Source organism: Vulpes vulpes, chromosome 6, assembly GCF_048418805.1.
Source record: "Vulpes vulpes isolate BD-2025 chromosome 6, VulVul3, whole genome shotgun sequence".
Taxonomy (NCBI): Eukaryota; Metazoa; Chordata; class Mammalia; order Carnivora; family Canidae; genus Vulpes; species Vulpes vulpes.
Window position 1 is genome coordinate 940,222 of NC_132785.1, and position 69,996 is coordinate 1,010,217.

The 69,996-nt window shown below is 55.7% G+C and overlaps 1 protein-coding gene and 1 long non-coding RNA gene across 2 annotated transcripts; both read left to right on the plus strand.

Moving 5' to 3' along the window:
* The first annotated feature begins 17,334 nt into the window (after window positions 1-17,334).
* Window positions 17,335-22,086, plus strand: LOC140599275 (uncharacterized). The gene is made up of 4 exons (XR_012001941.1): window positions 17,335-17,472; window positions 17,790-20,048; window positions 20,837-21,137; window positions 22,017-22,086. It is a non-coding gene; the product is annotated as an uncharacterized lncRNA (long non-coding RNA).
* Window positions 22,087-31,755: 9,669 nt separating this feature from the next.
* On the plus strand, window positions 31,756-47,309 carry C6H13orf42 (chromosome 6 C13orf42 homolog). The gene is made up of 4 exons (XM_072760514.1): window positions 31,756-32,272; window positions 43,211-43,361; window positions 44,621-44,861; window positions 45,229-47,309. Exons 1-4 carry the CDS (start codon window positions 31,862-31,864, stop codon window positions 45,401-45,403), a joined length of 978 nt encoding a protein of 325 aa, XP_072616615.1. The 5' UTR covers window positions 31,756-31,861; the 3' UTR covers window positions 45,404-47,309.
* The last annotated feature ends 22,687 nt before the right edge of the window (window positions 47,310-69,996 follow it).

Sequence of the window (69,996 nt, forward strand, 5' to 3'; positions counted from 1 at the left end):
GCTCCCCGGGTAATACTGATGATCCTGATGTGCAGCAGGCGTTTGGAACCGAAGCTATTGAGAAACCTGGAGGTTAATCACTACAAGAACTGGAGGAATCAGGACAGTCATAAAGCTTCTTCAGGTAAAACATAATTCCCCGCCCCCCCCAGGAGCATGGGGAAAAAATACTGTAGATGTTTATATAAATATCTGCGGCAGCCATTGGAAATCTGGAGAGGGGCAACCACACAGCGTCTGCTTTGAAGATGTTAAGGGCCGGGAGTGGATAAAAGAGGCGAGATGAACCGTTCTCGCAGCCACCCTCTTCCAGCTTCACCGGACTTCTGGTTCTGGAGACCCCTCACCTCTTCAGGACTCAACAGGATTCGGTCTCTGCTACACCCAATCTTGTCCCTTTTAAGTAGAACATAATTAGATGCAAATATAAATCACGACCATTGTCAGAATCCAAATGGGTTCTGATGAGAATTAATATTTTCCATTCACGGAAGTACTAATTCAGAACACACAATAAGGCAGAGATTCAGAATTGGGCAGAAACCACTCATTTCTCAAGCAGAAATAGCTACGTTGTAGTCATCTTATAGAGATTAGAATTTTGCAGTCGAGATATCAGAGCTTTGTGCTATAAATGATTTCTTATCCTCCTTCCCAAATCTCACCCTTCATAATGACAATTGAATAGATGAATATGTCACAGAATTAATTGAATGCTATTATCTTCATTTTAGAGTCTTAATTTCAGATCTCGTCTCATTAACACAATTATCCGGGAAAGCATTATGTCAAACAAACACACAACTGCGATGTACTGTATGTATTAATCAGAATTCTTGGTTTGCCAGCGAGAAACTCAACTCACACAGACCCAAATCAAAGGAAAATGAACGTATTGATTCGTGTAACTGCAAGATTGAAGTGCACTTTCGGTACATTTGGGCCTTAAGAGTTGATTTTTCAATCTTTTTCTCTGTCTTCTTCTGCTTCCTTTGAGTGTTGGCCTTATTCTCCCCACAGAAGACAGCTTTTTCCAGTCAAGGAAAGTGTCTCAAAGCGGCTTGAATTTATAGACTTTAGCACTCGAGATCCCAGAAGAAGAGAAAGAAATTTTTCCCATGTCCATGGCAGAAAAATCCTCGGGAAGGCTGTGATTTTGCCTGGCACGTGAGTTCCGAGATCATCACTATGGCTGTAGGGCTGGAGCCTCCCTTGGGTCACGTGCCCACACCTGGCACTAACGTGTGGTCAGCACTGTCCCCACCGTGACAACCCTAAGGAGGATGCTTCCCCTGAAGGAAGGCGTGGTGGGGACGTTGGTGACGTGATTCCACTGGCTCCGATGGCAGATCAGCTGAGACTCCCACGGCTGCTGCCCACGACGGGAGGAGATGTCCCCGGAAGGGGCTCAGGGAAGGTAAAGGACGAGACATCCACACAGCAGAAGAGTCTCAGTTGTTGACCCCAGGGAGACCCCGTCTGCTGGTGGGAGACCTCGGAACAGCTATCAGGGCGACAGTGACTGTAATAGAAAAATCAGATAGTCTGGCCACAGTGGTGTAAGCGGGAGGCCCAACTTGGACACGGCACCGGGCCGCCGTGGTCCCCTTTTCCCACGGAATGGTGCTCCCGGCAGGGTTCGGGCGCATCCTGCGGACGCCGGGTGGTCGGGCCGTCGGGGGAGGTGTGCACACAGGCCTCGCCGCCTAATGGCTCCTGTGGTTTCACGGATCATCTGTGAACGGGATGTGCCTCACGTTTAATCGAGGGGCTGGAGGAGGGGACAACGGAGGCCTAGACGTGGAGACGTACCTGATACTGGAGCCGTGGGGGCAAGACGTCTTCAAGGGTCCCGGGAAGCGGACCTGACTCCGGATGGAGGCGGCTGGGCCGGGAGGGCAGATGGTCAGCCGGCTCGAGTCCTGCGGAGCCGGGGATGCGCCCGCAGGAGGCCTGCCGGGTGGGGCCTTTGTGACCGCTCCCCGCCGGGCCTGAACATCACACACAGGTTTTTAGCCAGGATCCCAGCTCCTCAAATTCGTTCCTATTAAATCGTATCAAGGGTAGAGTTTCGGTTGCATTCTAACGGGAGATGACGAAACCAGAAAGATGGTTTATTTTTTTCTCATGCCTCATCCTCATCATGGTAGGAAATGAAGGAAGAACTGACAATAACCTGTTGGCCCCTGGTCCCAGAATTACAAGGATCCAAAGACCTGCAGGGTTCAGCGGACCTACGGGTTTCATTTCACACCAACTTTGGACACGTATCCACCATCCATCCCCAAGGGGCCATCCCACCTGTAACTAAATCCCCGGGCCAAGGACCCTGTTGGTTCTTCAAGGAAATCATCACATTTTCTCAGACTTGGGTGGTCGGGAAATTCTTTGAGATGCAGTTTGTCTCCCTGCCTCTTCACCCACTGGTCTTAGGATCGTGTTGAACAACCATGTTCCCCCGTTCCACGGGCTACTCGGCCGATGTTTGAAGATAATGGTCACGTGTCTTTCACACTAGCCTTTCCAGAGGAAACAGCCTTCGTTGCTTCATTATCTCTTGTATCGTCTGGTTCTGAGAACCTCCGGTCTGTGTGTCCCTCTGGGCCGGGAATCCCTGTGGACATACAGAGCCTACAACCACCCAAACAGCGCGGAGAGCACCCACCACCTCTCTTGTTCTAGATTTTGTCTTTTTACTAACGTAGCCGAAGACCAAATTCGCTCTCGGAACTGTCCTAGCACACGTCAGCACGCCCTGAACTCCCGAGTCCTTCTCATGCAAAGTTTACAGCTCCTTTATTTGTGCTCGTGCAGTCGGTCTTGGACTCAAAGTTTTAGTGTAAAAATGCAACCTGGAATGTTTCTCAAGGTGACATTTATCATATGGTCCCCACGCCTGTCTTCATAGCAGGATACGCAAGCAGGAAAGAATAGTGGCTAATACATAGACCTAAAAAAAAAAAAAAACTATATATTTTTTAAACAAATCTGATGAAAAAGAAGCTGCAAAACCAATGTTTGCTTAATAGGTTACAAGGTTAGGACTTTCTCAGTCACTCCAGAAACCCGTCCGATGCAGCCTATTCAGGTCTCAACACCTGTCTCCCTTGATCAGATATGACTGTACAAACACGGTCATGTAAAACGATCTATTGATCGGATATTTGTGTCATTTGAATATTTTCATTGTACAGATACATCAGTAGTCATTATAGTTTAGTCTCACCCATTAAAAAAAATTGGGATGGGGATCCCTGGGTGGCTCAGCGGTTCAGCGCCTGCCTTCGGCCCAGGGCGTGATCCTGGAGACCCGGGATCGAGTCCCGCATCGGGCTCCCTGCATGGAGCCTGCTTCTCCCTCCCTCTCTCTCTCTCTCTCTCTCTCATGAATAAATAAATAAGATCTTTAAAAAATAAAAATAAAAAAATCGGGATTAAGTCTCTCTTGTTCTCCAGTGTTCCCCCATCTTTTTATTTCTCTTAAAAGTCAAGTTTCAAAAAAAATAAAAATAAAATAAAAAAAAAAGTCAAGTTTCATTTGACCGGCAGAATTACCTACAGTGCGGGGTTTTTAATTCTATAATCATCATGCAAATTCAGCATGTTCCTCTGCCCCTTGTATTTCCTGCAAACTGGTGTTTAGATCTAAGGTCTCGATCAGACTCATGTTTAATCCCTATGGCAAGACTACAGGTGACGCTGTGTCGTTTTTCCTTTCCAGCCTCATAGAGATATAATCAATGTATAACATGCGTAACTTCACGATGTACACGTTTCTCCCCGTCAATTAAAATTTCCTTTGAGTGTAATTGACACAGAATGTTATATTGGTTTCAGGTGCCCCACATGGTGATTCAGCTTCTCTGCGTGTCGTGCCCACCACAGGCGTAGTCTCCACCTACCCTAAGGTGTGCAACACGTTGACCGGATACACCTATTATTGCAGAAAAATCACCACCGTAGCTTCAGCTAACACTCACGTCACGTCACTCAATTCCTGTCTCTTTTGGGTAGTGAGACCACTTAAGATCGACTTCGCTATCAACTCTCAAGTATATTATGCAAATTGTTAATTATAATCACGATGCTCTGCGTTAAATCCCCAGAACTTTCTTCATTTTATAACCGGTACTCTGGGCGGTGCTGCGTCCTATCGTGAGGAGGCACGTCGTGTGGCCTTCGTGTGTGTGTGATGTCAGCGGCTAATGCTCAATGCGCAGACCCACTAGCTCCCTGAGACTCGGAGATAGTGGTATTGCTATCACTTCTTGCAAATTATTTATTATAGAACTCTGGAGACATTGAACTCATTTGCAATTTGATTGTTGAGCGATTTAATTCATATAGAAAGGCAGGGTGAATGTTTTTTCTTTCCTTTGGGTTACTGGCTTTGAAGGTGGTAAATTGGTTTGCTGGGGCACCTGGGTGGCTCAGGGGTGGAGCATCTGCCCTCGGCTCAGGGCAGGACCCGGGGGTCCTGGGATCGAGTCCTGCATCAGGCTCCCCGCAGGGAGCCTGCTTCTCCCTCTGCCTGTGTCTCTGCCTCTCTCTGTGTGTCTCTCATGAAAAAATAAGTAAAATCTTTGAAAAAAATTGGTTTCCTCTGATTTTTTGAAGGTAAACAATTCAATTTTTAAAATATCACTATGAACCTGTTGGATTAATGGACTTAATCACTGCGATGATCTCTTCAAAATTCAAATTGTTTCTCTTTGGCTGGCAAGAGCCTCTTCAGGTTGGTTTCTGAGTATTTTCGACACGGCCCTTGTGGTCTTTGGCAGCTTCCTTGCTATCTGGTATTCTAGGTTCATCTTGTTCCTACACTGCATAGAATCAGTCATTTTCCCCAATAAATTCTAGGCTCTTTTGTGGAGAGGGTATTTAAGGCCCTAACCTAGGTACTGTCGGATAAACAATGATGTGTGACGTAACTAGCTCGCAAGTCAAAACGAAGATGGGTCATCCCAAGAACTCCCTTATATGACAGTTTATGTCAATTCCCAAACTCTGCATAAAATTTGCTGGATAAAGAACGAATTAGAGATATTGATTATGAGATGAAGATCATTTCATGTCACCAAGAAGTAACCCATTTAAAAATGCAACTAAAGTGAAAGTAATTATACATCTTGGAAATGTTTGTCATAATTCATTCATTCATTCATTCATTCACTCATTCAGTGGGCATTTATTAGCCACCTACTGTGTACCAAGAGCTCAGAAGAGAGTAGTAAACGTGAACATAGATCTATGAAGACTCCGGCATGTATAGAGTAATTGCAGGTATCACGGTGTTCGGAGAGAGTTTATAGGGCAAGAAGAGAAGGATACGAGCTTCAGGGAGCATCAACACTTTAGAGAATGAGCAGTTGGGAGGAGCAGGCAAAGGCGACTGAAGCTCCTGGCCAGAGCGGGGGAGCCTGGTGGAGAGAGCTTTTCTGGTGAGTGTCAAATTCTGTTAAGAGTTCAGGCAAGATGAGTCTTACGAAGTGTCCACTAGATTTAGCAACAAGGAGATCACTGGTGGCTTTGGTTGAACCATTCTTGAGTGAACTCTTGTGGGGAAACTCTGACATCTACATTTTAACACATTTCACAATCTCACAGACAGTAAGAAGCCACTGGTCTAGCCTTTTCACATGATTCCTCCTTTGGAGCCTGCCCAGTTATTTGATCTACTATTTCCTGGGCCACCGCTCGCTATCCCCAGCACTAGTGAGGGCCCCTGTCTAAGGCCAGCTCCAGTTTCCTGGGTGTCCCACCTGGCAGGGAGTAGAAACTAGATATAGGAAGGAGTTAAAGATATCTTAGGATCCAGCTGGGTTGACTGAGTAGATGACGGTGCCTTTTACCAAGATTCAATAATAAATTTATTTATTTATTTATTTATTTATTTATTTATTTATTTATTTATTTTTACAGATTTTATTTATTTATTCATGAGAGACACAGAGAGAGAGGCAGAGACAAAGGCAGAGGGAGAAGCAGGCTCCCTGCGGGGACCCCGATCCGGGACTCGATCCCGGGACCCCAGGATCACAACCTGAGCCGGAGGCAGACGCTCCACCGCTGAGCCACCCAAGCGTCCTTCAATAACAGATTTAAATGAAAAAAAGAGGGACCTGACAAGAACAAAGAGAAGGGCTTGTGGTGCTCAGGGTTTAGAAACAGGTGAATGGAGAGTTCGTCTTTTCTATGTGTTTCCAGGGCAGAGGATGTCGTGATGAGCAAACGAATCTGTTCTGCGAAGGTAGGATCATCCCTGTGGTGAGAAGGAGGATGCGTCGATGACCCGATTTGCAGCCCTCACATAAGTTCACATGCTACCTACTTTTACTCTTATTCTGTATTTGTCAAGTAACATCCGGATGGTTTAACTTACTTTTTTATAATCAAAGCAATGATTATTCGTATTAAAGAACTTAAAAAACAGCAGAAAGTATAAGGAAAAGACAACAAAACCACATGTAACCATACAACCCAAATAAAAGGAACATATATTACTTTCAGTCTTTTGATAATACATGTATAATATTTGAATATGCGTGTATAATTATCCTTGAGAGAATATATTTTAGTGGCTACAAAATATTCTATTTTGAGTATTTAGATAATTTCTATGTTCTGTTATTGTAAATGACACTGATAGGAACCTTTCTGTCAAATATTTGTCTGCTTTTGTGGTCATTAAGATAGATTCTTAAAAGCTTAACTACCTGGTCAAAGGACAGTAGCACTTTTTAACCCTTTATTACCCTACAGAAATATTGTTAACAATTTAATTCTCAATCGCAGTCCTTGAAAATGCTGGTTCTCTGGTATCCTTGCTAGGAAAAGACATTACCCGGTTTTAAGATATTGGCAATTTGGGAAAAAAGACATTACACTATTATTTTAATTTGCATTTTTGGGGCTAACTAGATAGCTTGAAAATTACTTATGTGTTTATCATTTTCATTGTGTTTACTACAAGTTCCATGTTTATGCCATATGTCCATTTTTCTATACGGGTTTTTGTATCATCCATACTGACTTATTTCATGGCATTTGTATAGTAAAAATATTAATCCTTTGCCTGCTAGATGAACTGCCAGTGTTTTTCTCGCCTGTTGTTTATTGTCTAATTTGTCATTCTTCTAAATCGGATTTTGACATTTTTATACGGATGAGTCTATCGTGGTTTTCTTTGTATTGCAGGGTTTTAAGCTTAGAAAAACAATTTCCTCTTTACAAATAAGATACATAATCACCTATCATTTCTTCTCATTATGTTTTCATTTTAACATTTATCCTGATTCGTCTACGACTTATTTTAGCGTGTCTTGTTAAGGGATGACCACTACTTCTCTCCAGTCACCTATTTTTGCGGGTCACTGACTAAATCCACCCTTCCCACCCCGTGTGGCCGCGGAATAGAATGGAATGACGCGGATTGCGGTTCAGGAGAGCGAAACCGGATGGTCACAGGACCCCCTGGGGAGAGCGGGGGACAGCGCCCGCATACAGGTGGGCTGGCGTGAGTTATGTAGAGTCACCGAACCTTCTTGGTATCAGCGACTACAAAGGTGGAGATGGGGGGAAAGCAAAAGGGGCTTCTGGCAAATCTGAGAGCTAAACCCCCCAAAACTGCTAACACGCTTTCAAAGGAAAGTGCAGTCGACTTGCCTGAGAACAGAAAAACTTGCACAGCATTTCATAGGCTTCAACCTCCGGGTGAGTGCTGTATGGAGTGGACCCCGGGAACCCTCAAAACTGACTAACCCCAGCTACCTTGCAGGACACATCGAGGGACCCGGGAGGCGCTGCTAAGAGTAAAATCCAAAGTGAGCAGGATGGGCACGAAAAGTGCAGAAGAAAGATCTTATTCTAGATTTGGTTCCCGCTGAAAACAAAGCCCGGAACAAAGGCCTGTGCGCAGATGGCTTGTTTGGGATGGGAGCCAGGAAGTAGGACAGTGGCCCTGAGGATGCGGACGAGAGAAATCCCATCTAAGGATGCCTTGTCTAGTTGCCCGCATCATGGGAAACCGGAATTTATTTCTCCCAGAATTTACTGAGGAATTTCTTGTGATTTGCTATGTGGCCTGGGATATATGATCAATTTTCAAAAATGCTCCATGTGTTCTCTACGGCTACCTGGAGTGATCATTTGTTTCTCAAAATTCTTTTGCTAATTTGTTGTAGGCATCTTTAGCAACTGCTATGACAGGCTTATTTTTCATCAGATTTATTTTTTTCCGTGAAGCTTAACGGAGAATAGTGGAAACGCGTTCCAGGGTGTGTTGGTTTTGGCTGGTGGGAGCAGGGCGGGGATGGCTAGGGATGGGATGTCAGAATTACAGAGATGGCCAGATACCACATTCACTCTCTGACAGTGAAAGCAAGCAAGCAAGCGGTAATGATTCAAATGGGACAATTTTAAAAAAGATGGGAGATATACATGATATAGATAAATTCAGTGTATTGTGTGTTAAATTAAAAATTGGTAACAAATGTTTCCAGCATTGGCTTTTTAACGTATTTAATGGATTTAAGAGTTTGGAGAGTAAAACAGATAGTGCCTACGAAATCTCAACTGCCTAATAAAGTATTGATTATTAACTAGGTTTCCAGGGGTAGGTGTTAGTACTAAGAAAAATATGCCTTGGCCTCACTATTGCATACGACAGCCAGATACAGGTATATGATGGTGAATGTGTACATATGCTCATTATGTATACGTAAATTATATAACTCGTATTATAAGTATATATGTGCATTATGTAATACGGGTTATTGTGTGTATGTATATATGGTCATCACGTTATTCTGGCTTACAGGTTCATCATGCCCAGACGTGGATATAATGAACTATTTATCACAGTCACAATCTCACAGTCACCCCAGGGCATTGATCCTCAAGCTCTGCATATGTGTTGGAAGGTTCCCCTCCTTTATCATTAGCATATAGAAGGCCAGGCCAGGGAGCCATCCTCTTGTTTGATTTGGTTTTATCTCTTTCTTATAGGAGTGCTCTGCGGTGGGCACCCCAACACTGAAAGTTCTCAGGACATTACAGATATCATTTAAAATTATATTGACAAAGAACAAACGGAGGGTTCCCAGAGGGGAGGTGAGAGGGGATGGGTGAAATAGGCCAAGAGCAGCGTTGGACCACTACACCTACACCCGAGACTAGCACCGTATGTATGTCAGCTGTAGTGGAGTTTAAAATAAAGTAAAACAAAATTGAAAAAATAGAATAAAATAAAATTGTATTGGTGAGTGGACAAATATAGCACAGTCATAAAACCCTGTTTCAAGACAAGGTGCATGCTTTCTGTACAGTAATTTAATTTTTAGTCCTTTCAGTGCCGTTTCTCCTTATTTCTACTCCTTTCAGCTGGACATAGGGTTGGCTTCTGTCACGAGTGGTCATGGAAATGCAAGTGAGCATAGTCCTTTTCCAATCGCTCATTTACAAAAGATGCATTTTATTTTATTTTAATTGATTATTATTTTTTTTTTAGAGAGAGAGAGAGGTGGGGGGGGGCAAAGGGAGAGAGAGAGAGAGAGAGAGAGAGAGAGAGAGAGAGAGACTCTTCAACAGACTCCACACACAGCCGTGGCACCCGACTCGGGGCTCCATCTCTCACAACACTGAGATCGTGATCTGAGCAGAAATCAAGAGTCAGACACTTAACCAGCTGAGCCATCCAGGTGCCCCAGCAGATGCCTTTTATAATATCCCATATTTCAAGTGAAGCAAAGGCAGTTGATTGGGTGTGTTGTTATGGGTAACTCTTCCTCACCTCAATGTGCTTAGGTCTTGAGCATTCAAACTCAATCAACTGTTCCTTTAGTAAGAATGGCAGGGGAGCTGATGGAGGAGTCAACTGCCTTTGGGGAAGATGATGAACAGTTCGGTCACAAGGTCTCAGATACATGGGTTCGGCACCATCTTCGGTCGGAAGATGATTTCAGTTTTGTAGCAACCATCTGAACACTACTTGGGTTTAAAAGGAAGATCATAGATGGACATTTAGAGAGGCTTTGAGAGACGCTGGCGTTGTGTGGCACAGACCTCACTGCCTGAATAACGATATAGTCTTGCCTGGTTCCCTTTAAAGCAGATGGCATTGAATTTTACTGGGCTTCCGGCCCCATAAGCATCCATGACCTCAGACTCAGAGCTGCCCTGGGCCACCCTCTCACCTGCGACGAGGAAATCTCCATCGCGGCTCATACATTTTTGGTTACTCTGAAGGTTGGGTGGGGGTAACCAAAACATTTTTCAGAGAGGCCACAACAGACCTTGACGGATTTTTAAAAATCAGGAAGTGAGAACCCTCCTTGCCCTCATACCCGGGACTCAGCCGCAGGGTGGGCCAGAAGAGAACACGGGCCCCAGCCGTGGAGTTGTCTCCCGAACTGAATCGGTGCATCATTCTGCTGAGAAAACAGGCGTTGGGAGCCCGCGTTTGGGAGGATGTCCAATAATAACAACAACAGCGACATCAAGGATTCCGCCAGCTCCCGTTTATAAAGCACATTCCAGGTGCTAAGCGCTTTACGGAAATCACCTCTAATCCTCTCAACAGGAAGTACTTAGTTTTCACTAATACTTTCTAGACACAGAAACAAGCTCAGGTTAAACACGTTTTCCAAAGCCGTAGTAGTGACGTGAATGCTAAGCCACGTCTCTCCGGCACAGCAGCTCAGGTTCTTAACCACGTCTGTACTGCGTCAGGATAAAGAACACCAGCCCCTGCTCACTGCACTAACACCGAGTACTACACACATGGGCCTTGCTGCTGGTTGGCAGGGCAGCATTAGCCCCATCCCCAATTTATAGATGGTGATACAAAGGCTCAGGAGGGATTAATAATTTGCCAAAAGTCACACAGCTGGTAATCTGGAGGAGTTGAATTCAACTCAATTCAGTTCACATCTGGAGGATTTGAATTCAGGTCTGCAGGCTCTACGACTCCTACTTGCCCCCCCCAAGCCACACTGACTTCTGGGGCCAAGAACTTCCCTCGGGAGGATGAGAAGAAGTGCGCTCAGTGAGGGCAGAGTTGCCCTGATCTTCCAGATGGAGCTGGGATTAACTGTCAACTTCATTTATCTAGGAAAATGTATACAAAAAAAAAAAAAAAAAAAAAAAAAGAAAGAAAGGAAGAAAAAAATGTAGCATATGTCCTTGGAAATAGAATGCCTTGGGCTTAACGTATCCCTTGTGATTGCGGAGTGTACCAGCCCAGACAGATGGCTGGCCTTGTAGAGCCGGAGGGAGCAGGGGATTGTGAAGGCCCAGCATCCTCCAAGGCGTGGGAAGTCAATTCTAGGGGCAAAATCTCACCGTTGGTGAAGGGAACATTTGGAGGAGTGATGGGGAAGGCAACTTGCCTTCAGGAACAACAGGTAGCCGTGGGATTTGAGGACATTGGTACGTGCCCTATGTTCCTGAGAGGAGTGTACTGAGTTTTAGCGAAACCGTAGGGTGGTCCTTGGGTTGGATCGATGGTCGGTTTGCTGCTTGACTCCGTGTGGACGCTCAGCGCACCACGGGCTGCATCAGAAGCCTGACCTCTGCCCCCAGGGGTGCACATCCCCGTCTGGGAGTGGCCTGTGGGATTCTGATTACACCACAGAGAAGTGGCCGGGATAAAGGGGGGGTAGTAGACCCCTCAGGGTGGACGTAGCTTTGTGGAAGGAGGACACTTCGCTCAACGTCTTTCTCGGCAAGCCCTGGAAGAGCTCAGATGCTACGATGACCCTTTCATTATTTGCTGTTCAGGAAGAGCGAGCGGCAAGCGGGGACTGTCACTGAGCTTATCACCCGCAAGTTAATTAATAAGGCAAGTGAGTGCCGTTCTGTGGGAGGTCTAGAATTTTGAGGATGTCACAGGGTGGATAGAACCTGGTCAGGGTCCGGGATAAGAGCAGAGGAGAGATATGGGCTAATGAGCGATGGGTATAATTTAAATATAGGATTGGCTGCTTTTCTGCCATCAAGTTGATAAATTCTTGATATCATTTGGATATTAACCCCTTATCAGATATATGGTTGCAAATATTTCCTCCCACTCAGTAGGGCGTCTTTTCACTTTGTTGATTGTTTTCTTTGCTGTGTAGAAGCTTTTGGGTTTGATGTAGTCCCATTCATTTAACTTTGTGTTTGCTACCTGTCCTTTTTGGTGTCATATTCAAGAAATCATTGCCAAGACCGATGTTATCAAGCTTTCCCCCGCGTTTTTCAGAGTTTTACAGTTTCGGGTCTCATGTTGAAGTCTTTAATCCCTTCTGAGTTGACTGTTGTGTACGGTGTAAGATGCAGGTCCAATTTCATTGTGTTACGTGGGGATGTATAGCTCTCCCAACACCATTTCTTGAGGAGACTATTCCTCTCCATTGTGTATTTTTGGCACCGTTGTTGGAAATTAGTTGACCATACATGTGTGGGTTTATTTCTGGGCTCTCTATCCTGTTGTATAGTAATACAGTCAACCAAAGAGGTGAAATACTTATATGCTAAAAACTACAAAACGCTGACGAAAGAAATTAAATGAGACAGAAACAGGTGGAAAACCCACCTTGTGTTCATGGACTGGAAGACTTAGAACCATTAAACTGTCCATACTATCCAAAGCTATCCACGATTCAAAGCAATTCCTATCAAGGCTCCAAAGACATCTTGCAGGAATGGGAAAGCCAATTCTACAATGTATATGGAACCACATGAGACCACAAATGGCCAAATAATCATAAAGAAGAGCGAAGCTGAAGGCATCACACTCCTGATCCCAAAATATATTACGGAGTTGCCGTTGTCCGAAGAGCGCGGCGCTGTCGTTAAATACAGATGTGTGGGTCCCAGGTAAAGGCCTCTTAGTTTAATGGAGCAACCGAGAAGCTCACACCACTTCCAACAGAGCCCCGGGCATCAGGGCTCTGTTACATGACTGTAGCGTGTTGCCAGGAAGGCTGAGAAGTGTGACCTTGATTTTGGGAAACCATTTGTTCAGCTAAAATTGAGAGAGGAGAGAGAACGGTCACTAGGGGAAACTAGCTCTGTAGCATAAACGCCCATCGGGTAATGGGGAACTCTTCATCTGACTCAGGTAAATGGTAATCTGGACAAATCTTATCTTTGCCCCTTACTAATTGGACCTCCCACAGGTATGTTTTCTTGTCCATGAAAGAGAGTCAACAAACGGCGACTGGTATTTATGAGGTGAGGTGAGAGCATCTGGGACACAGCGGTGGTCAGCAGGGAAGGGGGAAGGGCCCCCTTCTCCCCTTCCTGGGAAGTGCCCGCCGCTGAAGACTGTCAGGACGGCTGTATCGTCCACTAGCTGAAGCCTGAGAACCCAGATTCGTTCCTGGGAATTTCGTCTTCTGGCTGGACGTACCTGCTGCGAGGCGGCAGCGGGAAAGCTTAGGATAAATGATTTTGACAGCTGCTCTCTGAGCATGCAGAGCTCCGGGGCTTAAGGATAAGGGCCGCGGGGCGGCAGGATGGGCGGCCCCTCCAGCCTGGTAATCAAGTTAGAAAAGTGTGTTTCTTCTGACCTACTGGGTGGAGTCGGGAACCTGGAGCGCTGGTCAGTCGAGGCCCCTCAGGCCTCTGCCTCTACAGCACAGATATCCGCCCCGAGGAGTAGAAATAAATAGGGGGGGACCCCTGGGTGGCTCAGCGGTTGAGCATCTGCCTTTGGCTCAGGGCATGATCCTGGGTCTGGGGATCGAGTCCTACATCAGGGTCCCTGCGAGGAGCCTGCTTCTCCCTCTGCCTGTGTCTCTGCCTCCCCCTCTCTCTCTCTTTCATGAATAAATAAATAAATAAATAATTTTTTAAAAAAGAAAGAAATAGGGGGAGCACTGAGCCTTTCCAAACCGTGAACATGGGCTGGAAGGCCGTTTGCCACCTCCCCGCTCTGCTGGCCTCACAAAGAGACTCGCGGTCCCCACGAGCAAGCCTGCGCCTCTACCCTGCGCGGCAAACAGATGCCCCCCCACTTTGCCCTGGTCCTCAGTGGCTAACTCCCCAGGCTCGGTTTCAAGGGGGGTTGGGGAAATCCTAGAGGCGTAGGTTTTATGACTGTCGCCTCCAGACACGTATAGGGACAGGGCTTTTCAGCTTTGGGAGGTGCTTTGTATACTTTCTTGTAGAAATCTACTCTTTCCTCTGACTTGCCCCAAGACAATGCCCAGGTCACCCTCCCCTCCCCTTCCCTCCCCCCCCAGAGAAGTGTATGTGAAAGCGTGTGTGTGTGTGTGTGTGTGTGTGTGTGTGTGTGTGTGTTTTCAATGCTTCCCTCGTTCAAATGCAGCAAGCTCCTGGGTTGGCCTTATCATACAGATAATTTCAAGTCATGCTCAATTTTTTTTTTTTGCACAACGTTTTTAAATGTAAATTCCTTTGTTTGCTGAGTCAGAGTCCAAAAAAATGCTGGAAAGAACAGCGTTTTACGTACATTCCAGCTCTACTGAACTTTCTAGCTTTCTGAACGTGGACGAACGATGTAGCTTCTCCATATCATAGTCTTGCGTTTGAACCCTCCACCAGAACGTCAGCTCCATGAGAACAGACACACCTTCTTCTCTGGATTACTGACACATCTACAGCTCAATGGAAGTAATAATTCCTTCTCATGGGATTATTACGAGGATTAAAAAATAAATATATGCAAAGCACCTGGTCCTGAGGATGGCTCTCAGCTAGCACTTGGTTAAGGGTGACGGTCATTATTATTTGGGAGTATAAGAAACATGGCTTAAATGCAGTTTCATATCTAGTTTTTCAGAAACTATGATGATTTATTGCCAGCAGGAAGATACTAGCAGAATCCGCCCTCACTTTCCGTCTGCGACCACTGGACCCGAACGCATTCCATCGGCGCTCACAGAAGTTGCTCTCCGCAAGGCAATGGCTTCCGTGATGCCAAACCAATGGCACGCTCCCAGTCCCCGCTCCGCCTGACTCAGCAACGCCACTAGGCGCTCGGCCATTCTTCCTAAAACGCTCTCTCCACTTGGTGTCACTTTCTTGAATTGTCTCCTACTTCCCTGGTTGCTCCTTCTTGGTGCCCTTTGCTTGTTCCTGTCCTTCTTCCCAACCCATTAAGTCGACTGTCACCGATGCCAGCCCTCGGGATCCAGTTCTCTCTGTCTGCACTCTTGCCCTGTGTCGGTCGAGGCCCTCACCGGAAAGCTCTAGGTCATTTCAGGAGATCTTAATGAGGGGACCTTTTAGGAAGATGTGAACACAGTTTAGGAACATCCACCATCAGCCATCACTATTCTGGAGTTAGAAACGGTGGGGAACCCGAGCGGCTCGGGGCAGGGGTGGTTAGAGGTCTCAGAAAGGGCAGCGGAATGGGTGTGCAGGCTGATGGGAGCTAGGGCCTTGGAGACACCTGCAAGGACAGGTGGGGGGCAGGGGCTGGCAGGAGGAAGGATTGTTCTAGATGAAACGAGACTAAGACCATAACAAACAATTGGATGCACGAGCATTAATGGGATCCTGGGTTTTTAAATGTCATCCCTAGAGAACTTTTGTTAAGATAATTAGGGCAACTTGACTATAGATTGATCAAGACTTGATATTGCTGAAGCAAGATTCAATTTTAGGCGTGTGGCTTCTTCAAAAATGAACATTTTGTCTGGACACAGGCCAAACTTGGCTCTTGTGTAGTCTGAGTCCTTTATATATTTATATGTTTATATATATTTATGTATTTATATATTTATATAGTTATATATATTTATATTTATATATTTATATAGCTATATAGCTATATACTTATATTCATATATATTTATATTCATATATATTTATATAGTTATATATAGTTATATATTTATATATGTATATATTTATATATTTTATATTTATAGTTATACATATTTATATAGTTATATAGTTATATAGTTATATATATTTATATTTATATATTTATATTTATGCATATTCATATATTTATATAGTTATATATATTTATATAGTTATATATATTTATATCTTTACATATATTTATATATTTTATATTTATAGTTATTATATTTATATAGTTATATAGTTATATAGTTATATATCTATATTTATATACATTTATATTTATATATATTTATATCTATATATTTTTATATTTATATTATACATATTTTTATTTATATATATTTATATTTATGTATTTATAATATAATGCAGCAAACCACCAGGACCAGGACTCTAACGCTGGTGATTCTCCAACCCCTGGCTGACCATCCAGGCTTCCTGTTCCTGGTCATTTCAATCCCATTTTTTAAGGGCCTCTGGGTGGTAAGCTCAAGGAGGCAGGGCTCTTTGCCTGTTGTATAATATACAATATAAATCATTGATCTATATATATCTATAAATCATTGATAGAGGAGAAGCACCTGGAACAGTGGCTCGTAGTAAGTGCTAAGTAAATGCTGTTGGCTAAATGAGTCAGATACAAGAAGCCTGATAGAAGAAGAACTGACAGCAGCATATTATTTTTGATACCGAATAGCAGGATGGAGCACTTACTAATTCTACTTATTCATAAATTATCCCTTGGGTCTTCTCTCTGGACCATCATATGGACTGTGAGAAAGGAATGTTTTGGTTTTTGTTCCCAATCCTTGCAGGTTTTATTTATTTCTGTTACTATGCTGGCAGCATCTCCAATACAATGTTGACTGGAACTGCTGGCCACAGGCCTCCTTGCCCTGTTCCTTACTTCAGAGAGAATGCCTCCGGTTAAGGACAGCTTTCATGGGATTTTAGTAGGTATTTTTAAAAAAATCAAGTTAAGGGGGATCCCTGGGTGGCTCAGCCGTTTAATGCCTGCCTTTAGCCCTAGGGTGTGATCCTGGGGTCCCGGGGTCAAGTCCCGCATCAGGCTCCTGGCATGGAGCCTGCTTCTCCCTCTGCCTGTGTCTCTGCCTCTCCCCCTCTCCCTCTCTCTCTCTGTGTCTATCTGAATAAATAAATAAATCTTTAAAAAAAAAAATCAAGTTAAGGAATCTCCTACTTTTTATTTGCAAAGAATTATTATTGCTATTGTTATTATTATTAGTGGATGTTCTCGCTCATCCTACACCTGCCATTTTGAGGGATGTTCTTCTAAGACATTGTTTGCAAAAGAATAAAAATAAAAAATATAAATAAACAAATAAATAAATAAATAATAAATAAAAGACACTGTTTGCTTCCCAGGGCCTCATAGTCCGATTCACGATCTCTCGTTAGTTTTCAACGAGGGAGGCTCATCTGCTGTGTTACAGTTTGTGTGCCCCGGAGCATGTCAATGCGGAGGAGCAAATCAAAGCTCCAAACGTTGGCGCTGTGTCAGCCGGTCTTAATGTCGCACTGTACCTCACGAGAGTTGCCAGGAGGGAGACACTCCGTGCTGAATAAAATGCATAAAAACGCCAACTATACCTTGCGGGCCCCAAGTCAGCTGGTTTGCGGAGCTTTCTGGTGAGTGAGACCCCGCGTCCTTGGGACCCTCTGTTCTGTTGCTCGAGCCGACGGGTTGCCCTGCTCATTACCGCAGCCTCGAGATCTCGGCCCCACAACCACAGCGACAGCAGCAGAAACGCAGGGAGAGAGAGAAAGATTGATTTCTTTAGAAAGTCAATAAAAATTCAACTAGATTCTGAAAGGGCGGGGGGTTGTCAGCAAGCCAGCCTCTCCCTGTGGCTAGAGGAAGCTTAAAGCTGAGGACCTCAAAGAGGGGTTTGGACGCAGCTTCTTCATTTCTTGTCATTGCACGTCCCCCGCCCCTGCTCTTCCAGGACTTGTCCTGACGTCGCTTTCCTCATCACTGTCAGTGAGCACAGCCTGGTGCTGTCTGAAATCCGCGAGCAGCAACCTCCGGGGAAGAAACTATAAATCACACGTGCGTGAACCATCGCCCCAAGAGTCGGCCTGCCGTGGACTTGCGGGAGAGGCTGCGTTTTCATTTAAGGCTGAAAATGAGCTTTTAGGTGTAGGATGGGCAGTGGGGAGGGCGGATGTTCGCGACACTGTGGTTTCGGGGACTCAGAACTGGTGAAATTGTGTGTGGGGGGGGGGGGGGAGGGGGGTGGCCGGTGGCCGCCTTGTAGCATCTGAGCTGTCCCCGAGAACAGCTGGAAATGAAAAGGGGAATGATTGATCAAGAGTTGATATTACTGAAGCAAGGTTCAGGTTTAGGGGTACGGCTCCTGTAATGAAGGGAATGAAAGGGGAGCCGGCTCGTCGGCACGCGGACACGCGGGGCAGCCCCACTCCCCTCCGCAGGGCGCCGGGGAGGAAAGCCACCGTCACAGGGGGAAATGACTTGCCCGAATATTCTGTTTAACGAGAAGGTTTATTCATCCTCTGGGGGAACCCCCTCATTTCGTCTCCATGGCACGGAGCGAGCCGGCTGCCGCCTCAATTTGGGAGCACGGCCATCATTCGGGTAAACGACCGTGGGGAGGAAGGCCCCAAAATCAGTGACTGTTGTTTCATCGAATTGATGGGTCGTTTCTAGTCGTTGAGACCCACCTGCAGGGTGTGCACAGCGGCAGGCGGGACCTCGGGTGCAGGTGTCCCCCCCGGGAGGGACGGAGGCCCAGACTGTTGGACAGAGGCCGGTGATGCAGCCCAGACGGAGGGACAGAGGTCAGTGACAGGCCACCCCCCAGGAAGGACACAGGCCGGTGACGTGGCCCACGGGGAGGGATGGAGGCCCAGATGGAGGGACAGAGGCCAGTGACCCAGCCTGCGGGGAGGGACAGAGGCTGGTGATGCCCCCCAACTCCGGAGGGACAGAGGCTGGTGATAGTGGCCTAGATGGAGGGACAGAGGCCAGTGATGCAGCCCAGACAGTGGGACAGAGGCGGTGACAGCCGCCCCCCCAACAGGAGGGACAGAGGCTGGTGACGTGGCCCAGACACAGGGACAGAGGCCAGTGACAGGCCCCCCCACCCCCGGAAGGACAGAGGCTGGTGATGTGGCCCACAGGGAGGGATGGAGGCCCAGACGGAGGGACAGAGGCCGGTGACACAGCCCATGGGGAGGGACAGAGGCTGGTGATGCCCCCCAACTCTGGAGGGACAGAGGCCAGTGATGCAGCCCAGACAGAGGGACAGAGGCCAGTGACATGGCCCACGGGGAGGGACAGAGGCCGGTGACGGCTGCCTCCCCAACAGGAGGGACAGAGGCCAGTGACGTGGCCCAGACACAAGGACAGAGGCCGGTGACGCGGCCCGCGGGGTAGCCTTGGCCCTTTGCTGGGAGGGCCACCCCCGGGTGAGCGCAGGCATTGTCCCCCCCAAGCGAACGTGGGGGCCTCTCCCGCCCCGGGGCGCCCCACAAACCTGCAGGCCGGCGCCGTCCCCCACGCCTGCAGGGCTTAGGGAAGTCGCGCCTAGTTGGGCCACAGGGAGAGGCGGCGGATGTGACTCTGCTGCTGAGGCCCGAAGGCGAAGCCAGGTCGGGACGCGCCCACCCCCCCGGGGGCACCTCCCCGAGCGCGGGCCCAGGAGCTGCCCGACGTGGCCACGTCCTGGCGCCGCTTGCCCGGGGCCCCGGGCGCCTGCTGTGCCTCTTCCCGACCCCGGCTCCCCACCGGCGCAATGGTGACGGTACCCGCCTGTTGAGAGATTGCAGGTGAGGCCCGTCGTCGCAGGACCAGGCCCGCGTAAGCGTGGAACACGTGGGTTTCTATCTTCCTTAGCCTCGTCCTTAGTAACCTCCGTGTTGGCGGTGGCGCGAGGCTGTCCCGCAGCGCCCGATGGCTAAAGCCGTGGCCCCGTGCTCGCCGCCCGCGCGTCCTCAGGGTTTTGGGGGGACGCGTAGGCCGGTGCCAGTACCTAGCGGACCTGTGGATTCTGGCGACGATGAGCGCCCGTCACCCCGGGCCGTCTGCGAAGCCTGCTGCACTCCGTCCACGTCCAAAGACTGCCCGTGGGCTGCTCACTCCCGGCCGGAGGAGGCCAAGGGCCACGGACATGCAGGCGGGCGGGCGGCATCCCCAGGGCTCCTCCCTGTGAAGTTCCAGGCAAAACCAACCCGAGGAAACGGAGGTGAGACCGTGGCTCCCGTGGGCGGGGGTGGCAGTGGCGGCGCAGAGGCGGGGGGAGCCCTCACCCCTCGACGGCATCGGGTCGCCCCTGGGTTGGTGACTCCCCCTGCAGCGGAGCCACCTGCAGGCCACCACGCCGTGGAGACGGTCTACACCGCAGCGCAGCGCCCGCTCAGGCGCACCGGGGCTCTCTAACCCCCCGGCACCCACTTTGAGCCGAGGATACGTCCCTCTGTTCCTTCTCCAGTCTTTGTGATCACCTCACGAGGGAAGGCGCCTCTTGTGCCATTTTACACCTGGATTTATAATTTATTTTTTTATTTTATTTAAAGATTTTATTTATTTATTCCTGAGAGGCACACAGAGAGAGGCAGAGACACAGGCAGGGGGAGAAGCAGGCTCCATGCAGGGAGCCCGATGGGGAACTCGATCCCTGGACCCCGGGGTCACACCCTGGGCTGAAGGCGGCACTAACCTGCTGAGCCACCCGGGTGCCCCAACTTCCTTTTTTTTTTTAATTTTTTTTTTAATTTTTATTTATTTATGATAGTCACAGAGAGAGAGAGAGAGGCAGAGACACAGGCAGAGGGAGAAGCAGGCTCCATGCACCGGGAGCCCGACGTGGGATTCGATCCGGGGTCTCCAGGATCGCGCCCTGGGTCAAAGGCAGGCGCCAAACCGCTGCGCCACCCAGGGATCCCCCCCTTTTTTTTTTTTTTTTTTTACCTGAGCCTCATCCTAAGAAATACTTAAGAATCGAAGGTTTGACGTATTCCATGTCTACTTCAGGTCGTGCATATAGTGAATAAGCACCTGTGTAAGGGACAAACCCCCGAGACCCCCCGCGCCTCTCTGGAAACTCCCAGCTCGGCCGCAAGCCCCCCGAAGGCAGGGCCGACGACCCCTAATAGACCTAATAGGCCATCCAATGCGCCCCTGGTTACCTTCCCCTCCGCCTGCACGACCGTCCCCGAGCCGCCCGCCAGCCCTGGCCCCGGCGGGGTCGCACGCAGGTGCGTTCAGGGAGCGCACACGCCGGCCCGGGAATGGACTCGACGCAGCGGAACTCGCACTTACCAAGGTGAAAACGGTAAGTTTTATGTGATGTGTATTTTACCTCCATTGTAACAAAGAGGGGGAGACAGGAGAAGAGCTTTCTGCTGCCCTTTTGGTCTCCCCTGGGCCTGTGTGCCTCTCCGTTTGCTGCGCCCACGACGCTGGGAGGTGAGCAGACTGGCGGGCCCGGGATCCAGCCTGCGGCTCAGGGTACAGGGGTCGGACGCAGCCCTCCCTGAGCGGGAGCCCGGGCAGCGTGGGGGCAGCAGGTGGGGGCGGTGCGGGGGAGGCTGAGGGGAGGCTGAGGGGAGGCCGGGAGGGGACTGAGGGAGGCCGGATGAGTCCAATGCCGAGTCCACGGCACCTATGAGTCATCCCACGGGCTTCGCTTACAAGACGCCCATCGGAGACGAGGCCTTTAGGTATTTCAGGACCTAAAACACAAACATTGAACTGCAGCCCCTCCTGAGAATGGCCCGCACTGCATCCTGGTCCCCAGACCCCGGGTGATGCTGATGCTCAGGTCCCCAGACCCCGGGTGATGCTGATGCTCAGGTCCCCAGACTCTGGGTGATGCTGATGCTCCTTGTCCCCAGACTCCGGGTGATGCTGATGTTCCTGGTCCCCAGACTCTGGGTGATGCTGATGCTCAGGTCCCCAGACTCTGGGTGATGCTTGTGCTCCTGGTCCCTAGACTCCAGGTGATGCTGATGCTCCTGGTCCATAGACTCCGATTGATGGTGATACTCCTGGGCCCTGGACTCTGGGTGATGTTCATGCTCTGGGTCCCTAAATCTACTTTTAGGCTCAAAGGTCCAGGCAGTTCTGTAGAATAAAATGTTCCCTGGGGTAACAGTCATCTGCCCAAGACAGGTGGCTGAAGGGCTCTGAACCGTCTTCATCACCTTTCTAGGCTCAGTTGTCATCTCCCGTCCTCCTGGAAGCCTTCCTTGAGTCGCCCGAGCAGAGGTGAGTACGTCCTGGTCAGTGGTGCCCAGGGCTTGGGCAGGGTTTTGGTGCATCGTGTGTTGCTGTAACTACACGTATGCGCTTTCCTGTGTCCCCTGGACTCTGTGCCCCCGACAAGGGACACCTGGCATCCCCGAGCTGGCCCAAGCCCGGTGCCTAGAGCTGTCAGTTTTCTCTCGCTGCTGCAACAAATGCCCACGAACTTAGCGGCTTAAAACAACATGAATTTATTCCTCTGAGTTGTGTAGGTTGGAAGCCTCGCCGGGGCCTGAGATCTGAACCCCTTTCCGGCTTCCAGAGGCGGCCCGCCGTCCCGGCTCGGGGCCCTTTCTTTGTCTCCAGGGCTGTGCGGGGCCCCCGATCGCATCCCTCTGACCTCCCCGCCCATCCCTACGTCCACTGTTAGGGACCCCTGTTATTACAGCCCGTCGATGGTCCATGATAACCCCCGACTCCTACTGAGGAGCAACCTTAAACCCGCTCATCTCCCGGTCCTGGGATCAGGACACGGATGCTTCCTGGGGGGCGGGGGCGGGGGCGTCACCATCCTGTGACCTCAGTGCCCTGGGAACAGCTCCCGACCGAGGGCTTCCTAAAAGCTGCGGATTTGCTCGCTCTGGACTCCCTGGGGTCCCTTTGTTGGCACATTTGGCGTTTGCCCTTCGGCCGTGTGGAATGCCGTGTGGCTGCCGACGTCCCCGAAGGCGCTGGGAGCCCCCGACTCCAGGCCCACTCGCGTTCACTCGGACAGCACAGCGCTGAGCTCTGGCTTCCCATCGGGGCCGCGGGGTGGGGCGAGGGCCCGGCCGCGGGGCCTTGCATGGCCTTCGGGGGTCGCAGGGCGCGTGTCTGGGCCTCCAGGGGGTGCCCCGAGCAGCTCCCCGGAGCCCCGAGCGCCCACAGACAGCCCACGGGACACTGCTCGCAGCGCCTGCTGAGATGTGCCACCTTCCCCGCGCCTAAGGGGAGCACCTGGGACAGAAGGCTTTGGAATTAAAATTGGAAAAATTTATTTGTGGTAAGACACAGGATTCACCATGTTAATCACCTTGAACACACAGTCCAGGCGTGTAAATCCGCTCACGGTGCTGCTCAAGCCGCCTCCAGAACCTCAGGGAGGCACTTTCCTTCAGGGCCACCAGGTCCTCCCGGGGGCTTCCCTCCACCTCACCCCCAGACCCCAGGCCCTCCCGGGGGCCTCCCTCCCTCCACATCACCCCCAGACCCCAGGTCCTCCCTCCCACGTCACCCCCAGACGCCAGCCTTTCTCTGGGAGCAAGGGGCCGTGGTGGGCACCCGTGGAAAGTCTCTGTCAAGGGAAGGAAGAGAAGCTCCGTACGTTCAGGAGGATGTTCCCTGTCCCTTCTCCAGAGGGAAAGGAAGCCGGGAGTCAGGGGCAGTCAGCCCGCAGAGGCGCCTGGGCCGTTGGAAGGTTCTGGAAGCCCTGGGAGCCCTGGCATTGGCCACCTGGTGGCCTCAGCTGCAAGCAGGTGGGTCTGTCCGAGCCCCGGGAGGTGGGGGGGCCTGGGGACCGAGGCCTGGCACCTGAGGCCCGAGGGGACGTGTGCCCTCTGGGGGCGGGGTACACCATCCTGTGGGAGGGCAGGTCCTGCCGCGGGAGGGGCCGCCTGTGGATGACCCAGGAGCCGGGCTGCGGGGGACGGAGAACGGGCTCCTGTGGCCCTTTGTGACACAGACCACACCCCGAGCCACGAGGCAGCACCCCATGGGGCCGCTGCCCATCTGGGGGCCTCTGGCCTGTCGCAGTGCCGTGCCCTCTGGTTGCCAGCTCCCCATGGGGACCTCGCCCTCCCTGCAGGGCCTCCGCTGCACCTGCTGCCCCCCCCGGCTCTCTGCCCCGCACCCTGTGGGCCCCCTGCCAGCTCATCACAACCACCATCGTCCAGTACTTTCCACGGCGATGTTGCCCCCCGGGGGGCTGTGTCTTTGCCTCCTGCTGCTGAGCAGCTGCCTCCGTCCCCGAGAGGCCAGAGGCGGGAGGCCAGGGCCCTGTGTCCACGAGAGGCCGAGGCCGTGAGGTCCCCAGGAGGCCGGAGGCGGGAGGCCGGGGTCCTGCGTCTCCAAGAGGCCCGAGCTGGGGAGGCCGAGGCCCTGCGGTCCCGAGAGGCGGGGAGGAGGTCCTGAGCACCAAGAGCTCTGCTCAGACTCCGCTCTCTGCTCAATTCCCTTTGAGGCCCTCAGGAACGGACTGGAAGCTTGAGTCAAAGTGCCCCCCCCCAGCATCCATGACCCCCCCCCCCCGCCCCTGCCGCTCTGCTCTCATTCCTCCAGGACGGGCAGAAAGCAGGGAAGGGGAGAGGGAGCTGGGCCATGGCCGGGTGCTGCTGCTGACACGTGCCGGTGCTTCCGGACCCAGGGCGCCGCGTATCGGAGGTGCTGAAGGCCGAGAAACACCCCGTGACACCAGGAAGGGTGCAGGGGGGGTGCCGTCAGCTGGGCTCCTGGGCTGCAGCACCCGCGGCCCTGGGGGTCCCACACGCAGAGCTTGGGCACGGAGCCTGACGGTGTGCAGGAGCCACCGGACGGTCACGCGGGGCTTCTGGGTCCCCTTTTTGTGCAACAGCTCCCGTGAGCAAACACATTCCTGTCTGCAAATAGAGCACCTGAGAACCCAGGGAGCACGTGGGCGATGGGACAAACGGGTGGGAGCTAATGCTCTTTAAATTTGCAGCTCAATTTGAGAGGGTTTTAACTTCAAGGAAGGGATTTGAATCTCCTCTTCCGCATCCTTCTCTCATCAGCAGATTATTCAAATAGAGTCTGCCTGGAAGCAGCTCCTCTAGCTCCTCTTTGATGCTGTGACCCACAAAGGGAGGCTTTACGGGCCCAGGACTGAGGCCCACAGAATGAGAGCGAAGCGCTCACTGCAGGGGGACCTTGGCGGGATGCGCACTGGGTGTTATGCTGTATGTTGGCAAATCGAACTCCAATAAAAAAAATGCAAAAAAAAAAAAAAAAAAAGAAGAAGAAGAAGAAACGCGTGCTCTACGTCAGCGTGAAGACGAGCGCGTTATTTCTTTGGCGCTGGTCTTCCCGTGAAAGCACGAGTTGCAAATCATCCCTTGTTAAGAGAACAGTTAAGGGAGAAGCGCGGTTCGTGGTCTGTGCAGGTGCAGTGGTGACCTCGGCCGTGTGCAGCCTCTAAGAGTGAACACACACGTTGAGCCCTGCTCGTCCGTGCACCCGTAGGAGGCTCCGACACACTCACGACCTTGGGTAGCTTTCCCCGGGTTCCTGTTGGCCTTCACCTTCCTCCCCGGAGGCTGAGGCCTGTTCCCGGCGCTCTCAGGCCTGCCGGCAGCGCCGGGCCATTCGCGCGCACCTGCTGCTCTCTGGTGGACGTCAGAAGACTCGCACGTTTGGCCAAAGCAGAAAAATTGCCGTTCCCCACCCAAAAGGCCCAGAAAATAGTAGCTGTTCATGTCTTGGTCAAATGCATTTATTATTTTTTAAAATTTATTTTAATTAATTAATTTATTTTTAAAGTTTCATTTATTTATTTATTTATTATTTATTTACTTATGTTTTTAAGGATTTTATTTATTTATTCATAAGAGACAGAGAGAGAGAGAAAGAGAGGCAGAGACCCAGGCAGAGGCAGAAGCAGGCTCCACGCAGGGAGCCCAACATGGGACTCGATCCCGGGTCTCCAGGATCACACCCTGGGCTGAAGGCGGCACTGAACTGCTGAGCCACCCGGGCTGCCCATTTTATTTTTTATTTTTTGTCAGTTGAATTCAACACTAAAAATATTTGGATACAAAAAAAAATATATTTGGATACACAGACGACTATACATACGTGCAAATTATTCAGAAAAACGCTTTTGATAAAAGTTTAAATGAAGCTATTTAATTTTTATGAAACCGATCAGAAGAGGTTTCTCTATTTAAAAAATCAGTTTCAGGGGATCCCTGGGTGGCGCAGCAGTTTGGTGCCTGCCTTCGGCCTGGGGTGTGGTCCTGGAGACCCGGGATCGAGTCCCACGTCAGGCTCCCTGCATGGAGCCTGCTTCTCCCTCTGCCTGGGTCTCTCTCTCTCTCTCTCTATCATAAAGAAATAAATATTTTTAAAAAATCAATTTCATGAAATATATATTTTTTGTATATATTTTTTTAATCAGAGTTCAATTTGCCAACATAGAGCAAATGTACGGGGTGAGGGACAGACGAAGAGGAAACCACGAAGGGGCAAGGAAGGGGCAGCAGCAGCAGGAAAACCCCGAGGGAGCCCAGGACAGTGATGCGCACAGAGCAGCCCGTCCTGAGTCCTCGCTGCTTGAGGCCCAAGGTGAGCCTGGGGGTGTAGACGCTGACCCACCGGCGGAGCTGGGGTCAGAGGTCGGCAACCCGGGGAGGCTTCTGCACCGGAATTCTGCTGCATTTTGAAGTTCGTCCACATCCCCTCCTGGGGGGGCTCAATCCCGGCGGCAGCACACGGGCAGGGGAGGGGGCTTGGGCACCGGGGTAGCCGGCCCGTCTCTACCCAGGAGGAGCGACAGGGCCTTAGAGCCTGCTTTCTTGAGCAGCACCGCCGTGCCCCGGAAACCGCAGCACAGCCAGGCATCCGGAGTCGAGGCGCAGCAGCAGCTTTGCTCGATTCCAGGAGGGGGGAGTAGCAGGCTTCGCCGGAGGCTGAGCGGGGGCTGAGCTCGCAGCACGAAGGTAACGCGACCATGGGTCCGGGGGCACGGGTCCCTGGAATCGAACCTTGGAAGATGGGCCGCCTGTGGCCACGCTGCTCCTCCCTGGCTTGTCGTGGATGCGAGCAGCGCCTCTGTCCGGGAGAGGGGCTCTCAGTGAGCGGGGAGTCGGGGAGGCTGCCAGCAGGCCGGTCAGCGGGGCTGGGGCTGTCTCACGCACGGGGCTTTCCTGCGGGGCCCGGGCCCCGTGGTTCCTGGAAGTGTGACCAACGCACCTTCTCACGGGCCCTTGGGAAGAACAAAGGAGGGTGCTGTGTTGAAGCCTCTGCACGTCCTAGGAATCAGGGCTCACCTGAGCTGAGAAGAGCTGCGGCTGTGAGAGCAGCTGTGAGGTCTCGGAAACTGCTGGAAGGGCGCCTGAAACACCAGGGTGGGCGTCTCTCTAAGGCGTGGTGAGCAACTGCTGCGGTTCCAAGAGTCCCTGGGTAAGCTCCCTCCAACTGGTGCCGCCAACGAGCCTGGAAACGCCGAGAACCCTGTGTCGGGTCTGACCCCGACCTCCGGACCGTCGTGGCCTCGGCTCCCTCGCGCCTTCTGACGCTCAGGTGCCGTCCGTCTCCGTGAAAGACGCAGCCTCCGCGACGCAAGGCAGGAAGGGGTCCTGGGAAGGAAGGCGGCCGGGGAGTGGGCGGAAGAGCTGTGACATGCGGATGCTGCTCCCGTGGGCCCGAGGCCCCGAGCCGCGAAGAGCGGGGCCCGCAGCCAACCTGCCGGCGACGCGGACCGTGCCGGGGAGGGCTTGCGGACCGTGCATTACGGCGGCGAAGTCACCCGAGTGGTGACACACGGCATGTGAGCGAGCGCACCGGGTGGTGCCAGGCAGGCTGGGTCAGTGCCCGGCGCGCCCACCCACCCCGCGGCCTTCGACGTGGCTTGTTCTTCGACGTGTGACCCGGGAGGCAGACGGAGCAGCAGGTGGGACAGGCTCAGAGCAGCCCTCCCCGCCTCCCGCCACACGCAGCCTCGCGGCCCCCCAGGACCCGACGGGCCGGTCAATCGATGCACTCGGCACGGCCGAGGGTCGAAGAAGAAAGGGTTCCTTGAAAAATCATTTTAAAATGAATGATCGGGGAACAAGAACTGAACTGGAAATAAAAAGAAAAAAAAAGAAAGAAAGAAAGAAAAAAGAAGAAGTGATCAGAATTAGAGGCCCGCGGGGCTCCTGAGAAGGTCCGTTCAGCTTGGAGACCGGTCGGGAGGTGCGATGACTGTTCCGGAAGCCGACGGGCCTCCAGCCGGTGCATCCGAAGACCTGTTCACGGCGGGGCGGGGCGGAGCCCAGCGCTGCAGCCTCGTAACAAGGCGCTAACAGCCAGGGTGGTCGGCTCAGGGTTAGGCGCTCTCCTTCCCTAATCATACTCCAGCCACAGGTACGCGCGCGTGAGATGCTGATGCATATTCTTTGCATAAATATACGGTAAACACGTGAGATGAGGCCTAAGCCTACAGCGTTAGGACACTTGGTTTTGGGCGATGTCACCCTTTGGCCAATCATCTTAGCCAATCATGTGCCTGGAAAGAGAACTGGTTGGGGGATACGGCGTAGCCCAAGTCACACATCAGTAATCGGAGAATGTCCCTAAAAGGGAAACTGCTCACGGCCCTCCCACGCGGTCCCCAGGCCCCGGGCCGGCCTCCCCAGCTCCCTGGTGGACCATGATGGGTGACCACGCCGGTGGCCCCGGGGGCCGCGTCTTCCAGTTCTCATGTCCGCGGCTGATAAAGGGAACTCCGGGTTCTCCAGCGTCTTACGGACGAGCCCTCCTTGGGTCTCCACGCGGGATTTTCTCACCGTCCCATTTCTCACAGCAGCCTCTGCCCTCAGGCCTTGACCGGCTCAGGTGTCAGGTGCAGGTGTGTGGGCTGTGCCCTGCACCGGAGCGCCCCACCCGCGGGGCCAACGGGGAACGGCCTGCCTGGCCTTCGCCTACCGGGGGGCTTTGTGTACAATCACAGGCCCACCCGCGCGGTCCCCAGGCCCTGGGCCGGCCTCCCCGGGCTCCCGCAAAGGGTCCTCAGGCTAACCCGATGCAGGGTCTTCGTCCTGGGCTCCGAGCCCGCCTCAACCGCCCGGTGCCCCCTCCCGCCGTGCCCAGCCCTCCGTGTATTCAGGGGCCGGGGCACCTTCGGTCTCGGGAGCCTGGAGGACGTGATGTTTGCTCCAGGGCACTGGTGTAAAGGGACCCCCAGCGCGTCCCGGCAGGAGGAAGGTGCGGCAAGGGCGTCGTCACCCGGTGCTCAGCGTCCGTGTGCGGAGGGCCCAGCAGAGGGGGGCCTTGCCCCATGGGCCACGGGCCGGCGGCTGAGCCCGGGAGCCCCGGGAGCCCGTCTGCAGGGGGAGGTCTCTTCCTCTCCATTCGTGGCACCACCAGAAAGCGAAAGGTTCCGACGCGCGGGGCAAGCGGACCAACGTGACACGGGATACGGGATACGCTGTCAGACCTGGTAATCTGACCCCTCATCAAACATTCAGCGGGGCCATTTGATCCCTTCCTTCTCTCAGCTCCCCCGCCGCCCCCTGCCTCCGGGCTCCGTCCTCCGCTCCACCCACCTGGCCAAGGGGAGCAGCTGACTCCGGGTCCCTGTCACAGCGGGGGGCGGGGGGGGACTCAGCCACGGGGATGTGTAGACGCGGGTTGGGTGTCCACGTCATCTGCTCTGACCCGGGACGCTATGGGCCATGCGGCGTTATGGGGGGAGCGGGTGCCTGCAGGCCAAGCGAGGGTGCGGCACAGTAAGGCCCCCACGCCCACCGCTGGGCAAGGGCAGGGGTCAGGTGCGTGCCTGGCCTTGGGCTGCAGGGGACGCGGTGCCGGGTCAGGTGCTGCTCAAAGCAGCGGGCGGCTCAGGACAGCTCCCCCAGGGGAGCCCCGTGACCAGGCGGAGGGCTGCACTCGGGGTGCCTGGCCCCGCCTCTGACACCACCAGCCCCAAGGGAGAGAGGCCCGGGGCCGAGCATGTGCCGGGACCAGAGTGCAGCCACTGACGCCGGAAGCCGCAAAGTAGTGGCAGTAGTAATATTTCTATATTATTAATTGTATGGCTTTACATTGATTGATGCTTTGGCCCCACAGCAACTATGCTCCGCCCCTGGTGGCTCATTGAGCCATGACAAGGGCTCCAGTCCTGGAAGGAGGCGCTGTGTCCTTGTGCAGATGGGAACGCCAGCGCTCAGTGTCATAGCTCTCGCAGGGGGCCGACCTGAGGCCCGAACCCAATTCGAAAGAGGCCGGTGCTGGTGCCCTTTCCTGCCATCGGCCCTGCCCCCTGGGCGGCCGCCCCAGCAGCACCCACCAGGCCGTCATGGGGCACACGGAAGCCCCCGCAGCCTCCCTGGCACGTCCACGCGGCCCGGCGTTGGCATTGCTGTGGAGCGAAGCCCCTGCACCCCCTGCACCCCTGCAACCTCTGCACCCCTTGCACCCCCTGCACCCCCTGCACCCCTTGCACCTCTGCACCCTCTGCTGCCACCCTGGGATGCTGCCCTTGGAGTCTGAGAACCTCGGGAGCACAGCAAGGTGTGATACCCGAGGTCACCTTGTGCCGGTGAAACCACTAACACTTTCTGTCTCTCAAGAAAACCAAACGAAACCAAACGGAAATGCGGCAGAAATAGGCCAGGCTGGTGCACACTCAGGGATGCCCCGTGGCTCCCGGGGCCTCCGGCTTCCCTCCAACACCCGCCCCAGCCTGAGCCAAAGCCGGTGCCCAGGACGGTGGGGCTCGGGGCAGTGCGCTCCGAGGGGTGCGTGGACAGCGGAAGGCAAGGGGTCCACCGTGGGCCGGGGAGAATCCGGGGGGCCCGGCTCCTCAGCCCCCAGGGGTGCTCTGGGAAAGGCGGTTCGTGTCCGGCTGCCGCAGTCTAGGAAATCATCGTGTGAGCAGAAGAAGGCGCCTGCCCCGAGCAGAGGCCCCCCCTCAGCCAACAAGGCTTTTGCGCAGAAAGCTGTGGGCTGGATACCTGAACCCGCGGCCCCACAAAGCGCTGCTATCGGGTGACGGCGGAGGGCGGAGGGCGGAGGGCTCCCGTTACCGCGGGGCGCGGGCGGCTTATCGGGGATCTGGGCGCCTCCTGCCGAGGCGCTGGCCGCGACCTGCCCGCCTCCCGCGGGGCTGGACTTACCCGAGCCACACAGGGGCTTTGGCTCTCTGCTGTTCTTGCCGAGCGGGAGCTCATCCCGGGCCGGGGCGCAGGGCCGGGGCGCAGGGCCGGGGCGCAGGAGCAGGGCGCAGGGCGGGGGCGCAGGGCCGGGGTGCAGGGCCGGGGCGCAGGAGCAGGGCGCAGGAGCAGGGCGCAGGGCCGCGGCGCAGGGCCGGGGCGCAGGGCCGGGGCGCAGGAGCAGGGCGCAGGAGCAGGGCGCAGGGCCGGGGCGCAGGGCCGGGGCGCAGGGCCGGGGCGCAGGGCCGGGGCGCAGGAGCAGGGCGCAGGAGCAGGGCGCAGGGCGGGGGCGCAGGGCCGGGGTGCAGGGCCGGGGCGCAGGGCCGGGGCGCAGGAGCAGGGCGCAGGAGCAGGGCGCAGGGCGGGGGCGCAGGGCCGGGGTGCAGGGCCGGGGCGCAGGAGCAGGGCGCAGGAGCAGGGCGCAGGGCCGCGGCGCAGGGCCGGGGCGCAGGGCCGGGGCGCAGGAGCAGGGCGCAGGAGCAGGGCGCAGGGCCGGGGCGCAGGGCCGGGGCGCAGGGCCGGGGCGCAGGAGCAGGGCGCAGGGCCGGGGCGCAGGGCCGGGGCGCAGGACCAGAGCGCAGGAGCAGGGCTCAGGGCCTCGGCGCAGGACCGGGGCATAGGATTAAGGCGCAGGGCCAGGGCCAGGATCAGGGCGCAGGAGCGGGGCACAGGACTAGAGCCGGGGCCGGGGCCGGGGCCGGGGCGGGAGCGTGGAGGTCCACGGGGACACCGCGCCCCCGGGGGACCCGGCGCAGACGCGGAGCATGAGCAGGAAAGGACGCGGCTGAGCGGGGACAGGGCTGTGGGGCGAGCCCCCCCCCTCCCCGGAGGCCCGATGGGCGCGCGCGGCCTTGCTCGGTGACCCCGGGCCTGGCGCAGCCCCGCCCCGACCGCCCGCGGCGTCCCCATGAGCGATGCGCAGGTGGCCCGGCCGCCCGGGATCCGCGGCGCCCCTGGGGGCGGGGGGCGGGGGCCCTGCGACCCGGCCACGGCGCCCCCCGCGGGATGGCGAGGACAGAGGCCCGGCCCGGAGCGGGCGCTCGCGAGGCTCCACGGCGTGTTCCACGCGGGCCCGCGGGGGCGGGCGGGGGCGCAGCAGACGCGGCAGGACGGCCCCGGGGACGCCGCCGAGAGCCGCGCGGACCGGGCGTGGGTGGCCTCGCGGCCCCAGGACTGTCTGCGCTACCTGCAGGAGCTGCTGGCCCTCCGCAGGCAGTACCTCCGCCGCCTGCAGCCGCCGCGGCCCGGCCCCGCCCCGGACAGAGGCGCAGGGGCCCGCGGCCAGGCCGCCCCCGCCCCCGCCCCCCGGGAGGCCAAGGTGAGCGCTGCGCGGAGGGGCCGGGCGGGGCGGGGCCCGGGAGCCCGGGGGTCCCCAGGCAGAGCCTGCAGGGCGGCGTGGGGGGGACCCCGGGAGGGCGGCATCGGGGAGGGGGACCCCCGGGAACGGAACGGCGACATGGGCCGGCGACCCCCCCTCGCCTGCTGCCCCCTCCCATCCCCCCAGGACACCCGCTGCCCCCCCAGGACACCCGCTGCCCCTCCCATCCCCCCAGGACACCCACTGCCCCCCCAGGACACCCACTGCCCCTCCCATCCCCCCAGGACACCCACTGCCCCCCCAGGACACCCGCTGCCCCTCCCATCCCCCCAGGACACCCACTGCCCCCCCAGGACACCCGCTGCCCCTCCCATCCCCCCAGGACACCCACTGCCCCCCCAGGACACCCACTGCCCCTCCCATCCCCCCAGGACACCCACTGCCCCCCCAGGACACCCACTGCCCCTCCCATCCCCCCAGGACACCCACTGCCCCCCCAGGACACCCGCTGCCCCTCCCATCCCCCCAGGACACCCACTGCCCCCCCAGGACACCCGCTGCCCCTCCCATCCCCCCAGGACACCCACTGCCCCCCCAGGACACCCACTGCCCCTCCCATCCCCCCAGGACACCCACTGTCCCCCCAGGACACCCGCTGCCCCTCCCATCCCCCCAGGACACCCACTGTCCCCCCAGGACACCCGCTGCCCCTCCCATCCCCCCAGGACACCCACTGCCCCCCCAGGACACCCACTGCCCCTCCCATCCCCCCAGGACACCCACTGTTCCCCCAGGACACCCGCTGCCCCTCCCATCCCCCCAGGACACCCGCTGCCCCTCCCATCCCCCCAGGACACCCACTGCCCCCCCAGGACACCCGCTGCCCCTCCCATCCCCCCAGGACACCCACTGCCCCTCCCATTCCCCCAGGACACCCACTGCCACCCCAGGACACCCACTGGCCCCCCCACCCCCCAGGACACCCACTGCCCCCCAGGACACCCACTGCCCCTCCCATCCCCCCAGGACACCCACTGCCCCCCCAGGACACCCGCTGCCCCTCCCATCCCCCCAGGACACCCACTGCCCCCCAGGACACCCGCCGTCCCCCCAGCAGCCCCAGCCGGTTACCTGCAGGGATGAGCGGGCAGGAGTAGGGGAGGGCGTCTGGGGGCAGCTGGGGGAGCCCTTCGATGCCGCACGGCCATCAGGCGCCCAGGGGTGAGGTGCCCCTCGTGGGGCATCAAGAAACCCCAGGAGAAGCCGCTTGAAAAACTCTGCGTGTCCAGCTCCGGGGAGCCGGGCGAGGGGCCGGCCTGGCTGGGCGCTGGGTGTCCTGGGGTCACAGTGCAGCACCCGGGGAGCAGGGAGCTCAGGGGCCTGCGGGCGCCCTGCAGAGGTGACGGTCACAGCCTGGCTCCTGCTAAGCTCCTCGGTTCACATCAGGGTTCTTTGAGCAGGTGATTAACGGGCAAGGGAGGCGGGAGACACTTCTGCATCAGGAAGGGCAGGCGGAGGGGGGCAGCTGTCCCCAGAGGCCCTCCAGGGCACTGGGTCACTCGGCCTTCATCCTTCAAGTTTTTATTTACTTAGTTATTTTTGAATGCTTGGGGTTTGAGGCTGTTTGAAGATCCCGGGTCATGTCCCTGATGACTGCACAGTGACGTGTCTCCCAAGTCCGGGTTTGCAGATGTGCCGCGGGCGTGGGATGCCTCACTGGGCTGCTGTCGCGTCTCCAGCCTCGTCTCCCCGGTGATGTCAACCCTCGGTATTGCAGCCCAGGTGGGGCGGTGTGAAGACCCACCCTAACCCCACAAGGTGTCAGTGTCCCAGTCCCTGCGCTTGAGTCCCAGATCCGATCCCGTGATGAGCGAGCTGCGGGCCTGTGGGCCAGCCACCCGCCTTCGGGGTCACCTCCCATGACAGAGGGGCTGCGGTGGGTCCCGGACTCTCTTCTCGCTTGAATATCCTGGGGCTCTTGGCTCTGGTTAGAGTCCCTCCAGGCAGTGCATTTTCTTGGAAAAAAAACAAAATGCAGTTCTGTCTTTATGAAGCCTCGCTCCCTTCCTCCCCGCGCTGTTCGGAGATACAGGGAAGGCTTCGGCACAGAACCAGCAGCTCGGGCCCTGGGAAAGGCCTGTCGGGCATCCGTGCAACGTGCAGGTTTCCTCCGGGGAGGCCTCCCACCGCGATGCAACCAGAAAACAGTTTTAAAATGGCTTTGAAGTCAGACCGAAATCTGAATTTCAGTTGTTTTTTTTTTTTTAAGCTTTTATTTATTCATGAGAGACACAGAGAGAGAGAGGCCAAGACACAGGCAGAGGGAGAAGCAGGCTCCATGCGAGGAGCCCGACGTGGGACTCGATCCCAGGACCCCGGGGTCACGGCCTGAGCTGGAGGCAGATGCTCCACCTCTGAGCCCCCCGGACGTCCCTGAATTTTAGTTCTGTGTCTACCAGCTGGGCACCTTTGCCAGGTCGAGTTGGCCTCTCTGGGCCTCCGTTTCCGTAGCAGACAAGTGGAAATAGGAGTAGGCGTGGGGAGGACAAGGGAGCCCCTCTCTGTGTGTCTCTCATGAATAAATAAATAAAATCTCAAGGAAACAAAGAACCAACGAATGAAGTGCATGCTGGGTGTGCCTGAGAAATAGCAGGTGCCGTCCCGTGGCTGGCAAGGTGGTGACCGGGGCAGGGGGCCCGAGAGCTCCTTTCTTCTGGAATGTCGTCACCTCCTGCTTGGTAGGAAACACCTGCTGATGCTCAGGTGTAGGGCGAATAGATTAGGGCGATTCCAGGTGTAGTCAGGCTGCTTGCAGGTGTCAGAGTGGCCCCCTAGTGTCCCCTAGTGGGACATGGCTGGTGTCTCCAAGCAGGGGAGCCTGGGACACATACACACATACACGGAGAGCACGAGGCGAGGTCCGGAGCTGGGAGGGGGGGGGGGCCTGGACACGTCGTCCCCAGGTGGCACATGTCCCCAGAGAGAGCACAGCCCTGACAGGGTCCTGGCCTCCAGCCCGAGACAGTAGGTCTCAGCTGCACTAAGCTGCCCGGCGCTGGCACGTCATGTGGCGGCCCCCACCCATGAGCACGGCCCCCCGGACCACTCGGCAGTTCTCATCCCCACATTTGCCTGAACGCACGTGTCCTAGCGTTGGTCTCACGTCAGCCCGTGTGTCCCCTCTGCTGGGTGCAGTGACCCGGTGAAGCTGGGACAGCACCTATGTCACTCTTGGACCCCCAGAGCACAGCAGCGCGTCCTCCTTGGTCGCGTGTGAACGGACGCTTTACGGGTCCAGGTCGGGTCTCGCGTGCACAGACCACGGAAGGGCCGGCCGGCCCCGGGGAGCCGAGCTTGGTGCGCCGGGCCCCGTCGGGCTCGCAGGCCTCCTCTCCCGCCCCGCGGAGAGCAGCCCCGGCCGGCCCCACCCTGTGCCCCCCCGTCTGCCTCTTTTCTGGAAAGATACGGCTTTAGACTGTTGTGCTTAAAAGGCTCAGTAAGAAATGCCTGCCCGAGCTTGCCCTGCTTTGCCCCGTGCAGCCGAACGGAGACCCCGCGGAACGCCCGTGCGCCTGGCCTGTGTGGTACTCTGAGGTCCTTTTTTTTTTTTTTCTCAAAATACTCTCTTCTATTTTTGTGGTTGTTTTTCCCGTTGGTGAAGACACGCTGAGCTTACTTCAGAAGCCACCGAAGGGGCACGGCGGAGAGTCCGCAGCCTGCAGTGGGGCGGTCGGCGGGGCCTGTTGGCAGGTTAGTGACGTCCAAGGCACCGTCCGCCAGGGCGTGGAGATAAGACCACCTGGCCCGGCACCATGTGGACGGTCCCGGGACTCCAGGATCGCGCCCTGGGCCAAAGGCAGGCGCTAAACCTCCGAGCCACCCGGGGATCCCCCGTTACTCGTATGGGCCCTGCCGTCCCGAGCAGCCTGGGTTCCCGACGTCTGCCCGGCCGAGCTGCCTGCATCGGCGCCGCATCCCTGCACCCGGCCCACCCCCATCCCGGCTGAAGAAACGCCCCTGCTACAGTGGCTTCAAAAGAACCAGTGAAATTCTGGCGACTGCCTGCCAAAAGCGACCGATTTCGACTTAAGGTGGTTGTATTCCGGCAGTGGCTTGTTTCCAGGATCCGTTTTCTACCAAGGCCCCCCAGTTCCAGTCCTGCTTCGTCGAATAGGACCGCGTCGGCAGCAGATGGAAGGTTCTTTCTCCTTTAGGGCGGGAGGCCCCGAATCCGGTTCGTCTGAGAGGTTCCCAGCGGCCTCTCTGTCCTGCGCACGAGTGATTCGGAAGGGAGAGGAGACGCCCCCTGGATCTGCCTCTGCGCGGCCGAGTCACTTTCCAGGTCAGCGGGGCAGAGGCCGTAGTGAGCCGCGGGATTCCCCGAGCACAGTCACCGGGCGCCTCTGCCGCTCGGCCCCCGGCCGCTTGCACGGCCGAAGGGCAGCACTAATTCAGTATGAGCCGCGAAGGACATTCTCTTCTGCTTGGCGCAGCTCCACAAGATGACAAAGGTCTGATGGTGACTGATGACAAGGCGGTGTCCCCGCGGCCCCCCGGTCAGGCCGCAGGCCGGCGAGTCCCTGCCCCCCTCCGTCCTCCAGGCACCTGCTGTGCGCTCAGCCCAGAAATTAGATTTCCTCGTTGTCCCCTTTCCTCCCCGCCGCGCCCCGCTCCCCGGCAGGCTTCCTGTCTGACCGGCAGGGAAAGCATTTCCCCAGGAAGCCGCTTCCCACGTCCACGGTCCGAGACCGTGGATTCCCCCCATCCTTGTCCGCCCCCGTCTCAGCACTTAGCACCCAGCACTGTCATCGTCGCTTCATTCGCTGGTTCCGCCGCGTGAGCTCGCTGAGGGGGGCACCGCGTCTTATTCTCCAGCTCCAGCCTCTTGCAGGGCTCCAGGCATGCAGCAGACATCCCCTAAACCAATAACCCCAGAAACTCCAACTGTGGCTTAAGAATTCTTAAGAAGAAAACGTACAAAGTTGGGTGGGAGAGCTAGAAGAGTAGCAAATCTGTTGTTTTTCATGGAGCGGAAAATGATCTTTTATTTTCAGTGGAGCGGAATATAGTTTGAGTATATTCCTATGGAATCGTATCCTAATAATTAAAATATCCGGTGTGTAATGATGGGTCAGAGTTCATCCTCAAAAGGACATTTTGGGCAACCCTTAAAAAAAATGTCGGATGATAAAACTATATTTGTTCACTAGATGAAGTTTATAAAGCACACGGAAGTATAAGACATAAAATAAAAATCACTTAGAACCGGGATCCCTGGGTGGCGCAGCGGTTTGGCGCCTGCCTTTGGCCCAGGGCGCGATCCTGGAGACCTGGGATCGAATCCCACGTCGGGCTCCCGGTGCATGGAGCCTGCTTCTCCCTCTGCCTATGTCTCTGCCTCTCTCTCTGTGACTATCATAAATAAATAAAAAAGTTAACAAAAAATTTAAAAAAAAAATCACTTAGAACCCTACCAGGCAGAAATAATCACTATAAAATATTTAGGTATATTCTCTTTCAATCATTTATTTCCTGTATATTTGCATATATGGGTACTAGATCTGTCAGCTAAAACAAAGGATGCTTATTTAAATTTGACTTTAAGGAGAGGGACGCCTCGGAGGCTCCGGGGTTGAGCATCTGCCTTCAGCCCAGGGCGTGACCCCGGGGTCCTGGGATCGAGTCCCGCCTCGGGCTCCCTGCAAGGAGCCTGCTTCTCCCTCTGCCTGGGTCTCTGCCTCTCTCTGTGTGTCTCTCATGAATAAATAAAACCAAATAAATAAATAAATAAATAAATAAATAAATAAATAAATTTATTTGACTTTAAAATAAGTGATGGATTTTTTTTTTTAGTATCATTATGTCCATGCAATATTTGGCACATATTTATACTAAAACATTATTCATTATTTATGTGAAATTGAAATTTAACTGCTGTCCCGTATTTTTATTTGCTAAATTTGACAACACTAATGTATGTGTATGTATGAGTTTACTAAATCTGGTTTACACCAAATAACTTTTTTATGACCTCTTTTCAGTTAATGTATTTTGTGGATTCTTTCCCGCCTCATTAACTAGTTTTTGAAAAGTAAAGTTTTAATGGCAAAAAATGTAACAATCCACATTCTTTAAACAATTGGGAAGAATTACAAGTAAATACATCCTACTCTATGAGGCGTGTTTTAGTGATTCCTAAAAGTATGACTAATGGGGCTTGGTTTAAAGACCATTCATTTTTAAAGATTCTTCTACATTTTGCTTCCCAGAAACATTTGATAATTTACACTTCCGTCAACAGTGAGTTAGAAAGCACTTCTGGTTGCATTTTATTAGCACCTAGTATTGCATTAATTTAGGAAGTTCGCTGATGAAATAAATTGCATTATTTTATGTACTTTGATTATTACTCGAGCAAAGCATGACTGTTTTATCTTATCAAACCGATGTGTACTTTTTATTTAATTGATTGCCCATTCATGTCTTCTATGTTTTTCTTTTAGCTCTATTAAAAATTTCTTATTACTATGGACTCCTACTAAGGATATGAGCACACTGTCGGCCACGTGTGCTAAAAATATTTTCTCCAAGTTATTATGTGTGTTTTCATTTTATTTGGCATTTTCTGGTCTATAAGCACTACTGACTTTTGTGTGGTCAAGGACATCCATTCTTGTCTTTGCTATTCCTTCCATTGCTCTTCTGCTTAGAAAGTCCTTCTACGTCTCAAGGTCAGCTGTGTGATTGCCATTCCTTCCCGTCCTCTTTTTTGATAGTTCCATTTTTAAAAACCCAACTCTTTTTATCTAGCAGCAATGTATTTTGACATGAAGTGGGAAGTGAGAATCCAACTTGAATTTTCGCCAAACAGCAAAGTTGACAAATTCATCCCCTCTTCCGCTGGATTGTGATGTTCCCACCTATCGCACGTGTAGGTTTTATACTATGGCTCAAGGATATCAGTTTAATTTAATCAGGCTTCTAAGCGATAAATGTGAGTATATTTTTTCCACGTGGGGTTTCATTAAAGTGGAACGACCACTTAGCTATTTATTTATTTATTCATTCATTAATTCATTCATTCATGAGAGAAATGGAGAGAGAGAGAGAGAGAGAGAGCAAGGCAGAGACCCAGGCAGAGGGAGAAGCAGGCTCCATGCAGGGAGCCCAATGTGGGACTCGATCCCGGGTCTCCAGGATCACGCCCTGGGCTGAAGGCGGCACCAAACCGCTGCACCACCGGGGCTGCCCCCACTTGTCCATGAAGATGACATGGAAGGTGAAGAGCCACCAGGTGTTGGCAGAACAAATAGTGGCCTTAAGACTAAGCCTATCAACCTCTGAGTCTAATCCCTAAGACCAAAGACGGAAGACGTGTGGCTTCGCTGCCAAAATGACCGTAGTGTTTGGTTGTGCGAGGTAATGCCAAAGTCGAGTTATGCTACAGTCTGTGACAGACTTCTTCCTTCGTTTCATCTCTTTCGACTCAGTTTCTCGGCTCCCTTGTCTACTTCACCGATTTTTTTCTTCAGGTCAGGCAAGTGTCCCATTTAGCTTAGATTTTGTTGGCATTTTGTGTGTAGGTATATGCTTGTAAGTAGTTAGATTTCAGTGGTTATAACTTTTTCCAAATTGCTTGTTTCTCATAGATTCACCTCTTGTTTCATAAGCTATTGTTCTTTCTTCACAACCCCCCACTCAGTTATGGGGACATTTAGGTTCTTAGGTGTTGTGATATAAGAGGGATAAGGCAAGTATTACTTTGGGCTTGGTCTTAAATACCCACTCCATGGATGGTGGAAGGTAGAGAAGACGTGTTAGAGCTTTTAGGGTTTGTACTCAAAAGCTCGCTTGCTTATTTATTATTTATTATTTATTTATTTATTTATTTAATTTTTGCTGATATTAATTTCCTTGTGGATAAATCTGAGCCGTTTTGCATTTAATTTCACCCAGCTGAATGATCCAAGGGAAAATGATCTCTCCAATCCAGACTAGCTCCAAAATTTCCTATAAGAGAGTATTATCGGTTCTGCATAAAAATAAGGAGTATAGAATTCTTAACCTTTGCCAGGTTAAATCCTAAAGGATACGTTAGCCGTGCAGGCTGGCTGGGAATATAAACGTTGGGCAATGGCATCTGTGTGGCGTATATTCATGCACTCAGTGGCAATGACCTCTCTGTGCCAGGCACTGAAATGGGTGCCCAGCGTCCGTAGGTGAAAAGGCAGGGAATGTGCCCTGACGCAGGCCACGGGCAAGCTGCCATCCTCAGCGTCGCTGTGGGAACCACACTGCTGTGTCGAGGCTCCTGGGCAGAGACACGGGTAGAATTTGAATCAGAATCACGGGAGTCGTGTGAATCCCACGACGTATCTCACATGGGCAGTGGCTGGCGGTGAGGGTGTCTCACAGGCCTAGCAAAAGAAACCCTCTCCACTTAACAATGTTTTCAAGTAGTACGAAATGCATCCATTTCACCAAGATCTTGTATGTATATCCAGATGTCATCATTTTATTTCCCAACATTCCAGCCTGTAATTCATCTTTTTAATACCACCCTCCTTTGAAAATGCCCACATATGGCACAAACACATAGATCAGTGGAACAGAAGAGAGACTCCAGAAATAAACCCGTGGTTATAAGGCCAAGTGTATCTAAGACAAAAGGGGCAAGAATATACAACGGGGAAAAGACAGTCTCTTCCACAAACGGTGTTGGGAAAACTGGACACTTCCATGTAAAATAAAGAAATGGGACCACTTTCTAACATCATACACAACAATGAACTCAACATGGATTAAAGACCTAAATGTGAGACCTGAAACCATAAAACTCCTAGAAGAGAACACAGCCAGTGATTTCTCTGACATTGGCTGAAGCAACCATTTTTCTAGCTAGAGCTCTTCAGGCAGAGGAAATAAAAGTAAAACTATTGGGACTACATCAAAATAAAAAGCCTTCTTTACATAGGAAGGAAACCATCAACAAAATAAAAAGAACCTACTGAATGAGAGAAGGTATTTACAGATTTATATATCTGATAAAGGGCTAATATCCAAAATGTGTAAAGACCTTAGACAATTCAATACCATAAAAAAAAAAAAAAACAATCCAATTAAAAAATGGGCAGAGGACCTCAACAGACATATTTCCAGAGAAGGCATCCAGATGGCCAACAGACACATGAAAAATGCTCAACGTCGCTCATCATCGGGGAGACACAAATCAAAATGACAACGAGCTATTGTTTTATACCTATTAGAACTGCTAGAATAAAAAAAAAAGAGAGAAACAACAAACGTTGGCCATGATGTAGAGAAAAAAAGAAACTCTTGTGCACTGTTGGTGGAAATACAAATCAGTGCAGCCGCCGTGGAAAACAGTATGGAAGTTCTTCAAAAAATTAAAAACGGGGAAGTACTATTTGGCTCAATAATTCCACTACAGGACATTTACCCAAAGAACACAGAACACTAATTTGGAAAGATACATGCCTCCTGATGGCAATCGCTGCATTATCTACAATAGCCACTGGTGGAAGGAGCCCAAGTGTCCGTCAATGGATAAATAGATAAGGAGGATGTGACGTGTGCACGGGGGCACGCGCACACACACACACACACACAGGAATATTGCACAGTCACAAAAAGATTGTGTCTGAGACAATATGGGTAGACTTAGAAGGTAAAACTGGAATAAATCAGACTGAGAAAGACAGGATTCCGCTCATAAGTAGAATCAAAAAAGAAACAAAAACAAATGAATAAACAGAAAGCAGAACCAGACCTATAAATACAGAGAACAAACTGATGGTTTCCAAAAGGGAGGGGTGGGGAGTTGGGCAAAATGGGTGGAGGGCGGTGGGAGAGACAGGCTTCCGCTGATGGAGCACGTCGTGGGGGTACCAGGCACGGCCTAAGGAATAGGGTCAGTGACGCGCAGTGGTGATGTGATGGCACAGAGGGCAGGTCCACTCGCGCGGTGAGCACGACACGACGTATAGACTTGTCAAATCGCTGCATTGTACGTCGGAAACTAATGAAACACGGTGTGGTCAACTACACTCCAGTAAATCAAAAACCAAATAAAAATGCTCGCGTAAAATAAAAATGACTCTACCCCTGGTCGGAACGGCCCGAGTTACTGCATGTTGTCCCTTCTTTTCCTCCCTGAGTTCTCAAATTCCCTAAATGCCTTGGAGAGCTTCTCATGGGCTCTCACGTCGATTCTGGGCCTCTCGTCGAGGGTTCTCCATGCAGGTCTCACGGAGGTCCACTATGCCCGTCCCCAGAGACCACCTGTTCGGGGTCGTGAGGACGGCGGTGGCGGATGAGATCATCCAGGAGGACACGGAGCCTGGAGCCTGGTTAGGCATTCAGTAGACTTAAAAAAAAAAAGAAACTATATTTTATTATTCCTTATACTTTGCAAACACTCACACTAATGTTTCTTCAATTTATTCCATAACTTGCGCCCAAATGCGGTCACTCGAGGTACTGATCGCTCTTTCAGAGCATTCCCAGTCCATGTTGTCCTGTTCCCGCTGTGAGCACCCCACTGCCTACCGAAGGCGCTGCACGGTCCCCTACCTGGGTGTTTAGCAGCCGGGGAGGAGGCCAAGGAAAGGCTAAGTCTTTGCCCAAAGGCCAGTAACGGTTTCTGAGCAAGAAACGGGTCGATTTTACAATCCTTTTGTCTCTCCTTGCGGTGATTGGAAGTCCACTGACCGACGGCAGTTGTGGCCGTCGGCGGAGCGTCCGCCGTCCTTGCCCAGGGCACCCATTCCAAGTGCCCTCCTAAACTCTGCGAATTGGGCACTTCACGTCCATTTGCGTTCGGCAGCGCTTCGTCCTCTTTGGTGGTTGTGGCTTTGGTAGCCGTGCGGGGTGCCCAGAGGCTGGCTCAGCCCGCTCTCTCCTGCCCTTCACTTCTAGCGGAGAGCAACCCCGCGGAAATACTCCCAGTTCAGCGCGGACGTGGCCGAGGCCATGGCCTTCTTTGATTCCATCATTGCAGAGCTGGACACGGAGAAGCGGCCGTGGGCGGCTGAGGCAGACGCCCCGAATGAGGACGTGGACTGCGATGGTGAGTGCTTGCCACGGCGGCGGGAAGGGAGCGGTGTGGGTCTGGGGGCTGTGGAATCCCACCCTTGAGCGCAGGGGAGCTGGCATCTGCCCTCGGAGCCTGGCCCAGGCCTCAGTCTTGACCTGGGGCCCCTGGCCTTAGTTGGCCCTGTGGCCACCACCTGGCCACCCCAACCCTCGCGGCCCTACTGGGACAGCAGCCTCCCTGTGGCGCCCCGGCCAAAGCCGAGACAAGCCCGTAGTTAGGGGAAGCGGTGACGGGGGAGCCGGCGCTCTACGGGCGTAAGGACAGGTCTGAATCGTGCAAGACGACGTCCAGGGAGCTGCCACCCAGCAGTGTGAGTATGACTCCGCACTGGCTCCCATGGTGTCACGTTACGTGTATTTTATCTCAGTCTTAAAAAAAAAAAAAAAAAGAAAGAAAGAAAGAAAAGAAAAGAAAAGAAAAAGGAGCAGAAGATCTGTGTTGAGAACTCTGGCTCCTGAGTCGACCTGAGCCAGCGGCACCCTGCCCGCCCTGGCCGTGGGCCCCTGCGCCCAGCTCCCCTGCAGGGGGCGGGGGCCAGCCCGGGTCCCCAGAGAGGGCAGGGGGAGCCTTTCCTCGGCCCCCCCGGGGCACCGGCTCTCTCCTGGGACCCCGTCACCTGACTGCCCGTTTCTGCCGCCTGGGACCCGCCGTCCTCGGTGGCAGCGGCGGCGACTTTACCGGGGCCTGTGGGCTCCTGCTACCGACGGGCCGGCTTGTGGTGCCGGTACTGGGTGATCCTCGAGCGCTCCACCCCGGGCCCAGAAGATTAAATCTGCGTGGTCTGTAGTTGCTGTGGCCCCGCAGCCCGTAACCGTGAATCCAGGCTCCCGTGGGCTTGTGGACTGTCGCAGAGTCCTCCCGCGGCCGGGCCCTCTGCACCCGGGGACCCCGCTCGCCCTCCTCCCCACTGCAGCCCTCGGGCCCTGAGGGCCGGCTCTCGCCCCGGGAGTCGGGCCTGGGAAGCCCAGGACGTTGGCAGGAGAACAGCAGAATCCACCGAGGAGGCGAGAGACGGGGTCTCTTTGCTCTTTGTCACCTGCTCTTGTCACTTCACAATTAGTGCATCTCCGGCGTCTTTCCAGGCCGCTGAACGTAGATCTGTGCCCTTATTTATAAGGAACATGTAACCGTCCCGTGTACGTCTACACCGTAAGTCCGGGGTCAGACCCGCGCCCCACTCGCCCTGACGCGGTGTCCCCCCTCCCCCCCGGGCGCCGGCTTCTCTCTTCCAGTGGCCACCAGCTCCCGGGAGCACGGCTTGCACTGCAACTGGATCCTGCGGGCCCCGCGCCGGCACTCGGAGGACATGGCCGTGCACGCGGTGCACACGGCGGACGGCCAGCTGCGGAGGGCCGCCGAGTGCAGGACCATCGGCACCCAGAGGCGACTCGAGAGGCACCCCATCTACCTGCCCAAGGCCGTGGAAGGGGCATTCAACACCCTGAAATTTAAGCCCAAAGCCTGCAAAAAAGAGTAAGTGCTTGCACCGTTCATCCCTCCCCCGCAAGGCCGGCCCCGGGGCCAGCCCCCATGGGGACACTGCTTTGGCCTCTATGCGGCCCCACATTGGGGAGCGTCTGATTGAAACAGTGAATCAGCTGGAGGGGGCGGTGCTCAGGGGCTGAGCGTCTGCCTTCAGCCCAGGGCCGGACCCCAGGGTCCTGGGTTCGAGTTCCGCCTCGAGCTCCCTACAGGGAGCCTCTTTCTCTCTCTGCCTCTCCCTCTGTGCTGCTCAGGAATAACTAAATAATAAAAAAAAAGAAATAGTAAATCAGAGCATCCACCCTCTGTGCAGCCAGCCAAGCCTCACTAGGGCCTCTGCCTCATTCGTCCCTTCCAGCCTGGGGAGCCCCAGACAGATCCTCTTCAACTTCTCAGGAGAAGACATGGAGTGGGACGCCGAGCTCTTTGCACTGGAGCCCCTGGCGTCTCCGGGGGAGGACTACCCCGAGCCCGAGAACCCCAGGGGGCAGTGGCTGCTGCGAGAGAAACTCTGGGAGCGAACAGTGCCCTGACTGGCTCGGGGCCGCCCAGCCCGACTCAGGCTGTGTCCCAGGGAAGGCGGCTGCAGGTGTTTGGGCAGCACCAGGTGTTTGGAGGCGGTAACCCTGCAGCCCATGAGCCTGTGGGCACGACCTGCTGGGGCACAGCTAGTGCCAAATGCGCCGGGGGGCTCCCAGGGCACCCGCCTCGGGGGGACCTTGGGGGACCCCGGAGCCTGGCTTTCCCGGCGCAGGGGGTTAGCAGGTAGGCACGGCCGGGCTGCCGTCGCAGCGGCAGGAGTGGAAGGCCTGGCCTGCCCTGGGGCCTGTCTCGGGCCTCTGCATCCGTCCAGGCGGCCACTAACACGGTTAACAGGGCAGGAGGGGGCCCACCCGGACCTCCAGGCCGCAGCTGCCATCCCACGAGGCTCACAAGCACCCGGGCTACAAGCAGAGGGGGCTTCCCTTCGCGCAGGATGCCGGGGACACGACCACGGTGTTCACTGAGGGTTACATGGAGGGTGGGCCCAGGGCCCCGGCTGGGACCCCACCGTACCCCCAGCTCACACCCAGCTCCGCTTCCTACACGAGGGCGCTCCCCCCGCCCCGCATGCCGGGGTTGCCCTGGACCGCAGCGATCTGTGATCTGGGGAAGCCGTCAGCAGCACACACCTGCCGTGCGCTCTTGGCACTTCCCGCGTGCTCCTGCGTTTCCCCTTCTCGGGTTTGCGAGGCGCTGGCTCGGAGGGACCCGCATCTTGCTCATTGGTACTTCTGGTGTCGCCTAAGGAAGAGTGAAGTCACGGGGCCGGGTGGGGGGGGTGCATGCTCCTGGCTGCAGGGTGCCCCTCGCCACATGCACACGCAGGCAGACAGGCCGGGCCGGGGACCGGGATCCCGGGTCCTGCGACGTCTCCGTGTCTCCGCCTCTGTCTCCGTGTCTCTCCTGAATGAGTAAATAAGACCTTAAATCAACAACAGCAACAACAGACCCCGCACCCGGGATGCTCTGGGCTGCGGTTGGCCTGAGAACGGAGCGGAGCTCTCCTCCTGCCCGGCTCACGTCAGGTTATTCTTACTGTTATTTATTTTTTTTAAACTATGGACTTTTTATTTCCGTGAACCTGACTATCGGAATCTTAAGTGTTTACCAACTCCAACCAGGAGGGAAAAAAAAAATGCTGATAATTACGTGGCATTCTTCAAAATTCTGTGTCTGCACATTTCAGACGAAAATACACTAGAAACGTTCTGATGCTTGTCTTTACTATCATTATTATTATTTCGTCTGTGAGTGCCAATGTCGGTGTTTGGGAGGTTTCTTTCATTTTGTGGCTTATCCTAAACCCACGGCAGCCGGAAGCTCCACGGAAAAAGAAACGTTTGGGGGATCCGTTGTATTACCTGCGACAGAGCACGGCCAGCCAACACGGCCGCGAACCTTCCTTTTCCCCAAATGTGGCCTCGCGTGGAAGCCCCGGAACGGAGATTCTCCGCCGAGGGTCAGCTCAGGACACGGGCCTCCTCGCCTGCCTCTTCCCGGCCCCGACGTCACGTGGCGAAGACTCTGCGCGGGATCCGCTTGCACAGACAAGAAGAAGATAAACAGGACACAGAGGATGTTTGGAGTCTACGTTTTTTCTTTTCTTTTCTTTTCTTTTTTTTTTAAGCATTTATTGCTCATGAGACCTGAAACTGTGCTTGTGTCTCTGGCTTCACGTTTTGTGTATTTTTACCTTTAATGAGACTATACGCAGACCGGCCCCCAAAGCTCCACGATTGAGAAACGGGAGGCTGGCGCGTCTTGGGGATGATCTTAGGGATTTGAAGCCGGTGATAAGCCCCGGGGTCCGGGCTTTGTCTGGGGAATCCTGAGGTGGTGTCTACCGAGGTCTTGAGAGCAATGAAATTCGAGACAATAAAGTTGAATTCGGCACAACGAGTGTTGGAAGGCTCCTTTTCCCCGGGAGTGACCCTTCAGGCGGTGGCCCCGGAGGCCCCGGGGTAGCGGCTCCAGCTGCCCAGGATTGTCCTGGTTTTCGATTCAGGGACGTCTACCTGTCGCCACACAGGACGTCCAGATGCCCCTGCTTTCTGGCTCAGCCACAGACGGCCGTGGGCCCGGGGAGGGCGGGTGGGGGTGTGCACGCGGCCAAGGCCAAGGCCCTGCTGCCAGGCCAGGCCCCACGGCCTCCGGGTACGGCGTCGGGACCGCCGTCGGGGGGCTGGAGGGCGGGCAGGTGGGCTCCGCTGGAGGGAGGGGCGCCCCGGCCTCCCCAGCTCCTGGCACCCGGTGCTTCGGCCCGTCCTGCCGCCCGTGTCCAGGGCTCCGAGCCCGTTGGGCGGCCCCGAGCGTGTGCTCGCCCCAGCCCCCGTCTGCAGCGCCCCTCCTGCCCCACGAGGCGCCGGCGCCTCCAAGCGGGGCTGCACCTGCCCGCTGCCCACGTGGGCCCGACCGCTCGGGCGTCTCCCAGCGTCTTCGGGCCCCGCAAAGGTGCAGGGCTGTCGCGTCCGGCAGCCCCTCGACTCGGAGAGACGACCCGATGACTCGGATCGCCGGGTAGGGGAGCAGAGCTCTTCAGCCCCGTGGGACGCGGGAGGAGGGCGAGCCCACGCGCATGTCCCTGCCGGCCCGGGGGATGTTCCCGTCAACCCACCTAGCGAGTCCTTAGTAAGCAACTGCTGTATACCGAGCGAGTAATCCAAGGCACACTTTGCGCCCTTTGGTGGCTGGCGGCCCAACCAGGGGACACAGAACAAACGGGTGGGCCAGTGCTTCCTCGAGCACCTCGGGCTCGGCCACGGCAGGGAGCCCGCCTGGGTCGGGGCCGCGGGGAGCGGGCGGCGGAGGTGCTCCCCGAGACGGCTTCCCACGCTGCTAGGGGGGCGCCGGCGGCCGGAAGCTACTGAGAGGCCGTGGCGGGTCAGACGGACAGACGGCAGGGCGCTCGGTCAGACAGGTCAAGGGCCAAGTGTCCTCCCCCTCGACGGAGAGTGAGTGGAGCCTCAGAAGTCCTCCGGCTGCAGGGCGGAGAGGGGATGCCCTGGGGTCCCAGCAGCCCGAGCTCCCCGGACCTCAGCAAGGGAGGCTCTCAGGCCCAGCGCTGCCCTCGGCCTCCCCGTGGGCCCGTGGCTCGCACGCGTCCTCGGGTGGCCTCTGCTTCCCCCGCGCAGCCGCCATCACTCCTGGGCTGCCTGCACGTCCAGGGCCTCGTCAGCGCGTAATCGGGGCAGGTCCCCTGGGGGGCAGGAGGGCTGCGGGGTGAGGGGCGGGGGTGGGCAGACACACTCCATAGGGAAACTGAGGTAGCCATCCCGGTCAGCCTCCCAGGCCCAGGGTGTGTCGAGGCCCGCCGGCCAGGCTCCTGGGGACGCTGCCTGCACTTGTGTATCCACGCACTGGCCGTTTGACAGGTACTGAGCTCCGACTCTGTCCCAGTGTGTGTCTGGGGATGTCGCATGAACACGGGCTCTCACGGAGCTGTCAGTGGCGGGAGGCACGGGACAGAATCAAGGGGCCGCAGCAGTACACATGAGTCAGACTGTGGTCGAGGTCCATGAGGGAGGCCCAGGGCGGCCAGGGCCTGTAGGGGCATCAGAGCCGGCTGGGGCAGGGTGGCTGGGCCGGGGTGGCTGGGGAGGGGTAGCTGGGGCAGGGTGGCTGGGGCAGGGTGGCTGGGGCAGGGTGGCTGGGCCGGGGTGGCTGGGCAGGGGCAGCTGGGGAGGGGTGGCTGGGGAGGGGCGGCTGGGGAGGGGTGGCTGGGGAGGGGTGGCTGGGGAGGGGTAGCTGGGGCAGTGTGGCTGGGGCAGGGTGGCTGGGGCAGGGTGGCTGGGGCAGGGTGCTGGGCAGGGGCAGCTGGGGCAGTGTGGCTGGGGCAGGTAGCTGGGCCGGGGTGGCTGGGGCAGGGTGGCTGGGCAGGGGCAGCTGGGGCGGGGTGGCTGGTGCAGGGTGCCTGGGGAAGGGTGGCTGGGGCAGGGTGGCTGGGCAGGGGTGGCTGGGGAGGGGCAGCTGGGGAGGGGTAGCTGGGGCAGGGTGGCTGGGGCAGTGTGGCTGGGCAGGGGTGGCTGGGGAGGGGCAGCTGGGGAGGGGTAGCTGGGGCAGGGTGGCTGGGGCAGTGTGGCTGGGGCAGGGGCAGCTGGGCAGGGGCGGCTGGGGAGGGGTGGCTGGGGAGGGGCAGCTGGGGCAGGGTGGCTGGGGCAGGGGCAGCTGGGGCAGGGGCAGCTGGGGAGGGGCGGCTGGGGAGGGGCAGCTGGGGCGGCCCTCCGAGCTCCCACCTAGCTTCAGCAGCCACAGCCGAGGCTACCTCCGGGGAGAGGGCTTCTGGAGCGCCCACCCCGTCTCAGCCGTCACTGCCCCAGCCCTCCCATGCATCAGCGGGTGCCGCGCCTACTGCAATCTAACGCACGACTGTACACGCACATACACACTCGCCCACACTCGCTCAGCCACATTCACTTGTGCACGCTCGCCCCGTTAGCTGCCGAGCCCCACAGGGCCCAAGGTTAGTCTGTTCTGCTCACGCCCTGTGCCCTGGGTCAGGAGCGGTGCCTACGCCAACAACCGCCTGTTGACCGAATGCCAGGCTGCCAGGTTGCAGAAAGGAGTGCAGGGCCCGTGAGCTGAGATGTCCGGGGGAATCTGAGGCATCATGCGGAGGGCTGGGGGCTGCAGAGAGATCCAGGCTGAGGATCTGCGCCGGAGGGACCGCGGCCTTGGAAGGACTTGAAAGACATCACTGGTGTCCTCGGGAGGTACCACGGAGCAGCCGGGTGTGCTCAGACCTCTTCCAGGCCCTGAGAGAAGAACCGCGAGACCAGGTCCCTGACGTCGGAGCCCCTGCCTCGGTGGGGAGGGCTGTGCGGGCAGTAGCGACCATTGACCACCTGCACATATATTCAAATGTAACAACGTGTCAGGTTGTGATAAATGCCGTGAAGTAAACCAGAGAGTGGGAAGGGCGAGAGGTGGGGTGTTTGGTCCGAGAAAGCCCTGCAGAGGTGGTGATCCTTGGACAGAGCCCTGAGTGGAAACGGGGTTAGGTGAGCCCCGGGGGAAGGACTGGTCGGGCCAAGGGTAGGGTGAAGGCCCCAGGCAGGAAGGCCCCAGGGGACCTCGAGATTGCAGAAGGGAAGGTACTGGGGGGTCCGTGCAGGGGTCTGAGCAGGAGTCGCACAATCTGACTTAATTTTTAAAAGATGATTGTGGCTGCAGGGGGTGGTTTTGCCAAAGGGCTCAAAGGGCCCACCTGGGGCTCCAGGGGGGTCATTCGCTGTGGGCCAGACAAGAGGCACCACGGGCTGCCTGGCGGGAGGAGTGGGCTGCTGCCAGATGGTGGGGCTGGGGGAGACTCTGAAGCAGGACTTGCAGGTGTTTCGGCTCCAGGAACGAGGCACAGAGACGTGGGCGTCTAGCTCGGGCGCTGGTGACCACACGTGCCCTTTATTCAGCTGAGCAACGGAGGGCTGCTGAGCAGGGCCTTTGGGGGGAGGGATTTTGGGAGGGAAGTCAAAAGTCCTATTTTGTATGTGTTACCCTAGAGCTTTCTGTGGACTTCCTGGTGGGAACTGGGGCGTCTCCGTGTGGAGCTCGGGCGTGGCTGGATCTAGAAGTACAAGCCCGGGGAGCTGCCACCACAGAGACAGAATCTGAAGTCGTGGAGAGATGCGGTCACTAGGACACCGTGTGGAGACCTGCAAGGGCAGGGAGGCAGAGAGGAGCAGGCCGGGGTGCCCCGGCATTGAGGGGCTCAGAAGAGGAGGAGCCCGTGTGGTGCGAGGAAGAGCGTCTAATGAGCTGAAGAAAACGCTCCAGGTTTGGGGGGGACAGAGCGCAGAGAGCGGAGGGGGGCCGTGTGGGGTCAGCAGGGCACGCAGCAGAGCCACGTAAGAAAGACAGTCTTGACTTTGATTCAAGATGGTATCGTCGACGTCCAGAGAGCTCAAGGAGCCCACTCCCCAAACCCAGGCCCCGATTCCTTCTGGCTGTTTCTAAGACTGAGCGCTCCTGAGGGGCGTGGTGGGTGACAGACCCGGGCTGTAAGGGTCCCGCAGGCCGCGTGGCCAGGCTGCCCGTTCCCGGGGTGGAGGGGGGCTGGGTGGGGGCAGGTGCTCACCTCCTCAGCCAAGGAGCAACCACCTGCTCTCACCTGCCGGGCCCCTGCGGACCCTGCAGCCCCCTGGGGTGTGGATGTGCCCTGGGCACTTAGGCTCCCTGGGCCTCATTTTTCTCAAACGTGAAAAGGGCCCCTCACCCTGTTCCTAACCTGCGGTGTCACGGTGGGGAATACCAGGGCCACCTGGTAAGGAGCCCGGCGGACAGTAGTTGTTACCTGTGGCCATAATAACGGATGCTGACTTGCCATCACTCACAAGAGCCAAGAATATCGCCAGGCACCTTGAAAACAGCTGTAAAACAGACGCCGGCAACGTCCCGCCGTGATAAGAGGTAGCACAGCGCGGGGAGCAAGTCTTTGGAAGAAGACGGCACTGGAGCAGCGTAAGGTAAAGGATGTGCTTGTCTCCGGTGTTGCTTGGCCTCTGTGCCTAATCAGTAGAGGCCAACGTGTCCTCACTTCGCAGTCCCTGGGCTGTCCCCTCCCCACCACCGGAAATCAGAGCCCTGCATTGCGCCGAGGGGAACTGCCACCCAGGGAAGACGAATGACATTTTTGCGATTAACCTAGACCTTGGGAACCAGTCCCAGAGGGAGACCCACACCTGAGGCCAGTGTTCTGAGCTGTGCTCTTCCTCGGGGTCTGGACCCGCAGCCCAGCCGCTTCCCTTCCGGCGGGGCAGTGAACGCAGAGGCCGTTGGCATGAGGTCATTTGGCCACACGGTGGCACTTCACGCCTGATAATTCTGTTGGTCCTCTTCCTCCCGGAGGCTCGAATTTCAAAAAGAGAGAAAGAAGCTCCCCTCTTAGAATGACCCAGGACACGGATATCACTGCCAGAAGGCACGAGGCTGCTGGGGAGGGTGGGAGTGAACTGGGTTCAACGAGGAGCAGCTTCAGCTCTTGCTGACGTTTTCCCTCAGCTCTAAGGGGAAGGCTCTGCTCAGACATAGAAAAGGCCCGGAGTCCCGCATTCAGAACCCAGTGTTCCAAGGTTTTTGTCACAACATTGCACCAACTCCAGGTCCCAAGTAAAATGTCCACCATTGTAGTGTGGCAGATGAAGGAAAGTGGGCCTCCATGGACCTGAGTCTGACTTTCTTGGAAAGGAGATTTTTCCAAAGATATCAGGCTTCCGCTTCTTGTAGAAAAAAGAAAGAGATAATTGCCCACCATCTTCATCTTTTTCTTCGAGGCTAGAGAGGCCTGGGACTGAGTTTGAATACTAGCTCCTATACTAACTAATTTTAGAGCCTCGAGGAAGCTACTTAACTTCTCTGTACCTCAATATTGTCATCTTTAGAGGAAGTTAATGATAACAGGGCCTACTTTATAGGATTGTGGCAAGGATGAAATAACATTAGCTGGAACCAAATGAAATTGCTGGCATTCAAGTCTTTGGCTCAAAAGAACAGTTTCACGCAGTTCATCCTGCAGTGCTTCAGGCCAGGCGCACAGGGAAACTTGGTTTCAAGTTGGTGGAAGTGAGCTATTATTATCACACCGAGCAATAAGAGTACAACAAGCACTCACTGTGAACGTTTAGAAAATACACCAAGACAAATGTTAACGGAAACACAGCATACACGTACTTGTGGGACGCAGCAAAAGCAGTACTAAGAGGGAAGTTCATAGCAATAAACACCCACATCAGGTAGCAAGAAAGATCTCAGGTAAATGACATAATGCTATGCCATAAGGACTTAGAAAAAGAAGAACAAATTGAGCCTAAAAGTAGCAGAAAAAAGAGGAAATGATACAGGTTAGGGCAGAAATAAATGAAATAGAGGATGGGGAAAAAAATAGAGAAGATTAACCAAACTATAAGTTGGTTTTTTTGAAAAGATAAACAAAATTGACAAAATCTTAGCTAGACCAACCAAGGGGAAAAAAGAAAGGGCTCAAATCAGCAAAATCATAAATGAAAATAGAGACATTACAACTGATACTATAGAAAGCCAAAGAATCAAAAGAGGCTACATGAACAACTATATGCCAACAAGCTGGACAATGCTAAAGAAATGGAAAAATTCTTAGAAACATACAATTTAGGGCAGCCTCAGTGGCACAGTGGTTTGGTGCTGCCTGCAGCCGAGGGTGTGATCCTGGAGACCCCGGATCGAGTCCCGTGTCGGGCTCCCTGCATGGAGCCTGCTTCTCCCTCTGCCTGTGTCTCTGCCTCTCTCTTTCTCTGTGTCTCTATGAATAAATAAATAAAATCTTTAAAAAAAAGAAATATGCAATTTATTAAGACCGAAGAAAGAACAGACTAGAATTAAAATAAAGGAAGAAATAGAAAATCTGAATAGACCAATTACTAGTAAGATTAAATCGTAATAAAAATTCTCCTAATGGAGGAAAACCAGGCTTCACTGGTTAATGCTACCAAATATTTACGGAATTAACAACAATCATTTTCAAACTCCTCTAAAATATCGAAGAGGAGGGAACACTCTTCAAACTCATTTTATGAGGCCAGCATCATTTTGATACCAGAACCCCAAGAGGACACCACTGGCAAACTGAATTCAGCGGCACATTAAGAGGATAATTCACCATGACCAAGTGGGATTGATCCCTGGACTGCAAGGATGGTTCGACACATGCAAATCAAGGAGTGTGATACATCACATCCACAGAAAGAGAAGAATCATATAATCATCTCAATGGACCTAGGAAAAGCATTGGACAGAATTCAACATCCATTCATGATAAACACTCTGAACAAATTAGGTGCAGAAGAAACATACCTCAACACAATAAAGGCCACACAGGAAAGCCAGCAACTCACGACATGCTCAATGGTAAAAAGCTGCTCTTCCTTTAAAATCAGGAACAAGGGCAGCCCTGGTGGCCTAGCGGTTTAGTCCTGCCTTCAGCCCAGGGTGTGACACTGGAGTCCCAGGATCGAGTCCCACATCGGGCTCCCTGCATGGAGCCTGCTTCTCCCTCTGCCTGTGTCTCTGCCTCTCTCTTTCTCTCTCTCTCTCTCTCTCTGCATCTCTCATGAATAAATAAATAAAATCTTTAAAAAAATAAAATAAAATCAGGAACAAGACAGGGATGCCCACTCTCACCACTCTTATTCAACATAGTACTGGAAGTCGTAGCTAGAGCAATCGGGCAAGAACAAGAAATAACAGGTAAAAATAAGTAAATAAAGTAAGTGTTGGACAAGCATTAAAAAGAAGAAATAAAAGATATCAGAACTGGAAAGGAAGAAGTAAAATCATGTCTATTTGCAAATGATAGTTTATATGTAGAAAATTCTAAAGACTCAACCAAAAAAACCCACTAGATTTGATCAATGAATTCAGAAAAGTTGTAGGATACAAAACTAACACGCAAAAATCAGTAGCATTTCTATACGCTAACAATGAATTCTCTGAAAAGGAAATAAATCAATTCCACTTACAATAGCACCAAAAAATAATAGAATATATAGCAGTACATTTGAGGACGTGAAATATCTCTACTCTGGAGAGTATAAGACACACACACATAAAAAAAGAAAAGTATAAGACATTGATGAAAGAAATCTCAGAAGACATAAATAAATGGAAAAGTTTCCTGCGTTCAGGGACTGGAAGAATTAATATTGCTGAACTGTCAATACTACCGAAAGCCATCTATAGATTCAATGAACTCCTTCTCAAGATTCCAATGGCATTTTTGTGCAGAAAAGAAAAAAGACTCCTAAAATTTATATGGAGCCACCAAAGATGCCAAATAGCCAAAGAAATCCTGAGAAAGAAGAACAAAACAGGAGGCATCACATTTCCTGACCCCAAGCTTTAAGGCTATAATCATCAAAACAGCATGGCATTGGCCTAAAAACAAACAGACCAACGAAACAGAATCAAGAGCCCAGAAATTAACCCAAACGTACGTAGTCAACTAGTATTTGACAAGAGAGCCAAGAGTATTTAATAGAGAAAACACAGTCTCTTCCATAAATGGTGCTGAGATAATTGGAGGTAAAGGAAGAAAACCAGACCCACATCTTTCACTACCTATAAAGTTTACTCAAATGGATTAAACACTTAAAGGTAAGACCTGAAAACATGAAATTCCTAGAAGAAAACATAGGGATAAAGCTCCTTGACGTGACTTTTTTTAGATATGACACGTAAAGCAAAAGCAAAAAAATAAAAAATGAACAATAGAACTAAAGAGCTTCTACATAGCAGGAGAAGCCATCAGCCAAGGGAAAAGACAATTTATGGAATGGGGGAAAATATTCGCAAGTCATACATCTGATAAAGGGTTAAAATCCAAAATATATAGGGAATTCATACAACTCAATAGCGTAAATAATAACCATCTTACACCCAAAAAACAGTCCATAAATAAATAATAACCCCCAAACCCAATTTGAAAATTGGTAAAGGATCTGAATGGACATTTTGCCAAAGAAAATATACAAGAGCCCAAGAGGTACACGAAGGGATGCAGAGCGTCGCTAAGCGGCAGGAAATGCAATTTTTTTTGATTTTTTAAAATTTTTATTTATTTATGATAGTCACACAGAGAGAGAGAGAGAGGCAGAGACATAGGTGGAGGGAGAAGCAGGCTCCATGCACCGGGAGCCCGACCTGGGACTCGATCCCGGGACCCCAGGATCACGCCCTGGGCCAAAGGCAGGCGCCAAACCGCGGCGCCACCAGGGATCCCAGGAAATGCAAATTGAAACCACAGTGAAGTTTCACCCACTTCTGTTAGGACGGCCCCTACAGAAAAGACGAGAAGCGCCGCCTGCGGGCGTGGACGCGGAGAGCGGGGCCCTTGCGATCGTGGGGGAGGTCGTGAGTGGGAGCGGCTCCCGTGGAAGAGCAGCGAGGCTGGAGGAGCCGCAGAGAATTACGAGTAGAGCTTCCGAGCCGGCTGGCGGTTCTCCGTCTGGGAACATGACCGTCGGCCCTGGACACCCGGACTGGAAACCGTAGCTGCCGCAGCGAGCTCACTCGGCATCCGACGCCCGGGCTGGAGACAACCTGTGTCCGCCGGTGGAGGGCAGGAAGTTGTGCACACGCACACTCATGCACACACACGCACACACACATGCACACTCATGCACACACACGCACACTCATGCACACACACGCACACGCACAGGGGGTAGTATCGAGGCCATCAGGGCGAGGAAAGCCTACCCCCTGCAGGAGCCTGGAGGGCCCAGTGGGCATCCGCCTCGGGTGTTCCCTCAGTGAGGCGCGGCCCCAGGGGAAGTCGAGGCATGGGGAGAGTGGAGGGGGGCCTCTGGGTGCGCGCCCCGTGGGTTCCTCTCAGCTGCGTCCAGCCCCTCGTGCAGCCAGGTGACCACCAGCCGGCCTCAGTTTCCCCTGGTGCGCCACCCAGGTAGACCTGCCATCCTGGGAACATGTTCCCTGACACGCTGCCGTAAGCTTCGGGGGGTGTCGGGGTGCCCCTGCGCTTCCAGGATGTGTAGGACCATGGGCGGCCTCTGTCCCGTCCTGTGCCGGGCGCCGAGCACCGGGCCCATGACACCCTGGACACAGGGCAGGGACCCAGGACACGGTGGCGTCCTCCCAGGCCCTCCAGGGCTGCCCACGGTGCATGCGAGCAGGCGTTCACGGGCCCACGGCCGCCTGATGCACCGAACACGGCTTAAAAGTGAGGCCAGAAAAGGACGCGCCGCGTGACCCTCTGTGACCTCGTGAAGGCCAAGGGCCTGTGGAGACGGGACAACAGTCATCGGGGCGGCGGCGCAGCTGGGGAGGCACACGTGAGCTTCCTGTGACCACGGGGAGGGTCGCTCTGCTTACCAGGGGGCGGGGGGTCGGCTCTGAGCCCCGTGGGCGTGGACACTTGTGCAAACTCACACACCCGCGTGCGGAGCCCCAGGGGTGGCCCCAAGGACAGTGGTCACGGTCATGGGCGGGGGAGGGGGTGCCCCTGGTCCCTTGGTCCCGGGAGAGGGAAGGGAGTCTCCACATGTGGAAAGTTCTTCGCTCCGCTGCCCATGCGCCTGGGAAACACGCAATTGTCTGGTTTTCCAGACCGTGTCCAGGTCGGGGACGGCTGGTGTCCTGCGGGGGGGGGCGGAGGGCAGGGGCCTGGAGGGTCCCGGGGGTGCGGGTGGGGGAGGGCAGGGGCCTGGAGGGTCCTGGGGTGCGGGTGGGGGGAGGGTCCTGGGGGTGCGGGTGGGGGAGGGCAGGGGCCTGGAGGGTCCTGGGGTGCGGGTGGGGGGAGGGTCCTGGGGGTGTGGGTGGGGGAGGGCAGGGGCCTGGAGGGTCCTGGGGTGCAGGTGGGGGAGGGCAGGGGCCTGGAAGGCCTGTGGGTCTGGCCACCCAGGGAGCCTCGCCCGTGGGGTGGGGGGACCTTCCGTGCCGTTAGCAGCTCGGCCGCGCGTGTTGGGGGCCGGTGGCAGGGCCGAGGGTGCCTGTGCCTCAGGAGGGCAGGCGGTGCCGGCTCTCAGTCAGGGGAGGCCCCACCCCAGGCCCGCAGGTGGCCCAGGCCGCGCGATCGGGGCGCCTCGGGGTCCCCGGCCCCCTGAGCCTCACTGCACTGACTTGTTTTGACAGCGGAGCCACCCGGCCCTGGGAGTTGCTGTGGGCGACGTGGCTCGGACGTGCCTGGTGACCGGTTGTCACCCCCGAGCCCCCCGCGGAGGGCGCAGAGCCTGGAGAGCGGAGCCTGAAGGCGGGGCGGGTGAGGCCGAGGCCCCGGGGCGCCCTGGGAGCGCGGGGTCGGGTTCCAGGCCCTCCTGGGGCACCTCTGAGGACGCTTAATTAGAAAAGAGCCCAAAGGATCTCTCTAGGGCAGCCTCAAAGCCGGGCAACGCCGCAGCAGGTCCCCAGGGGCACCCGAGGGTGCGGCCCAGGCCCCAGGGCACCGCGGGGCGCCCCCGGGTCACAGCGCAGGCCCAGCCCCCGGACTCTGCCGAGTGCTCCCCGGGGTGGGGGGCAGCGCTCAGGCGGCCACAGGGCTCCGTGAAGTCGGGGCTCAGGACTGGGTGCCACCTCCCGGGGCCGCTGGGAGGACTGGGTGCCACCTCCCGGGCAAAGCACATCTCCGAAGGGCAGCAGGCCGGGGGCCAAGGCGGGCCCAGGGGTGGCGTAAGCCCATGAGCCACCCCTGGGCTGGTGCCGGCGCCGTGTCCTGCTGCCCTCGGGACGAGCCCAGACCCAGGCTGGGCCACGAGCAATCATGCGAGGCGGAGGCAGCGGTGGGGTCCCCGTGGGCTGGGGCGACTCTACTGTTTACTCCCCGAGCGACTGGGGACTTGACAGTTGGCTCCCGGCAGCAAGACCAGGCAGCTCCGGGTTCCCTGGGGACCCCCTGGTGCTACAAGGGCGGCCCTTGGGCGACGCTGGGGCGGCAGTGCTGACCGGGGGTGACTGCGCGACGGGAGCTTGGAGCCCTCCTGCCTCTGCAGCAACATGGTGAGGGCCCGGCCCCTCTGTCCTCCCCTCCGTCCCCTCCGTCTTCCCCTCCGTCCCCTCTGTCCTCCCCTCCGTCCCCTCTGTGCCCCCCTCCCGTCCCCTCTGCCCCCTCTGTCCTCCCCTGCCATCTTGTCCGTCCTCCCCTGCCGTCCCCTTTGTCCTCTCCTCCATCCCCTCTGTCCTCCCCTCCCACTGTCCTCTCTGCCATCCCCTCCCGTCCCTTCCTTCATCCTCCCCTCCATCCCCCCATCCCCCATTCCCCCCTCTGTCCCCCTTCCAATCCCCTCTGTCCCCTCCGTCCTCCCCTCCTGTCCCCTCCACCCTCCCCTGCCGACCCCTCTGTCCTCCCCTCCCACTGTCCCCTCTGCTGTCCCCTCTGCCGTCCCTTCTGTCCCCTCCTTCATCCTCCCCTCCATCTCATCCCCCATTCCCCCCTCTGTCCCCCCTCCCATCCCCTCTGTCCCCTCCTGTCCTCCCCTCCATCCAGCTTCCGCAGGGACAGCGCCTCTTCCCAAATGCACATTATCTGAGGAAAGTGCCCCCTCCCCAGCGTGGGCTACGCTCGCGGTGGTTCCCACGGTGACCTTCAGTCCTTAGCTCCACACCTGCCAGTCTCACCGTGTCCTCCAGGCACAGCAGCCCAGGATGGACGGGCCTTGCTGAGGGTCCCAGGTGGTGGGTTGGGTGCCAAGGACCTAAGGACAGTCTCGCCCGGGGCAGCCCGGGGGCTTGGGGCTCAGAGCTGAGGTTGGCGCAGGGTCAGAAGCCCCAAGGGCCAGGGACCGAGAATGGCTGCCAGCGCGTCCCCACCCCCCTGTGACCACCCCCTGTGCCCCCTGTGCCCCTCCCCTGCACATCCCCCAGCCCTCCACCCCTGTGCATCCTCCGGTACCCCCGTGCCCCCTGTGTCCCCCCCGTGCCCCCCTGCGCCTCCCGTGTCCCCCCCCTCCCGTGCCCCCTGTGCCCCCCTGCGGACCAGGGCTGTGCCTGGGGGAGAAGTCCCCGGAACCGCAGTGGGGGGGGGGGCCAGCATGCCAGCCCGACCCTGTGGGGACCAGCCCGGGGCAGCCCTCGCTGCCCTGCGTGTCCGGGAAGCGCATCCACGGCCTCCCGCAGACCCTGAGCCCACACAGCTCCCAGGCTCCTGACCCCGCACCCCGCACCCCAGGGGGCCAGCAGGGCGCTGAGCAGCACCTGCCCTCGGGCCACCTCTGGGCAGCTGCTCACAAGCCTCCAGGCTCCCACGCGCGTCCCTCCTTCCCAGGAGCAGCTGCTCCGCTGCCCCACGGGCTCACGTACAGATGAAGGGCAGCCACCTGTCGGCTGAGCAATGGGGGGCGGGGGGGACTGGTAAGCGGACAGACAGACGTGGGAGGGACGGGCTGGGAACCAGACCCGGGCGGGGAACAGGCCGGGGCGCAGGCTGTGCCCCCAGAAGGGGCGCTCAGGGCCCCCTCGCCTTGGCACCGCGGGTGCGATGGGGAGGCAGGAAGGGCAGGGGCGAGCAGAGCCGGGACGCCCAGCCGCTGCAGGCTCCTTCCCCCTGGGTCCCCTCCCAAGGGTGACCGAGGTGCCGTGGCCGGCCTGGTCCCCCCTGCCCCGCCGGGGCTGCAGCGCCTTGTTCTAACCCCTGGGCCCTGATGCCCGTTCGGGGACCTTGGTGAGGAGCCTCCTCCTCTAATTCTCGCCTGACCTCAAACCTCGCTCCCGGGTTTTCTCCGGGGACCGGGCTCTTCTCTACGGCGGGAAAGAGCGGGACCAGCAAGCGGGTCAACCCACGGGGAACGGGGGAAAGTCTGATTCACTTCCCCCGGCGGCCGTCTTTGCGCTTGTCCCAAAAGGGGGGTCTGGGGTGGCTTCTGGGGGCCTCACGCCTCGTCCCCCCTCCCCCCAGTACGGCTTCATCAACACCTGCCTGCAGTCCCTGGTGACGGAGAAGTTTGGCGAAGAGACCTGGGAGAAACTGAAGTGAGTGTTGAAGGGCGGCGGGAGCTGGCGCTGGTAAGACGGGGCGCTCGGGGTCCGGCTGGGCCGGCTGTGGTGAGGGACTTCGCTCTGAGATGCAGGGAAGCGCGAGGGCACCGGGGCGCGGGGCTCCGTCCACGTGGACAAGCGTCCTCCCCTGGAGCTCACGGGTGAACTCTTGTCTGCTCCCATCACGGAAGAGGCGGCGACCGCCCTGCTCCCATGGCACATCCGTGGGGCTGCCCAAACCTCGCAGAACAGGGGGAGCCCCTCTGAGTTTACCCGGAATCCTTTTTTGGGATTTTTTTTGTTTTGTTTTTGAGAGGCGGAGAGTGCGCAGGTGCACGAGTGGGGGCCGGGCAGAGGGGTGGGGGAGAGACTCCCAAGCAGGCCCCGCACCCAGCACGGAGGCTCAGGAGCCTGAAATCATGAGCTTGACCCACGGAGCCACCCCGGCGCCCTCCGTGGGAATTCCTCGGCCACCCGCTCGGATTTTTCCTCCGCTTGCACCCAGCAAACGTGGACGCTATTACCTGCATCTGTGTGCTCAGCTGTCTGCTCCGTCGTGCTGTCCGTCCGCCTTCCCGGAGGCGCCCCAGGACGTCAGAAGGCTGTGCTGGTGGGTCCCTGAGATCCCCCGTCCTGGGAAGGGGGGAGAGTAAAGAAGATATGGAAGATTGGCGTCCTCGGCCGACCTGGGCACCGTCTTGCCTGCGGAATCCACCCGACGCTGGGGGGATGCTAACTCATCTGGCTGAGATGCAGCAAAATGGGTAACTGCCGAGGCCCCGCGAGTGAGCGCAGCCCTTCCGGAGGCCCCGACAACAGGTCCTGGGAGCTGCGAAGATGATGAAACCCTCCAAAGCGGGGATTTCGCTCTAGAGAGTTTATTCTTGACACTCTGGTCCCTTAGAAATACGCACGTCAAAAAAAAAAAGAGAAAAAAGCGAGAAAAAAACACGCACGTCTATCTAACCACGCACGGGGGTGCAGCGCGGCCTTATGTTTGCGCATAATGAAAGAAAAAATGACCTTTAGCGTTCAGAAATAGAGCAGCATGCCGTGGAGTGAGAGGATGCACCGGGACACGGGCGCTTACCAAGAGCGTGAGGCAGCCTGCAAAAGCTTACGGCAAGTTCACTCAAAAGGACCCACAAACAAAACAACAGCAACGAAAAACGATACAGACTGACGCAGTTATGGGCCAAGCCGCGCAAATGAAGGGAAGAGAAAGACCAAACTTGTAATGACTCACGATTGAACTATAAGGATCAAGTGACGCGTGACTGGGTGACTTTTCCCCCCTAATATCGATTTCCCACATTTTCTATTTTTTTTTCATGGCTTTTGGGATGTCAAAACAGCTTATAATGCTTAGTGCAAACGTGCCCTCGCTCCTTCCTATTCCCATTTTGCAGATAATTAGCCCCGAGAGAGAGCAGGGGACTAGGCCCTGGCCCCAGGCCCCGCTCCAGGCCTTGCTCACCCCTAATGGAAAGGCAGCCCCAGGCCATTTCCACAGCATCGCTACTGTAATTTTCTCTTTTTTTTTTTAAATTTTTATTTATTTATGATAGTCACACACAGAGAGAGAGAGAGGCAGAGACACAGGCAGAGGGAGAAGCAGGCCCCGTGCACCGGGAGCCCGACGTGGGATTCGATCCCGGGTCTCCAGGATCGCGCCCTGGGCCAAAGGCAGGCGCCAAACCGCTGCGCCACCCAGGGGTCCCGCTACCGTAATTTTCTTAAAGGCACCACAGCTTTGTGTGGGAACAAGTAGCTCTGGCCTCATGGAGGCAAAGAATACTCATTTCTAAGTATTTCGAGGAGGAATGCTGAATAATTATGATTATTATGGGCTAGTGGCTGCTTGAGGGATCCTCTGGCCCCGATCTCCTCATTTTACAGATGGGAAAACTGCAACCCAGAAAGGTTAGTGATTTGCTAAAAAGTGCAAGTAACAACAGGCCCAGGTGACGTGTATCTTAAAGGCTTTTTTTTTTTTTTTAAGATTTTATTTATTAATGAGAGACCCAGAGAGAGGCAGAGATCAGGCCGAGGGAGAAGCAGGCTCCCTGTGGGGAGCCCGAGGCGGGACTCGATCCCGGGACCCCGGGGTCCACCCGAGGGCAGGCGCTCCACCGCTGAGCCCCGGAGGCCCCAGATGTCAGCATCTTGGAATACGCTCCCTTTCGCCGCCTCAGCCGCCCCGCGGGAGGAGCATGTGAAGCTGAGACCGTCTCTGCAGACTGGCTCCGGTGGGAAGGGCTCAAGTCAGCCAGCGGGGCAGTGAGGAGCGGCGCATCTCAGGCACTGCACTGGGGGGCCCTGCCCCAGGGACTCAGTAACGCCCGAGAACGTGGCGAGCAGGTTACGGTCTCTGCAGAAGACACGGGGGCTTCAATACCCGGGAGCCGCTTCCCCGGTGACCTGATCACCTACCGACAGCCTACGGATATACCTGGGACGCGGGATGAGGCGGCGGGCACAGCCAGGTGGGCGCCTGGGATCCGAGCTGGGCCCCAACCAGAGAGCAGCAGGTGCATCTGCCGGAGAGCCGGTGGTGGGGCGGGGTGGGCGGCCTCGGGAGGACTGGGGAGCAGGGAAGGGGGAGGAGGGTGGAGGAGGGTGGGGGAGGACCGGGGAGGGGGAGGAGGCGGAGGAGGGGGGAGGAGGGGGAGGAGTGGCCAGCAGGCTCAGGAGGTGGCAGGGATGCTCAGGCAGGGCTGGAAAAGGCGGAGGAGTGGGAGCGGGGCCGTGGGAGGTGGCGGGGGTGGCTGCAAGGTCCAGTGGCGCAGGTGCTGCCCAGGGGCGCTGAGGCCCTCTGCCCCCAGGACCCGGGGTAGGTGTTGCTGACCCCGTGACCCGGGCCCAGGGTCAGCGAGGCCCAGGGCAGTGGCTGACGGTGCAAGGGTGAGGTGCGGGGCAGGAGGCTGCGGCCGAGCCGTCGGGGTGGCGGCCCGCGTGTTCTCACCGAGCGGGGTCAGCGGCCGGGACAGGTGAGCGGCGGAGGTCCCAGGACCGCGCTGGAGTCCAGCTCTGCCCGGAGCAGGTGCATCCTCCAACCCAGTGACGCTGGGCCCAGGGCTGCCGGCGGCGCTGGGATGGCCCCGGGTGGCAGGTACCCAGGGAGCGCTGCTGCCCCTCGACCTGCCACCGTGACCTGGGGCCACACTGACCCCCGTGCACTGGGCAGCCCTGGCCACGGCCTCACGGCCGTGCCCTCCAACCTCAGGAGGCCCTGTCCCTCCCAGAGGGTCTCCCCGCCCACGGAGGACACCTGGCTTCCTGGCGTCAGCTGCACTGGCTGCCTGGCCCGCCTCTGCTCCTTGTTGTTCCCAGGGTGGGTCCTGAGTGAGGACCCCCGAATACTAGTGTCGGCTCATTAGCCAGAATGGCCGGTGCACCTTGTTAATTGGTGCTTTACCCACAATGATGTGCCGCCTGAACCCGGGTCACACCTCCCAGCTGTGGCTTTCCAGGAGGCCCAGGAGGCCCAGGGGTTCCAGGGGGTCCAGGAGGCCCAAGGGGTCCAAGGGGGTCCAGGAGGCCCAGGGGGTCCAGGAGGCCCAGGAGGCCCAGGAGGCCCAGGGGGTCCAGGGGGTCCAGGAGGCCCAGGGGGTCCAAGGGGGTCCAGGAGGCCCAGGGGGTTCAGGGGGTCTAAGGGGGTCCAGGGGAGTCCAAGGGGGTCCAGGAGGCCCAGGGGTTCCAGGAGGCCTGAGAGGCCCAGGGGCTCCAGGGGTTCCAGGAGGCCCAGGGGGTCCAGGAGGCCCAGGGGGTCCAAGGGGGTCCAGGAGGCCCAGGGGGTCCAGGGGGCCCAGGGGGTCCAAGGGTGCACTGTCCTAGCATCTGCACGCTGCAGGCCGGGGCTGGAACCCTGGTGCCTTAGCACAGTTGCTGTTTCTTTGTGAGTCCAGGGGAAAAAATAGCTTTCCGTGTGTAAGTGGGTGAAAGTGGTTTCTTCCTTGGGGCCGCCCAGGTGGCTCAGTGGTTGAGCATCTGCCTTCCACCCAGGCCATGACCCCGGAGTCCTGGGATCGAGTCCCGCGTCAGGCTCCCCACAGGGAGCCTGCTTCTCCCTCTGCCTGTGTCTCTGCCTCTCTCTGTGTCTCTCAGGAATAAGTAAATAAAATCTTAAAAAAAAAAAAGGAAGTTGTTTCTTCCTTTTCGGCTCCTCGGTGAGCCCTCAAACTCCAAGATGACGGGACAGCGGAAGGAAGGGTGCAGAAGGCGCAAGAGAATCAGGGAAATATGTCCCGGAACGGAGACCCCGGCGAGGCCGCATCTGGAGTCTGTGTGGCGAGACTTTACATCTTTATATCGTGAAGCACCAGCCCTGAGCTTAATTGAGTCTCAAAGGATACGCTTGTGTATCCAGCACGAGACACCTATGTGACCACGTTGGAAGCGAGTCTGTAAACCACAAGCAGAGCCTCGCTCACCGGCTCAAGCAGCGATGGAAATTGCATCATTGTAGAACTCATTACAAAAAAACAAAAAAAAAAAAAAACTGAACTGTAGTGCAGAAAATTCAGCTTATAAAATGCAAATTAAGGCAACATCATTTGCTGTGCAAAAGGATTTGCTTCGGGCTGCATTTAAATAACAAGTTCCCTGGTGCTTTTAAAACAGAATTTTAGCTGGAAAAGAAAAACCCATTAATTCCTACACAAATTTTAAGGAGGGATGATTAGGTAAAGTGAAGTATGTCTCCAGACTTTATGACATAAATCTTCTTTTATATGATATAACCAGCAACAGATGTTTCTCCTCCTTTGCCGGCGTTGTTTATTCCTCTCTCATAAAACCTGGATTTATAGCTTTCTAATTATGAACCGCTCTTTTATGACCTTCTGGCTAAAATCCTTATCAAGGCTTAACAATGAGAAGCAGCTAATAGGTTGGGGAGAGCGGAGCCTCTGGAGTCGGATCAGCCTTTGCACTTAGCTGTTTGAGGGGGGCAAGCCTACGTACTCAACAAGTATTTATTTAGCTCCTAGTATGTGCCAAGCGGAACCGCTGGCCCCGGGAGCAGCGCTGAAGGGAGCAGACGCGGGCTCTGTGCCCTCGGGACGCGTGCTCCGGCCAGGGGCAGGGGACAGGCCCTAAGCAGGGTCGGGCTACGTGCCGTAGCTGATGGGGACCAGGGTGGGGGGTCACGGGGTCTCCGACGCGGTCAGGAAGGCCACGTCCACAAAGGTGATCCCTGAGCTAAAAGGCAGCAAGGAGCCACTTTGAGTCGGGAAGCACGGGGGTCCCAGGCAGAGGGGACAGCCAGCCCAGAGCTTCGGGGTGGGCGGGTGGGGCAGGGCGGGGAGTCCGTTTGGTCAATTCAAGACCCAAAAGAAAACCCAGTGTGAGTGGAAGATCACGACCAAGAGTCTGGAAGGAGCTGGAAGGGGAGACAGGGTTAAGGATCAGAAGATACCAGTGGATGAAGAAGGAAGGGGGTGTAAAAAAAACGTAAAAATTAAAAAATTAAAAATTTTTTAAAAATTAAAAAATAAAAAGAAGGAAGGGGGTGGGGATTTTATTCCGATTGCAGCGGGGACCCGAGGTCCGTGAGGGTGACTTCTACACGGAGGTAATGATGGTCTCACCTCACCTACGTGTGAGGCTTGACCTGGGTGGAGAGCCTGGAACTTCCTGTAGGATCAACAATGAGTTCACTCTCCGAGCTGAAGCTCACGGGAGTTAGGACTCTGGGGGAGTTAGGGGGTCCGAGGGGGTTAGTTCAACTGCAGGGAGCAGGGAGCGACCACTCAGGAGGCCGCGGAAGGCTGGGGCGCCCCTGGCCGTCTCTGGGCCTCTTTTCACGTTCACTCCATTTCCCCGGCTCTCTCTGCAAGTCTCTTAACTTCCGTTTCTCCCCAGTTTTTCTATATGCGCTTTCAGCTTATGAGGTCACGATCACCCGATAGACTGACTCAGTGTCTTGGCGTCTCAATTCCAGACGCTTGAGCCGGAGGATCTGATGGGCTGACTGCGGTCGGGTGCCCACCCGACCAAATCGAATATTCAAAGGCTGACAGCATTAAAAAAACTACTTAGTATTATGACATTTTTATGCACATAAAACGGAAAGTTATTTTTCTGATAAACACCACTGAAAGTAAGGCTTGAGAAATACTCTTTGTTTAGTGGGAATACATGGAAGGTAAATTTCGCAGGAATAGAAAGAGATAGTGTAAGGCCCGAGACTTCCATGATTTGGAGAGCATCCTTCAAAAACATAATAGAAAAATTACAAAAAAACACTTTAGCTCCAAAAGCAAGTACTTATTTAGAATGAGGAAAAGAAAAATGCAAAGCTGACAGATAACATCAACATCAGAGCCCCGAAAGGTAACATATATTTATTATGATTATCATTAATCATTGACCCACTTTCACATTTTTCCCTGGCATCTTTGGCCGCTTTTGGCTCGCCTGTTCGTATGACCGGGGTTTAATGAGATCATTTTCTATCAAGAGAATGGAATGAATGTTCCTCTAACGTGGTTGGCTGAAAATTGCTTTTATTGTGTCTTATTTTTGTAGATGCCCGAGATAGGTTTCTTCTGTACACCTGTGACTTTCTAGGCAGTCTCTTACCAGGAAGGTGAGCTGCTTCCCTGGTGGCGAGTTCTGGGGGGATGCCAGCCCCTAATCCACCTCTACGGGCCTCGCCCCTCTGCCCCCACCTTTCTGCTGCTGTTTCAGGGCAGCTCCCTGCAACAAGGGGTCCCCAGTCAGGGAGCTCTCTGCAGCTCTCCGATGCCTATTTTGGGGGTCACATTAAGATCTTGATGCTTTTGAGTGTACCAGGGGGAGCTCTGGGGGCTGGGGGGCCTGCAGTCCCTCCCAGGGGCACCCGGGACCATCACTGGGGCATACAGGTGGCCCTTCACCACCCTCCCGGGCTGGGGGGAGAGGGAGAGAGGCAGGGAGCCCGATGCAGGACTCGATCCCAGGACCCTGAGATCATGTCCTGAGCCGAAGGCCGGCGCTCAACCGACGGAGCCACCCAGGCGCCCCTCACTCTGGGTTTCAATGAGAAGTTGTCAGTTTGGCCTTAGGAAGCCTTTTTCATCTTAAAAACGACCGCAGATCCAGAGAGCTTTCATCTGTGGACGTGTGCTGTACTGGAAATCAAACCTGAGAGATTTTGATAGACGGTTATTTATCGACTGGCCTAAAATAGGAATTATAAATCTATGATGCGTGAGCCAATGTTTATGAAAAATAACTATTAGCCAAATGAAACAACGCTGAGAGGAGAGACTTTGCTTTATCTATATATATACATGGTTGGTTTTGGGGCTTTTTTTTGCAAATCGCTTCAACGTCTGACTTCGGAGGAGGTAGCTGGACTCTCTTTCCTGCCCGCTACCGGGTGATCTGCAGTTTTCACTGGAATCCCTGGGGGCGGTATGGAAGGAGGAGGCCCGTCCGGGCTCTTTTCAGGTGGTCGTGGCGGCTCGGCGGCTCGGCTCAAGCTCACGACAGCTCTGCCAGCGCCGCCGGGCGCATCCTTTGGCCCGGCTTGTGCTTCGGGGCGTCTTGCCCCGCTCAGGCGCGCAGCCGGTGGCTCCCCAGGCCGCAGTGGCCACGGCCCCGCGCTCGTCGGGCCTCTAGGGCCGGGACGCCGCGAGCTCACGGGGCCGCATGCGAGTTTCCCAAAATTCCAGTGCTCGCTTGAGAGCTCGGCGCTGACCATTGGCAACAAGGCCCGGCGGTTGTTTTCCTTGAAGTGACGAGTCAACTTTGTTCTTTTCCTGCTGAGCCAAAGGCCTGCCTGCCGCATGTCCCTCCCGGACAACTGCTGTCCGGCTGCCGGTGGTTCCTTCGGGTGCAAGCGGAGGTCCGGGGCTAAAGGCCGACTCGACTCCCAGGGGCGGTCGGAAAGGTGCTCCCGCGGGGCCGCCCTCCTCCTCCTCCCACCGCGCCACGCCGTGTCCAAGACACCTGACGCACCTGATGAGTCGTGTCGCCCCCATAGGGCAGCCTGAGGCTTGAAGTGGAACCGGCCTTGCTCTTCCTCGCGCGAGCGTGCGGCGGTGAGGAGTACGGGGCTCAGCGTGGCCCGGTGTCCCTGCCCCGATTCCCGCCGAGGCAACCACAGGTTTACCCACCGATGTCTTTGAACCATTAGAGCACATCTTAACCCGAAAGACGGCAAATGATGTCTTGATTTTATGACAAAAGTAGTGTTGGCCCTTAAAAGGTTCCCAGGGTCGCCCCGGCCCCCACCGCCCAGGGGTTCCACGGAGCACACCTTGAGCACTGCTGGTTTAGGTGCCGGAGTCATTCTCAGGGACCACAAGGGCCTTCGGCCTGGAGCGGGGCGAGTGGGGAAGCGGAGGGCCCCACGTCACATGCTGGCGCAAACGTCGACCCAACCCAACCCCATCAGTGCAAACGTGAGCGAATGGGGCGCAGCGAGATTTGTTTCAAGCCGTCCAGCCTGACCGTGGTAGGGCCGGGGCTCATCCCCAGGTCCGCCGACTCACGACTCATGTGCGGTGGATACGCAGCCTCTATCACGTTAGGTCTCGGGGCGCCCGGGGGGCTCCGTGGTGGAGCGTCTGCCTTGGGCTCAGGGCGTGACCCCGAGGCCCGGGATCGAGTCCTGCGTCGGGCTCCCTGCAGGGGCCCTGCGTGTCCCTCGGCCTGGTCTCTGCCTCCCTGTCTGGCCTCATGAATGAATAAATCTTCAGTCTTTAGGTTAGGTCCCTCCCCTCCCTAAGCCAGGCTGACGCTGTGGGTGCAACGGCAGGGCCCGAGGACAGGAAACCGAGCCACACCCGCTGCCCTCGGGGCCTACGGTCCAGGCGGCCTGGGGCGGGAGCTCACGGGGGCAGCCGGCGCTCAGCCGGGCACGCGGTGGAGGCCCAAGCTCGCCGGAGGGCGGCCGGCTCCTCACCGCGCGGTTCACCTTCCAGAGCTTCTGCGGACGTGCAGGACGCCTTCATGACCTACACCGTCTACGACGACGTCCTCACCACCAGGCTCGTCCAGGAGGCCTGCAGACTTCTGGGTAAGCATGAGGGGCGCCTGTCCCGGCGGCTTAGCGCCGCTGCCACCAGGCCCGGCCAGGCCCGGTCCCCGTCCCCGCAGGGCTTCTGTCCTCACGTCCCTGCGGACGCCGCCTTGCAGCACC

What these genes read in the sequence shown, in the direction of transcription:
- C6H13orf42 (XM_072760514.1), top strand. Translation starts at nt 31,862, where the DNA reads ATGAGCGATGCGCAGGTGGCCCGGCCGCCCGGGATCCGCGGCGCCCCT. An exon ending in CCGCCCCCCGGGAGGCCAAG is followed by an intron (nt 32,273 to 43,210) that starts GTGAGCGCTGCG and finishes CTTCACTTCTAG; the next exon opens with CGGAGAGCAACCCCGCGGAA. An exon ending in CCCAAAGCCTGCAAAAAAGA is followed by an intron (nt 44,862 to 45,228) that starts GTAAGTGCTTGC and finishes CGTCCCTTCCAG; the next exon opens with CCTGGGGAGCCCCAGACAGA.